The sequence below is a fragment of the Coregonus lavaretus genome (genome assembly GCF_964263955.1).
Source record: "Coregonus lavaretus genome assembly, contig: HAP1_SCAFFOLD_1224, whole genome shotgun sequence".
NCBI classification, from domain to species: Eukaryota; Metazoa; Chordata; class Actinopteri; order Salmoniformes; family Salmonidae; genus Coregonus; species Coregonus lavaretus.
In genome coordinates this window covers 193-72,281 of record NW_028163593.1, presented here as the reverse complement: position 1 = coordinate 72,281, position 72,089 = coordinate 193, and the positions used below count along the sequence as shown (strand labels likewise).

Here is a 72,089-nt window from a genome sequence, read left to right as displayed (position 1 = left end):
CTGCAGAATAAAAATCCCATTGCTTATACACTATAAAACAGCTTGTTAATGATTGAGATTTATTACACCGTGTTTACAGTGAATTGACCCACTGGACTTCAGCCCTTTATAGAAACATGTTACACATACCTGCTGAGACTCTGTAGAGGATGAGGAAGAGGAGGAGGAGGAGGAGGGAGAGATGAAGAGCCATGTGAAGGTTTCAGTCTGCCTGGTATATTATATGGTACCTGAGCACAAATGTGTGTCAAGGACGAAGGTACCAGCCAGAATGACTCTACTTCCTAATGTTAATAGACTTCAATGTCTGTAACTCTCTTCCTGTTTCTGTTTGTGTGTACATGGCCCCCTCCGTGGTAGATAGCAACTATTGCATCATATGGACTAGTTTAACCCCAAAATCATAGTCACTAAAATATATTCCAGCTTTCTCTAAGGGTTTTGGGACCAAAAGTCACTACTATCCTGTTACCCTCTACTGAAAAATTGACTGCTAATGATTACAAATATTCGATAATTGGGCGACATACACCACATTGGCAAATTTAATATTTCAGTATATAAGAAACTATATGATAAATGTTCTCAATGTGCTAGACATTGATAGATTTGAGAGGTCATGTGCTACAGAGATGTAGTGATGGGTACTAGACCAAGACCTCCACAAACTCTCACTTTAAGCCAGGTCACGGTTCAGGGTCCTCCGGACCACAACCCAGTCTGATGTGGTTTTACGTTCAACAAGAACGCTCTCTGTCTCTCTCCCACTTCTTTTAAAGATTTTAGTAATAATTTTACCCGACCAGAGGTCGAATCATGCATCCTACGAAACATGACCTGCCATGCCGCGCTGCTTCTTAACACCTGCTCGCTTAATCCGGAAGCCAGCCGCACCAATATGTCGGAGGAAACATTCAACTGACGACTGAGGTCAGCTTGCAGGCGGCAGTCCCACCACAAGGAGTCGCTAGAGCGCGATGAGCCAAGGAAAGCCCCCGGGCCAAACCCTGCCCTAACCCAGACGACGCTGGGTCAATTGTGCACCGCCCTATGGGACTCCCGCTCATGGCTGGCTGTGACACAGCCTGGGATAAAACCCCAGGCAGTAGTGACACCTCAACACTGCAGTGCAGTGCCTTTGACTGCTGCGCCAATTGGGAGGCCCCTTTATCCCTCTTCTATACAGGAAATTAACCCTTTGTCATGTACAGCTCATAACCACAGATGTCCTCCAAGCCAAAGTGTTAAAGTTAGTTCAGGAAGCTGCCTTACCAGAATGCTGCAAGTTTCAGCTAAACTCATTACATGACGTCATGTTAAATACTGAGCTATGTGTTCTACTGTTGGCTCCAACACAGCAACTACTTCACACTCAAACTCACACTCAAACTCACTTTTTTTTGTTGCTTTGGTACAATTTCCATACATATGTGGTAATATTTCACAACTCTTAGTACAAAACTCAATACAGATCATCAAAAAGTAAAAAAAACAACAACCTTTAAGCATATTTTCAATTGACTAAGTACAACACACAATATCACATAGTAACTTACCAGTGTTTCATCTAAAAACACCTTTCATATAAAGTAATTGCCTTTCACAATGCAATGCTCACAATACTTTTCATATGATTCTCTTCTCATTTCTTTAAAAACATTTGACCATCACCTAATTCAACGGCGCTTAATGGTTAGTCACTTAACCGTTGGTAAACCTATTGATTTTTGACTGGTTTGTCTAATATATATAGATTATGAGAACCACAGAAATACAATGTGTGTTTGTGTAGTATAAACATCTAAATTACATGTATGATACATAATAACCATACATAATGACCATTCATTAGTACTAATTGATTTCACATAGCGTCAACCACTATTGGTCACCATGTAAAAGGGTGTGTGTGAACACTTGCAATTTCTTTAACAAGGAGCAGGATAGACAGCAAGGGAGAGGAAGAAATCAAAGAGCTCGTGGACAAGGGGCCGTCAGAGAGGTCAAAGAGGTGGGAATGGTCCCCATCAACAAGGTCGAAGAGGTGGGCATGGGCCCTGTCAAAGACGTCAAAGAGGTCAAAGAGGTGGACATCAGAGAGAGGGAGGCAGATGGCAGGGAATTGTTGTGTCTAATGAAGCCTGGGCCATCGTTGTTGACCATGTGGTAAATAGAGGCCTTACCATGGCAGAGGCTGCCTGATTAGTTCATCCCAATCTGAAGAGATCAACTGTCAGTTCAATCATGACAACATTTCGCCAAGAAAATCGGTAAGTCTGTAGGATATGCACTCTGCTTTAACAGTACATTTACATTATATGATATATTGTAATGCATGTAAATTCACAAAACATGTTACAATATTCTTACAGTGTGATCTATTGACAGTATACTCTGTTCTACCATCAGAATTGACAGAAGACCCCATGGTGGTGCCGTGGCTGTGTGCTGACCGACCAGCAGTGTTGTAAATGGTGAGGGCCAGGAATGACATATGGCTGTCTGAAATAAAGCAGGCCATTGAGGAGAACGGTGACATCTTTGCCAATGTGGCATCCATCAGCCTACCAACAATCGGCCACCTTATGAAGAGGCAGCAGGTATCTATGAAACACATTGACCTGGTGCCTTTAGAGAGAAACAACGACAGGGTGAAAGAACTGTGGGCCGAGTATGTTCAGGTACAGCACTATATACTGTATTACTGTTACTATTTGATGCACAGCTACTTCACAGTATCACATTAAAACAATACTGTAAAAATAACTAAACCAAATATGTTTTTAGAGGATGATTGCGATGATTCTGTTAACCATCACAATTATATCTTTGTTCATGAAGTGACCTTCAACCTGCTCAAAACTCAGCGCCGTGGGCGGAGTCTCATCGGCCAACGGGCGACCGTCCAAGTTCCTGGACAACGTGGGGGAAACATCTCCATGTGTGCAGCTTCCTCTGAAGATGGTGGTGTAGGACGTAGGCCATTACTTGGATCCTATAAAGCTGCACACCTCATTGTGTTTCTCAATGAAATTGAGCAGGCCTGTCAAGGTGAAGGGGTCACCTATGTCATTGTGTGGGACAATGTCAGGTTCCACCATGCAGATGTGGTTCAGTCATGGTTTCGGGCCCATTCCCAATTCATGACCCTATACCTGCTCCCATACTCTCCTTTCCTCAACCCTATTGAGGTTTTTCTTTCAGCATGGACGTGGAAGGTGTACGATCACCATCCCCATGAGTGTGCCACCCTCCTTCTGGCCATGGATGAGGCATGCCACGACATCAATTCAGACCAATGTCTTCCTTAGATGTCTTCATTGATCACACCTTTGATTATACATTGTATAAATCTTATGGAAGTTATACATTTTCTGTCAATTCTGTTGGGTAATGTAAGTGTATTGCCTAATGTGAAAACAGTGTAATCTACTGTAATTGACAGTACTGTAGCATATTATTTTCAGCACTTCTAAGGGCGATTTGAAACGACTATATTAATTTTGTTGAGTTTTGGTGATTAAACAATGTTCTCATTACACGTTTACAATCCAAATGAATGCACAATGACAGGTTTTGAAAGAAAGACTGGCTGCATTACAAGTGTGACCAGTTTGAAGTTGTGAAAATGTACCACATACTTGTGAAAAAAGTGCCAAAGCGATTTTAAAAAACTGTAACAAAGCATTTATATATTCCATTGAAGCTGGAGAAGGTAAAGTACTCCAAGGGTCTGATTCAACAAGGAGAGGATTTGCTACAGTAAACCAGATGACCAAATTACAACTATGAAACAAAAAGTACTGTCAAAACACTTTGGTGATTGTAACACCAGGATTCCTGAATGAAACGATTTACAAAAAAAACAAAAATGTGTGTGTGTGTGTGTGTGTGTGTTTTATCCACAATGTGTTTCTATGAGATAATAGCAGTAAGGCCAAATTCAATGTTTTATCAAATAATTTAGTTATTCTATTTTTATATACTTAACAATTCTAAATCAAATAGCTAAATTATCCTTGGTATGATCCTATGATGATGTTAAAACAATTTAATATGTTTTAGTAGAATCCAAGACCCGGGACCTCCCGATTAAACTTTTGTAAACTACATAAGAATAACATTGTTTTGAGGCTCTGCAAATTGCAATCAGATAGACATGCAGACTATGTTTTTCACATACTATCATCTATGTGAGGAAGTAAATCATGGACTAAATACATATTATCAGGGTGATGCTAATGTAAGAAAATTATTGAATTATATGTGAAGTAACTATGCATATTAAATAGTTTATCAGGACCCAACCAGACTTGTGTTATAGTTTGTTGACTGACAGTGATTTGAACAGGCATCTCTAGTTCTACCACTCTACACCAATACCAGTCAGTGTTCTCTATCTTCAGTCCACTCATAGTCACTGCTAAAAGGGCAGTGCAGTGAAAAACATGATATTACAGGTTTTTTTACGATAGTTGCACACTATGAAGTTGAAATAATACTCTGAAATTGTGAAAATTATGATAATGCCCTTTTGGTGTAAGAGCTGTTTGAAAACAAAATCTGTTCAGGTGGGATGGAGTTTTTGTCCCACAGCATCGCATCTCAATCTGATCTGATTATTCTGACCAATGACCAGTCATATTTTATTTGCATATGTATCCTCCTACTTTGAAGGGGGAGTCTAGACGATCGTTTCCGCAAATCAGGTCTGTAAATGTAAATATATTTACATTTGTATCAACACACCCACACGACCAGACCAAGCATTTCAATGGAAAAAGAAGGTTTAGGGAAATAATTTATAAAAAATATATTTGAAGCTATTTTCATTAAATAAACACACACAGTAATTTGCTAGACATACAGTCATGATTTAAACATTTTGGCAGCATCAGTGGTCTGATTAAAGTCACTGATCTTCCATCTAAATCTCCAGAATTGCTCCTCACACAGGAACCACTACCACCCAGCATGCACCACCTCATACCACCAGGGTTAGTGAAGTACCAATGGACAGTGGCACTATCCACTGGGCACAGACGTCAGTTCAACATCTAGTTTTGATTTACATTTGGATGAGTTCAACTAATGTGAATTAAACGTGAAATAAAAAAAAGAGTATAACTCTACATGTCTTTAACTCTCTTCCTGTTTCTGTTTGAATGTACATAACCCCCTCAGTGGCAGATATCAGCTATGGTATTTTATGGTCTAGTTTTAACCTAATACATATTAATTTCAACACATTTTGTATTCAGCATCATCATCATAATTATTTTGTTACACAGCTTGTACATTTAATTTACACTCTTGATCATGATTAGTTACAGGTGTTGGACATTTGACTAGATACATGAGATAAATAAGATGAACATGTAAAAAACAAGTGACAAGGGTAAAAGGTGGGTGACACATAACTACTATAACAGATAGTGTATGTGGTGACAATGAAAACTAACACAGCAGACTGTCTTCAGTAGTTTATGGACACAAAAGGATAGAGGGGTCTTTCTGGGGTGGGTTAAGAGGTATGACAGAAGCATATTGGAGGCAGATAGATGCACCTGGCCTCACCCTACTAGAATCTGACGTAAAATGTCTGTTTGCTGATGATCTGGTGCTTCTGTCCCCAACCAATGATGGCCTACAGCAGCACCTAGATCTTCTGCACAGATTCTCTCAGACCTGGGCCCTGACAGTAAATCTCAGTAAGACAAAGATAATGGTGTTCCAAAAAAGGTCCAGTTGCCAGGACCACGAATACAAATTCCATCTAGACACCGTTGCCCTAGATGAAACATAAAACTATACCTACCTCGGCCTAAACATCAGCGCTACAGGTAACTTCCACAAAGCTGTGAACGATCTGAGAGACAAGGCAAGAAGGACCTTCAATGCCATCAAAAGGAACATAAAATTCGACATACCAATTAGGATCTGGCTAAAAATACTTGAATCAGTTATAGAACCCATTGCCCTTCATGGTTGTGAGGTCTGGGGTCCGCTCACCAACCAAGAATTCACAAAAGGGGACAGACACCAAATTGAGACTCTGCATGAAGAATTCTGCGAAATTATCCTCCGTGTAAAACGTAAAACACCAAATAATCCATGCAGAATAGAATTAGGCCGATACCCGCTAATGATCAAAATCCAGAAAACAGCCGTTTAATTCTACAGCCACCTAAAAGGAAGCGATTCCCAAACCTTCCATAACAAAGCAATCACCTACAGAGAGACGAACCTGGAGAAGAGTCCCCTAAGCAAGCTGGTCCAGGGGCTCTGTTCACAAATACAAACACACCTCACAGAGCCCCAGGAAAACAACACAATTAGACCCAACCAAATCATGAGAAAACAAAAAGATGATTAATTGACACATTGGAAATAATTTACAAAAAAAACGGAGCAAACTAGAATGCTATTTGGCCCTGAACAGAGTACACAGCGGCAGAATACCTGACCACTGTGACTGACCCAAAAGTTAGGAAGTGCAGCTCAGTTTCCACATCATTTTGTGGGCAGTGTGCACATAGCCTGTCTACCCTTGAGAGCCAGGTCTGCCTTCGGCGGCCATTCTCAGTAGCAAGGCTATGATCAATGAGTCTGTACATAGTCAAAGCTTTCCTTACCTCCTGCCAAATGTATGACCATGTTAGAGACACATATTTCCCTCAGATTACACAGATCCACAAAGAATTCGGAAACAAATCCAATTTTGATGAACTCCCATATCTATTGGGTGAAATACGACAGTGTGCAATCACAGCAGCAAGATTTGTGACCTGTTGCCACAAGAAAAGGGCAACCAGTGAAGAACAAACACCATTGTAAATACAAGCCATATTTATGTTTATTTATTTTCCCTTTTGTACTTCAACTATTTGCACATCATTACAACCAGTGGCGGCTGGTGAAAAATATTCTCGGTGGGGCTGTGCCATACTTTTTTTTTCCTGTAACCATCGCGATATATTTTAACACAAACTGCAGGAAAGCAGTGCTCAGTGAAACATTCAGTAATTATTTAATGCCAATATTAAAAAGTTGAGGCATTCTTACACAAAAACATATTACACAAACCCAAGCCTTTCATTTGCATTTAAAGTGAACTTTTCACCATTGGTAGTAAACAGGCAACGCAACAGGCATGCTGTCAGAACAGAGTGGAAAGTGGACAATAACATGAAATTATTATAAAGTTTATAGGAAATCTTACACTGTATAAAAGGATGTATAATATAGAAATGGATATCAAGTGGTTGAACTCAAACCTTTGACTGGAAGAATAGCATACAGTATTTTATGATCATACTAAATGTGACTAATTGTTAATGTGCTCCAGAACTGCAACAATTAATTGATACAAAACAACATATATACAGTAATATTAGCAAAGACACTATTAAGACTTTCTAGAGTACCATATATAACTGGATTTTTTATGCTAAGGTCTACTATATACAAAGAAACATGCGGCCAGAGCTGCTCTGTGTGTGTGTGTCTGTCATCTTATTTGTACAGGAATTTTATATATATATATATAGACAGACAGACAGACAGACAGACAGACAGATAGTGTGTATATACACACAAACTATGTCTAGTAACTGCTTTTAACCTGTGATGTACATAATTAACTGATGTTATTACGTTTTAATGCAACATAATTTTGGTCTGCTGTGTACTTAAAAATTATGTTAATCTTCAATAACAACTAGGCCTCTTCTAGAAATTGACCTGGTGGACACCTGAATAATTATTACAAACTGTGTAGTACTTTCCTGCATTATTATCAACGTCTGATTGTGTCTTCTCTTTCCTTTTAAAATACTAAAACAAATATAATTGTGACGGCTCTATGATAATCACTCACTTTGATGACCAGACACATTTAGGCTTTTAAACTGTTGTAAGTGAACTATTCATCTTTCTAACAACATCTTTATCAGCCAATAGTAAATATAGTTATTTACCTGATTGTTAGCATGCTGTCTGTGAACCTCTGGACAAGTGCTTTAATGAAGACAGGGTCGATGTTCCTCTTCTGCAGCTGGCTGAAAAGCATGTCCACATTTGGCATGATCTTGTGGAACAGTGCCAGGAAAAAACAGAAAGCCTCGTCTTCGAGCATCCTCACAAAGCCCCCCGCCTCTCTGACAGTCGGGGCATCAAAGTTCCCAGAGTCTCTGATGGTCTGGAAACACGTTAGTGGGTGGAAACGTCAGTCGTCTCGTCAGCTTGAATGGCGATAAAATCAGCACTCTTTACTTCCTCCAGGATGTAATCCTTAAGCACTGACAGCATACATTCCAACAGCTCGTTCTGTATCGTCTTTGACGTGCCCTTAAAAACGGTAGCTGTCTTCAGGTGCTCCTCCAGCACACTGTCGAGGGAGGCAACAAAATCCACTAAGCCCCGGAAAATGCCGGGGTTGTCCGAGGAGTCAGTCTCCTCGTGCCCACGCAAGGCCAACTCAAAAGCCCCACAGAACTTCACACAATCGATAATTTTGGATAGAATGTGCCTGTTTTTATCCACCTCCTCATTGTGTTTCCTCACCGCAATCCTGTGGCCGTCATCCAGCTGCGTAGCAATGTTCACCCTTCCTAATACAGCTAGCTTTACAGAGTTGTCCATGTGTGCCCTGGTGTTCTCATGTTTCTTTACCTTCTCTGACAGGTGCTTCATATCCCTCACTCCGGTACCTGTCCATGCTGAATCTGACCCCGTCCGGCCCGTCGTTTTAAAAAGCAAGCACGGAAAGCAAAATAAAGCATTAGCATCAGTGCACCCAGCTAGCCAAGCCTTCCTGGTGTACCAGCTACGGGAGAAGCCGCGCATATACTGCTTCCCTTTCTCGCTAGCCTGCTGTCTGATTGAGAGGTCAGGTTGATCTGGGCCCAGCTCTTTCACCCGAACTTTCTCTGACAAAGTTCTCCTCTCAAACGGATCTTGGAGGAGAGATTTCACCGAGTTAGGGTTGGGTCTTGGAGGAGTAACGTTTGCGCTCACCATTGTCGTCTAGTAAAAATGGCGCCACTGGAGCCCGGTCCTTATTTTATCAGGGGCGAGCTTGGGGCGATAAAATAATCGCCCTCCTTGGATTCGAATTAAAATCGCTGATTAGCTACATTTTATGTCATACATTCATATCTTAAATTAGCAATTGGCTTAACTGCTACGTAGACCCGCCTCCTCGGGGCACTTTCTGTATCGCCCAGAGCTGACGAGGCGTTTGACAGGCAGAGGAAAGGTTGCGAATATGATTTTCTATCATATCTTACACATATTACTGTGTGCATTCCATATTTCAAACACACAAATATTGACATACTGATGTTTTTATTATTATTATTATTATTTTTATTTATTTTTTATTTTATTTTTTTAAATAATTTTATTTAAGGGGGCGGCGCCCTAGCGCCCTCTATCGGCCAGCCGCCACTGATCATTTGTCAACGTCTTGAGTGCTATAAGACCTTGGGTTCAGAATATGGGACCTTTTATGTCAACTCATTGATAACCAACTGAAGAGGTAACACTAGAGTCAAATGGTAGATGATCCCAAATCATGAACAGAAAAGCAGATGGTTGAAAAGAATAGAATATAATAAATTAAGTGTATCCTACCACTGAGTTGTTAGTTGTCTGGTCCTTGGCCTTATTGTCCTCTGGAATAAAGAGAGGGAGATGTCAATTACTTCTGAGTTTGTTATAGTACAATAATACCTCTGAATGGATTTCTTATAGACAATTCCTCTAAATACTTTCTGTCATTCAAGATAAATCACAAGCAAGCAATATACTGTTGTTCACAACGACAATACGTTTTGTATTTTTCTAAACTATTCTCGTTTTTATATTCACATAAAATGACTACTTACTATGCTTTGTCCACATCTTCCATGTGACTAGGATACCAGCTGTCACCACCACCAACATGCCCCAAGGAATCAGTAGGACTTTCACATCTATGGACCTGATGGATTACATAAAAGAACTTGAATCAAAAACACAATTAAAATAGATCATTATAAATTGAACATTTGTGAAAAAGTAATAACTTGTTGTTTACACTGTTGTGATAAATGGAACAATTATTTAGCTATTCACATGTGTGGAAGTTTACATTATTATTATTGAGATTATTACTATACAAATAACGTTGTTTTTAAAGTGTGCAACTTTAAAGTGTGCAAAATGAATGAGAATAACACCAACATTGCTGCTACGTCTCACAAGGCAACCACAGAGATGTTCTACCAAGAGGAAGTGCTAACAGTCTCTATATGCATTTAGGGAGGGTATTTGGTTAGCTTTAACTGTTGTAGTGTATGATGGAATTGTAATGTTTCTTTGTGTTCATATTATCTAACAATTGCCATAATATGTGGGATAATACAGCTGAATGAGTGATAATAACCTCTGGTGGACGTCCTCCATGTTCCCCTCAGCTCCTTGACTTGTGTTGTCAGTCTGAACAGGCTCAGCAGTTGGAGAGGCAGAGGGTTGTTGATTGGTTGGAGCTTGGGTTGCTGTGTTGTAAAACAACAATGGCATCAATGAAATTAATGCAATACCAGATAGTCAGGTTGTATAGCAACATCACATTCATAGTTAATATTACAATTTGTTCCAGATGATGCCACTGGATTAAACAGAGTGAATCATATTTGATCATAAATATGTGATTGATCTACTAACTTGAGGTCATCTTAGTGGTTCTCTGTGATTTGGTTTGTTGACTGACAGTGATGTGAACAGGCATCCCTAGTTGTCCCACTTCACACCAATACCAGTCAGTGTTCTCCATCTTCAGTCCACTCATAGTCACTGTTAAGACACTGTTGTTGGCAACACTAGTCCGCTTTAATGTCACTGATGTTCCATGTAAAGTCCCAGAATACCACACACAATCACCACCCATCCTGCACCACTTTATATCTCCAGAGTAACTATAGTAACAACGGACATTGACACCCTCCTTCAACTGCAGTCACTTCCTGTTGGTCCACATAGAGTTCTGGAGTACCTGAAAACAGAGGTAAAAAACAAGAATTCAGAGAAGAAAAAGGTGTTTTTACAACAGGCTCCTTACAAATTCCTTTAAGCTGCAGTCAGTGATTGGTACATCCATTTTTGGTCTTTTGAATTCAAATAATTATATATAGCCATTGATTCTTGAATAATTTAAGTTGCCTCACGAGTTTAGTTCAACTGTTACCCCATCATGACCCCAAATATAATCTTGTTTTACTCAGTGGTTTGTAAAGAATGTAATTGTAAACATGGTCAGTTCTTGCACCTACGTATACAGCATAGCTCTGTCTATGAATTTCAGACTGGTTACACATTTATCATTTCATTTGTTGTAAAACGATATTTATAATTGGGTCATAATTTTGTATTTGACATTGCAGGTATACAGGACAATCCATAGGACATTGCTGAGCACTATTCATTCTACTTTACTAGATACAAACAGTGAAGGGATCTTACCTGGAGTGACAGATAGGTAGAACCATTGTATCCTGATATCTGGTCCTCCATTGATCTCCACAATACACCTGTAATTCTCAGAGTCCCATGACTTCAGGTTAGTCATGGTCATAGTGAAGATCATCTTGTTCATGTCATCAGAGATTAATGCATTACTACTGCTCTTAGGATGGTCAGTGCGTACCACATAAGAACACACATCCCAACCTAATCCTTTACACCAGTATTTCACATGGTTGATGTGATTCAGATCATAGCTACATGGGATGGTGATGGAGCCTCCTGTATGCACAGACACATACTTCACTGTGGACACATCAACACAAAACACATTTAAATTAGAGTTAACATTTAACAGAATCTGTAAGAAGGAAAAATACTAAATGAATCACATTGCTCCAACACTTTTACACAGCTTGTTCATGATTGAGATTGATTATACTGTGTTTTAAGTGAATAGACCCAGGGGACTTCGCCCTTAATTCATAGAAATAGTACCCGTACCTGCTGAGAGTACGAAGAGGATGAGGGTGAGGAAGAGGAAGAGGAGGAGGAGGAGGGAGAGATGAAGAGCCATGTGAGAGTGTCAGTCTGCCTGGTATATTATATGGTACCTGAGCACAAATGTGTGTCAATGACCAAGGTACCAGCCAGAATGACTCTACTTCCTAATGTTAGTAGACCTCACTGTCTGTAACTCTCTTCCTGCTTCTGTTTGTGTGTACATGGCCCCCTCAGTGGAAGATAGCAACTATTGCATCATATGGACTAGTTTAACCCAAAATCATAGTCACTACAATGTAATTGATTTCAGCTTTCAGCTTTCTCTAAGGGCTCTTTGGGACAAAGAGTCACTACTATCATGTTACCCTCTACTGGAACATAGGCCACTAATGATTACAAAGATTTGATAATTGGGTGACATGAACAATATTTCCATTGTCAAAAATCTATATTTCGGTATATAAGAAATTATATGATAAATGTTCTCAATGTGCTAGACATTGATAGATTTGAGGGGTCATCTGCTACAGAGATGTAGTGATGGGTACTAGACCAAGACCTCCACAAACTCTCACTTTAAACCAGGTTCATGGTTCAGGGTCCTCCGGACCACAACCCAGTCTGATATTATTTTACGTTCAACAAGAACGCTCTCTGTCTCTCTCCCTTTTCTATACAGGAAATGTACAGCTCATAACCACAGATGTCTTCTAAGCAAAAGTGTGAAAGTTAGCTCAGAATGCTGCAAGTTTAAGGCAAACTCATTCCATAATGTCATGTTAAATACTAAGCTATTCATTCTGTTGTTGGCTCCAATACAGCAAACTACTTCAGATACATCAGAATGTCACTCTCAAAATCACAAATGATCCTGAGAAGAATAAAATGTCTTTAAAAATATTCATGACATTTTTTTGTATTGCTTTCATACTATTTGTGTGTACACACCCCCCTCAGTGGAAGATAGCAACAATTGCATTATATAGACTAGTTTAACCCAAAACTCATAGTCACTACAACGTTGTTCAAGCCCCCATGCAGTTTCATTTTATTTTTAAATCACTGTCTGTGTTCATTTCATGAAAATAACTCAAAATACATTTTTCCTGATTTATTTTCCTGATCCTCCTTTTGACATTGAAATGCTCTGTGTGATCATGTGGGTGTGTTGATACAAATTTAAATATATTTAAATACAGAGCCCTGATTGGCGGAGAGGATTGTATAGACTAGAGCCTACCCAGCTTACCCCTTCAAAGTAGGAGGATAAATATGCAAATAAAACAGAATCAGAATAATCATTTCAGATTGTGATGTCATTCTGTGGATCAAAAACTCCAACTCCATTTTCTTCAATAAGCTCTTACACTAAAAGGGCATTATCCAAATTTGTTACAATTTCACAGTATTATTCCAACCTCATTGTGTGGAAATATAATTTAAAAACAAACAGGAAACTCACATTTTTGACTGCACTGCCCCTTTCAGCTTTCTCTAAGGGCTCTTTGGGACCAATAGTCACTACTATCCTCTTACCATCTGCTGGAAAATAGGTCACTAATGATTACACAAAGAAATGTATAGAATTGAGAGGGCAGGTGCTGCAGAGATGGAGTGATGGCTGCCATCTATACAGGAAATGAACCCTGGTCACAGTAGACACAACTCAAAACCTCAGATGTCCTCCAACCTAAAGTGTTAAAGTTATGTCAGGAAGTTGCAGTACCAGAAGGCTGCAGGTTTCAGGTAAACTCATTCCATGACATGATGTTAACTACTGAGTTATAATTTCTATTGTTGGCTCCAACACAGCCAACTATCTCTGATACAACAATTTCACACCTAAACTCACAGAGCAAATAATCTTCTGACAAATGATCTTGAGAACAGTATAATGTCTTTAAAAATGTTTATTAGCAAAGCATTTATATTTTCCATTAAAGCTGGAGAAGGTAAAGACAGAATAGTAGTCCAAGGCTCTGATTCAACAAGGAGAGGATTTGTTACAGTAAACCAGACGACCAAATATCAACTACGAAACAACTCAAGAACTAAGGATTCATAAATCATGCTAAAAACAAACGAATTAAAATGTAACCTTGCTTTGTGTGTGTGTGTGTGTGTGTGTGTGTGGTTTAGTTCTACTATCCTTGTGGGGACCAGATGTCCTTACAATGATAGTAAAACAACGACAATTTGGACAAGTGGGGACATTTCACTGGTCCCTACATGGTAAAAGGCTATTTTAGGCCTAGGGGTTAGGTTTAGGGTTACGGTTAGGGTTTAGGTTAGAATTAGCATTAGGGTTAGGGAAAATAGGATTTTGAATGGGCATACTTTTTTGATCCCCACAAATACAGTAAAACAAACGTGTGTGTGTTTTATCCTGAAGAAAGCTCAAAATATTTGTGTACATGCCCCCCTCAGTGAAAGTTAGCAACTATTGCATTATATATACTAGTTTAACCCAAAACTCATAGTCACTACAATGTTTTCAGCTTCCAACATTCTCTAAGGGCTCTTTGGGACCAAGAGTCACTATTATCCTGTTACCCTCTGCTGGAAAATAGGTCACTAATGATTACACAAAGACATTTATAGAATTGAGAGGGCAGGTGCTGCAGAGATGGAGTGATGACTGCCTTCTACTTAGAGATGAAAGCTGGTCATAGACGCAGCTCAAAACCACAGATGTCCTCCAACCTAAAGTGTTAAAGTTAGCTGAGGAAGCTGCTGTACCACAAGGCAGGTTTCTGGTAAACTAACTGATAGATGAATTTGTGTATAAAAAAATAATGACTAAAGATTTCACCCCAAATACAGTAGAAATGTGTATACGATATTCGAATTATCATGTAGTGTCAACCCACTAACATTACTAAACATTCAAGGGCAAAGAAGAAGGCGGGAACTGTTTTAATGCCTTTGTTTGTCAAGGGGTATAAAAACAGTATGTTTGTGTTTTTGGTCAGAGCTCTCCTTGAATAAAATTTACCGATAATTACTTGTGGATTGTGGACCTTGAATCATTGATGATTAAAACCAGAGCTTTACAACCTCTGGTAATGATTCAAACTTAGGTTGAATTAGAGATAGAAATTCACGTGACAGATTGGTCCTTCGAGCCGGATCTTAATACATCTTTATCGTTCTAGAGACACCGAAATCCGTGCACGGCCGGGTGATTGCATCCGTGAAGAATAGTCCTGGCTTTCGACGTTAAGGTTAATAAACAGGCCGGTGATTACTCTTTATGAACGATAAAGACGTTAACGAGTTTGAAAAATTATTTGAATCCAAACTACAAGGAAAAGGTCAGTAATTTTATTCATGAATTTTGGTAAAATAATTTGAACTTGTATGAGAGAGTGAGAGAGGGCAGAAAATAGTTACCAAAGTAATAATTATTACGAAACAGGGAGGGTCTGCAATTGACCCTAGGTAAATAGCTATTACCAGAATAATCTAGTCCGAAATGACAAGGGATGAAGGCCATCACCAATGTAAACTAGTTTTTTATTGAGACTGTATTGGGTACAGTACTACGATAAACAGGGAAAGGGATGATTTTCGTCGTGTGCTATAGATAAAACGGGTCAAAAGTCGCGTATACAACTGGGGATTTGCTAGAACTCTGTGTGTTTCATGAAACTAGAGCAGTTACGACCTCTAGGTTACAAATAGGTTTAGCAAATGACTGTATAATGTTATGTACGTGTGAGACTTGAGTATCCATCAGTGTACGTGTAAATCGTTTCAAGGAAGGAGCTAAATTATTAAGTCGCGTGAGAAAAAATGGTTATCTGACTCTTCTCATGAAACCAGAGTTTTAAATAAAAGCTCTGGGTTAGGGGTTGAATAATTTTAAATGGTTAATTACAAGAGCAAATCATACATTGGCTCAAGAGACGCACAAAAATAATAAGCTCCTAGAAGAATAATTCTGGGAATTATTACGAAAGGGGGGAATTCTTTTAGTTTTCCACCATGGGAAATAAATCTTCCCGGGAATTAACGGGGGATGAAAGATATATGTTAGGGAGAGATCGAAGGAATGTGTTTTATGGATCCGTTTGGGAGAAAAAGTATGGATTTATTGGGCATCTCGAAGTAGAAAAATTAGAACTTATGATCAAACAGATGCATGTACACTGCGGAACCAATTTGAAAAAACAGCGAAAGGAGGGGCTAGAAACAGCGAGGGTATGGCTGTTTGAGGCGCGAAAAAGAGAGGAAGGACAAAATAAAAAATTATTAGAGATGCAAAGAGAAAGGGACAGAAAAAAAGAAGTTTCAGGGCCTCCCCCAGAGCAAAGAGCAGAGAGGTTATATCCAGAGTTGGTAGAGCAAGCTTGGAAAGAAAGCCCAGATGATACCGTTGTCATGTGTAGGAGAAGATTAGGGGTGATCCCCGTCCCTCCCCCACCATATGACGGCCAAGCCGGAATGTTGGAAGGGCAAGAAGAGGGGGGGCAGAGTAAAGAGGCCAGTAAAGAAAACAAAGAGGGGGACATTTTACAAAATGAAATAGTCAGGTTAAGGGCAGAATTGGATAGAGAGAAAGAGGCAGGAAAAGCAAGAGAGAGTAAACACAGAGAGTTTAAAAACAGGGAGTTAAAAAGATTAGAAAACTACAATAAGCCAGGGAAGAAAGAGTGGTTAGATAATGAGGAAGGGGATGACCAGTACCCTTTGATAGCCTTGCCGAACCCAAGGGCAGGGGAGGAGCATGCACCAGACACACTGGATGTATATAGGGCATGGACACAGCGAGATGTAGTGAGAGCTATAGAGGGTGTAGTGCACCCTAAGACAGGAATAGAGGGGTTCAGGAGGGATTTGGAGAGTCTAGCGGCAAGCTTTAAGCTAAACACAGGGGAAATTGAAAGGGCAGTCAGAACCCTAGTTGGGAAAGATTGGGCAGCTGTTCGGGGGCAGTGGGTTTCAGGGGATGCCAATGGAGCAGTCCTACTATGGGCAGATGATGGGCAATATGTTGGGAAAATAACTGAATTGTGTAATAATTTAAGGGAACATTACCATCGACATGCTGAATTCTCCAAAGTACATGAATGTAAACAGGAAGACAGTGAGACCATCAGCCAATACTTAGAGAGACTGAGAAATGTATTTAACGCAAATAGTGGGATACCTGAGCCTCCCCAAGGGCAAGGGAATGATACTCCGTACCATCAGCAGTTAAAAATAGCATTCCTTAGTGGAATGAGACCAGAAATAAGCAGGAATATTAAGAGAACTTTAGTGGAATGGGGAACTACATCGTTAGCCGAGGTCAAAAGATATGCAATCCATCATGAGCAGAATAGTAAACAGGATAGAGTAAGAAAGGAACAAAAGGGAGCAGAATATTTAATGGCTACTCTAGGGGAGATAGCTGGGAGAGGTAGAACTCCAGAAGAGGGGGGAGCGAGGCCTCGCTCTTTCCTGCCCTATGGAATGGAAGTAGGTGTTTTAACTGTGACAAAGAAGGACACTTTGCAAGAGAATGTTGTGCCCCGTGTAAATACTGTAACGAGACAGGTCATAACCATCGCGACTGCGGCAATAAAAGAAGGGGCAAACAAGATAATCGGGGTGGAAAAAGAGAGAGGGCCTACAAACACCCACCACCCAGTTCCGGTAGGGAGGAAGAGGAAGATGAGGCATGACTAGAGCAAGGGGAAGATAGTAAGACAGATAGTGAAGGAGAGGGGTCAGAGGATACCATTGATACGGGGTGTGAAGTGTTTGAATTGGAAACGATTGAATTGGCTCTGCAGCAAGAACAGAAACATTTACATTTTTTTTTACATTTTACGTCATTTAGCAGACGCTCTTATCCAGAGCGACTTACAGTTAGTGAATACATTTTTTTTATTTTATTTTTTTATACTGGCCCCCCGTGGGAATCGAACCCACAACATTTACATTTACATTTACATTTTAGTCATTTAGCAGACGCTCTTATCCAGAGCGACTTACAGGAGCAATTAGGGTTAAGTGCCTTGCTCAAGGGCACATTAACGTCATTTAGCAGACGCTCTTAGCCAGAGCGACTCACAAATTGGTGCGTTCACCCTATAGCCAGTGGGATAACCACTTTACAATTTTGGGGGGGGGGGGGGTAGAAGGATTACTTTATCCTATCCCAGGTATTCCTTAAAGAGGTGGGGTTTCAAATGTCTCCGGAAGGTGGTGAGTGACTCCGCTGTCCTGGCGTCGTGAGGGAGCTTGTTCCACCATTGGGGTGCCAGAGCAGCGAACAGTTTTGACTGGGCTGAGCGGGAACTATGCTTCCGCAGAGGAAGGGGAGCCAGCAGGCCAGAGGTGGATGAACGCAATGCCCTCGTTTGGGTGTAGGGACTGATCAGAGCCTGAAGGTACAGAGGTGCCGTTCCCCTCACTGCTCCATAGGCAAGCACCATGGTCTTGTAGCGGATGCGAGCTTCAACTGGAAGCCAGTGGAGTGTGCGGAGGAGGGGGGTGACGTGAGAGAACTTGGGAAGGTTGAACACCAGACGGGCTGCGGCATTCTGGATGAGTTGTAGGGGTTTAATGGCACAGGCAGGGAGGCCAGCCAACAGCGAGTTGCAGTAGTCCAGACGGGAGATGACAAGTGCCTGGATTAGGACCTGTGCCGCTTCCTGTGTAAGGCAGGGTCGTACTCTCCGAATGTTGTAGAGCATGAACCTGCAGGAGCGGGTCACCGCCTTGATGTTGGCGGAGAACGACAGGGTGTTGTCCAGGGTCACGCCTAGGCTCTTCGCACTCTGGGAGGAGGACACAGCGGAGTTGTCAACCGTGATGGCGAGATCATGGAATGGGCAGTCCTTCCCCGGGAGGAAGAGCAGCTCCGTCTTGCCAGGGTTCAGCTTGAGGTGGTGATCCGTCATCCATACTGATATGTCTGCCAGACATGCAGAGATGCGATTCGCCACCTGGTTATCAGAAGGGGGAAAGGAGAAGATTAGTTGTGTATCGTCAGCGTAGCAATGATAGGAAAGGCCATGTGAGGATATGACAGAGCCAAGTGACTTGGTGTATAGGGAGAAAAGGAGAGGGCCTAGAACTGAGCCCTGGGGGACACCAGTGGTGAGAGCACGTGGTGCGGAGACAGCTTCTCGCCACGCCACTTGGTAGGAGCGACCGGTCAGGTAGGACGCAATCCAGGAGTGAGCCGCGCCGGAGATGCCCAGCTCGGAGAGGGTGGAGAGGAGGATCTGATGGTTCACAGTATCAAAGGCAGCAGACAGGTCTAGAAGGACAAGAGCAGAGGAGAGAGAGTTAGCTTTAGCAGTGCGGAGAGCCTCCGTGACACAGAGAAGAGCAGTCTCAGTTGAATGACCAGTCCTGAAACCTGACTGGTTTGGATCAAGAAGGTCATTCTGAGAGAGATAGCAAGAGAGTTGGCTAAAGACGGCACGCTCAATAGTTTTGGAAAGAAAAGAAAGAAGGGATACTGGTCTGTAGTTGTTGACATCAGTGGGATCGAGTGTTGGTTTTTTGAGAAGGGGAGCAACTCTCGCTCTCTTGAAGACGGAAGGGACATGGCCAGCGGTCAAAGATGAGTTGATCAGCGAGGTGAGGTAGGGGAGAAGGTCACCGGAGATGGTCTGGAGAAGAGAGGAGGGGATGGGGTCAAGCGGGCAGGTTGTTGGGTGGCCTGCAGTCACAAGTCGCAGGATTTTATCTGGAGAGAGAGGGGAGAAAGAAGTCAAAGCATAGGGTAGGGCAGTGTGAGTAGGACCAGCAGTGTCATTAGACTTAACAAACGAGGATCGAATGTCGTCAACCTTCTTTTCAAAGTGGTTGACGAAGTCATCCACAGAGAGAGAGGAGGGGGGGGAGGGGGGGGGAGGATTCAGCAGGGAGGAAAATGTGGCAAAGAGCTTCCTAGGGTTAGAGGCAGATGCTTGGAATTTAGAGTGGTAGAAAGTGGCCTTAGCAGCAGAAACAGATGAAGAAAATGTAGAGAGGAGGGAGTGAAAAGATGCCAGGTCGGCAGGGAGTTTAGTTTTCTTCCATTTCCGCTCAGCTGCCTGGAGCTCTGTTCTGTGAGCTCGCAATGAGTCATCAAGCCACGGAGCTGGAGGGGAGGACCGAGCCGGCCGGAAGGATAGGGGACATAGAGAGTCAAAGGATGCAGAAAGGGAGGAGAGGAGGGTTGAGGAGGCAGAATCAGGAGATTGGAGGGAGAAGGATTGAGCAGAGGGAAGAGATGATAGGATGGAAGAGGAGAGAGTAGTGGGAGAGAGAGAGCGAAGGTTGCGGCGGCCCATTACCATCTGTGTAGGGGCAGAGTGAGTAGTGTGGGAGGAGAGCGAGAGAGAAAAGGAAACAAAGTAGTGGTCGGAGACATGGAGGGGAGTTGCAGTGAGATTAGTAGAAGAGCAGCATCTAGTAAAGATGAGGTCAAGCGTATTGCCTGCCTTGTGAGTAGGGGGGGACGGTGAGAGGGTGAGGTCAAAAGAGGAGAGGAGTGGAAAGAAGGAGGCAGAGAGAAATGAGTCAAATGTGGACATAGGGAGGTTGAAATCCCCCAAAACTGTGAGGGGTGAGCCATCCTCAGGAAAGGAACTTATCAAGGCGTCAAGCTCATTGATGAACTCTCCAAGGGAACCTGGAGGGCGATAGATGACAAGGATATTAAGCTTAAATGGGCTAGTGACTGTGACAGCATGGAATTCAAATGAGGAGATAGACAGATGGGTTAGGGGAAAAATTGAGAATGTCCACTTGGGAGAGATGAGGATTCCTGTGCCACCACCCCTCTGACCAGATGCTCTCGGGGTATGCGAGAACATATGGTCAGACGAGGAGAGAGCAGTAGGAGTAGCAGTGTTTTCAGTGGTAATCCATGTTTCCGTCAGTGCCAGGAAGTCGAGGGACTGGAGATTAGCATAGGCTGGGATGAAGTCAGCTTTGTTGGCAGCAGAACGGCAGTTCCAGAGGCTGCCTGAAACCTGGAACTCCAGGTGTGGGGTGCGTGCAGGGACCACCAGGTTAGAGAGGCAGCAGCCACGCGGTGTGGGGCGTTTGTGTAGCCTGTGCAGAGAGGAGAGAACAGGGATAGGCAGAGGCATAGTTGACAGGCTGTAGCAAATGGCTACAATAATGCAGAGGAGATCGGAATGAAATGAACTAAACATCTGGGAGAGTAGAGAGCAGGGCCTCCCTCACCAAAAAACTTCTACCTCAGAAACTATAATTGTTTCACTGAACCACCCGAGCAAAAACTCTACCAACTTCCACCTTTAGAAATCAGAATTGTTGTGAACCACAGCGGTTCAATGTTTAAAGGAATAGACTCAACCCACTTTATTCAGCTAGCTAACTATGACACCATAGCTAACTAGCATGCTAGCATCCAAAAAAACACACAGTTTAGCACCAACACTTGGTCACAACAAACCACCAATAGTGTGTTAACACATTAAGCAGATAATTCGTGTCTGTTGGCTAGCTAGCAATGGCCACTGTGTTGACCTTGTTTGAAGAGCGGCTAGCTAGCTAGCTTCGTGCTACCCCCGGCACCGCCGAAGAACAATGCCAACCCACAGTAACTACCCACAACAGCCCACGATGCCTAGCTATGACGCCATAGCTAACTAGCATGCTAGCATCCAATAACACACAGTTTAGCACCAATACTTGGTTACAACAAACTACCAGGAGTGTGTTAAAAAAAAAAAATGTTTTTAACGTTGGCTAGCTTTAACTCCCAAATATAACTCTCCCAACTTCCACCTCAGAAACTATAATTGTTGTAAACTACAACGGTTCAATGTTTCTAGGAATAGACTAACTCAGTTTATTCAGCTAGCTAACTAGGTGCAGTATTATTCCGTGAAAATCGTCCGGGCATCAAGTCATATGACGCCACAGCCAGCTAGCATGCCGGACTCCAGCAACACGGTTTAACGCCAATACTCTGCCACAACAAACCACCAGTGTATCAACACGCAAGCAGATCGTTCGTGTCCGTGTCTAACGTTGTGGGTTAGTCCCGACAGCTTGAGCGAGTCCGTCGTCAACTTATTCAGCCAGTTAGTTAGCTAGAATAGTTAGCAAACTAGCTAGCCATTGCTTTCAGACAAAGAAGAACCCCTCCTTTCACGGCACGAACACACAGAGAGAGCCAAACGAACATTAACTAGTCACCCATGTCCCAAATTCCTTGAACGACTCGGGCTATCAATATGTAAAAAGCAAAACAAATGTAGGTTATGACTTACCCCTAGCAGCTACTGTTAGCTAGCCAAGTGCAAAGCTAGCCACTGAATAGCCATGCTCTATCAACTGAGCTACATCCCTGCCGGCAATTCCCTCCCCTACCCTGGACGACGCTGGGCCAATTGTGCACCGCCCATGAGTCTCCCGGTCGCGGCCGGCTGCGACAGAGCCTGGATTCGAACCAGGATCTAGTGGCACAGTTAGCACTGCGATGCAGTGCCTTAGACCACTGCGCCACTCAGGAGCACTTACCTCACCTTAACAATATTGGGGAAAAATATTAAATTATTGTGTGACACAGGGGCATGTCGCACAGCGATCTGTGTAGCCGACATACCCAAAGGAATTAGAATTAATGGGGAAAAAATCATGGTACGCTCGGCCTCGGGCCATCAATTTATAGAGCGATTATCGGCCCCGGTGACTTTAAAACATGAAGATTCAGGGGGAGAGGTATGCATACCTGTACTTGTATCAAGCCTGTGTCCGGTCAATTTGCTAGGAAGGGATGCCATGACTCAGTTGAACGTAGCTGTAAAGCCAACGCTAAGGGGTATGAAGGCATATGTCGTAAGAGATAATATGGTATTGAGCGGGGAGGGAAAACCATGCTATTGGTATAGCCAGGATCTGCTAAGAGGGGGACTCACAGACATACCGAAATCACTAATGGACCTAAGTAATGAGTTAGTGATTGGATCAACCAAGATGACGGTAGATGACTTACACTGTACATTATGGTGTAATGAGCACCCAGGTCCTAACCCAGATTATGAGGAAGAATTGTTAAAAACCACAGAAAAAACAATTGGGTTAAAATGGGTTCACTATGATAAAAAACGGGCAGCTGTAGAGGTGGAGTTAGGACCACAAAGCCAGAGACTGTACATAGAAAGGTGGAGCCCCCATGTTTCCCTAGTGAAAGAACCTTCAGAGGAATGGTTATCACTAGGTAAATGGATAAAACAGGGGAAAAACATCACTGACTGGCAAAATACACCAAATGGGGATCAGTATAGCCACTCCACGGGGAGATATAGAAGAAAATTGAATTGGAGAGCAAAAACCCAGGCCGGGGTCCACCTGGAGACAAATTTTAACGGATGACAGGAAGAGATTTTCTTAACTCAGGAACAGGAGGATGAGTTGGCAGCAATTCCGTTCAAATTATGGTCACAAGGACCAGCCGATGTGGGACTAATTAAGGGGGTAGCTCCAGTACAAGTGATTCCTCGATCCGATCATAGACCATACCAAAAGCAATACCCTGTGAAACCAGAAGCAATAAAAGGGATAACACCTACATTTGAGCATTTACTTAAGGGAGGGGTGATAATTCCTGGAGACGAGGCACAATGCAACTCTCCAGTATTTCCTGTTAAAAAGGCAGCACCTAGCGCCGACTGGAGGATGGTAATGGACTTGCAGGGGGTTAATAGAAATATCATTCCCAGAGCTACATGTGTACCAGATCCACATACATTGCTGAACCAATTGAAACCAGAAAACTCCTATTTTACAGTGATAGATTTAGCTAATGCTTTCTTTAGTATCCCAGTTCATCCGGATAGTCAGGGGTGGTTTGGCTTTACTTTTCAGGGAAGGAAATGGACATACGCTAGGATGCCTCAAGGCTACTCGGAAAGTCCTACAATCTCTGCCCAGGCTATAACTAGGAATTTGGGAAAGTTTTAACCTCAGGAGGGAAGCCAAATGTTAGTTTATGTAGATTATATTCTATTGGCTAATCCCACTCAGGAGGGATGTAAGAGGGATACAATCCAATTGTTAACCTTCCTGGCAGAACAGGGACACAAAGTGAGCAAAAAGAAACTTCAACTTTGGCAGAGCGAGGTGATTTACCTAGGACACGCTATAACTCAGGAAGGGCGAATGTTAAACTCATCCAGGAAAACTGCTATACTTGAAGCGCCAAAACCATTGAAAAAAAACAAATGATGAGCTTTTTGGGGTTGATAAATTACTGTAGAGCTTGGGTACCACATTATGCACTGCATACTGGGAAGTTAAGTGATCTTATCTATGGGAAGGCAATGGCAGCACATGATAAAATCATTTGGAACTCTGAGGCGGAGGAACAATTTATAGAGATAAAAAAGTTGCTCACTTCCCAAACAGCCTTAGCTTTTCCTAGATATGACAGGCCTTTTACCCAGACGGTAGATTGTAGGGAGGGATATATGACATCGGTTTTGACTCAAAAACATGGGGATAAGAACAAACCCATTGCATATTATTCATCTAAATTAGACCAGGTAGCACAAGCAATGCCACTATGTTTACAATCTGTGGTAGCTGCAGCTCAGGCAGTGCAAGATTCGGCATCAATAGTTTTATACCACGATTTAACACTAAAGGTTCCGCATGCAGTATCCATACTGTTGTTGGAGCATAAAATGGCCTATATGTCACCTGCTAGACATTTATCTTGTATGATAATCCTGTTAAATATGCCTAATTTGACCATTGAACGGTGTACAACTCTAAACCCCTCTACTCTAGTTCCTATTGCGACAGATGGCAGCCCACATGATTGTATAACTGAAACTGAGAAACTTGTGTTGCCAAGACCTGACTTAAAAGACCTAGCCTTAGTGGATGGGGAAGTGACTATGTTTGTTGATGGTTCATCTAGAAAAAACCCTGATGGTACGAATGCTACAGGATATGCAGTTGTAACAGAGACTGACGTCTTGGAAGCTGAATCATTACCTAGAAATTATTCTGCACAACAGGCAGAGATAGTGGCTCTCACTCGGGCATGTCATTTGAGTAAAGGGAAAAAGGTTACTATTTACACCGATAGTGCCTATGCATTTAATACAGTACACATATTTGCTGCACAATGGAGAAACAGGGGAATGGTAACCACTTCTGGCAAAACCATTACACATGCCCAGTTCATTTTGAATCTTTTAGATGCTGTACTCCTACCAGAGAAGTTAGCTATCTGTAAATGTGATGCTGACACTAAAGGTGTAGATAGCATAAGCAACGGCAACAGAAAGGCAGATGAGGAAGCGAAAAAGGCAGGTCTCAAACCACAATCACCCACATACTTACATCTAAAAGAGGAGGTAGACATTGATAAAGCATTACTGATAGACAGCCAGTTAAGAGCACCGATGAAGGAAGTGAGTAGATGGGAGAAAATGGGAGCAGTCAAGAAGGGGGAAATGTGGCATCAAGGTAGTTTACCTATATTACCAAAATCTCTGTTTAGATATGCAGCAATTTTGATACATGGGCAAAGTCACGTATCAACCGGGGGGATGGTGGAAATAATTAGAAAGCACTTTGTAGCGTACGGGATAACAAATTACTTAAACATTTTTTGTTCTAGGTGTGTTATATGTGCACAAAGTAATCATCAAGGAAAGCAGAGAGCACCAAAAGGGGAATTTCCCCAGGCCAGATATCCATTCCAACAGTTGGAAATTGATTTTATAGAACTTACAAGAAGTGAAGGGAAAAAATGGTGTTTGACTGTGATAGACAAGTATACCAAATGGGTAGAAGTCTTTCCAACCTCCTCCGCTGATGCATTCACAGTAGCTAAAGCTTTATGTCAGGAAATAATCCCTCGGTTCGGATTGCCAGAAACTATTTATTCCGACAATAGGTCTCACTTCTCCAACCAGTTAATAGATAATATTGGACAGAAGTTACATATTAATATGAAAAAACATTGTTCATATCATCCGGAATCAGCAGGTTTGATTGAACGCACTAATTCGACGATTAAATCACGTTTAAGAAAAACGCACATGAGTACAGGAAGAAATTGGGTACAATGTCTACCAATAGTATTAATGACGATTAGGGTGACACCGGATAAAGATGGGTTATCCCCCTTTGAAAAAGTGTTTGGGAGACCATATAGAATGCCCGAGTTAGGCAGACTAGAGGAGGCAGATACAGAAGTAGAAGGGACATTGGCGGGACATATGAGAAGACTGTTCATTAACCAAACACGTATGTAAAAGATTCTGTGCCCCACAGGAGAACTAAAGGAGAGGGTAACCCACTCTATCCAACCCGGAGACTGGGTGTGGATACAATCCCTAAAGAAAAAAGACTGGAAGCAGCCCCGTTGGGAAGGCCCCTACCAGGTTCTATTGGTCACCGCCTTTGCCATTAGAATAGCAGAGAGAGGAACCTGGGTCCATGTTACCCACTGCAAGAAGGTAGGACCACATACAAGCACCGCTTAGCACACGCAGAGTTGACGAGCGGAACTGGGCCACAGGGTCCGGGGGTCACCTCTGTCAACGAAGATCTCCTACCCAGACCTATCATCACTGTAGTGTGTTCCTAGGGTGTGAGTATGGGGTGGTACCGAGCAGAAGGACTCAAGACAGGAGAGGGTTGGCGGTTTTTGGGAATATGGGTGACCCTGAGCTGCATCATAGTCTCGGCAATAGTCGTGGTAGGTCAAAATCCACCACCACCTCGCACCAATTACGCTATGGCCTTACCATTATTAAGAAATAAAGGGAACGCGACCCGACATACTGACCATCAAGGGCGAGTGATCTACAAAATAGGAGTCAGAGAAGGGTGGGGAGTAAGATTCAAAATTATGATTAGGGATCTTATCAGAGCGGATAAGCAAGCAACATGGGATTATAAGATCCCGTTGTATTTATGTTCAGCCCCCTCAGCGGATTGTTCCTGGGCTCAGGTATATAGACATACTGGGGGAAGGAGATATGAGATGGGGGGGGGGCTGGACGTCCAGATGGAGGATAAGAAGGTATAACGACATCCCCACGGAGATGGTAGTAACGATAGTAAAGGTCACTAAAGAGGACATGAAAAGAACTTACTGGGCTTGCGCGGACGTATACGGATGGGATACTTGTCTAAGATTATATTTAATGGAGTCAAAAGATATAGAGGGAGCAGGTACTGGCATTAATCCATTAATGGCAATAGACCGAGTAAATCAGTCAAGGGATGATGGAGTCAATTTGACTAACCCGTCCACTATGAAAGATTTTCTCCTCCAAGAATGGAACAATGGGGAAGTGGAGGGGGTCCCTGATGAGAATCTCTGGTTAAAGTGGATGAAATACACCGCTAGGGCCTTGGGGGAGACCAATTGTTATGCATGCTCCATTGGGCGACCGACAATGTTGACCGCCCCAATGCCAAAGGCAATGTTTCCCTGTGTATTAGACCTGGGGTCCAATCAAAAAGAGCCCAATTGCACAGGGATTGGGCTGGCAAAATTGACATACTCGGCCAGCCCCCCTAGATTCACTTTAACTCCTGGCGAATACCAGTGTTACAGACATAGAAATGGCACCCGTAACGTGGGTGATTTTGATGGCTGTAAGGAGATAATTAATGTGACTGATTTAGATAAGGAAGGGAGGGAAAAAATTAGGAACCTAACCATCCCTCTGACTGATGTGTGGTGGGCATGCACTAAAAAAGGGAGTATTCGGCAGACATTACCAGAGGGATGGGTGGGTACTTGTGCACCAGTATTGTTGGTCCAGCCTGTAAGAATTAGTCATCAAAGACCAGTGACAGGAAGAATAATCATAAGGAAAAGGAATATAGGTCAGGAAGGAAATAGCCCCATTTGGATAGATGGTATAGGCATCCCCAGGGGTGTTCCAGATGAATACAAAGCTATGAATCAGATATGGGAGGGGTTCACCACAACATTTTTCTGGTGGGTGACAATAAACAAAAATGTGGATTGGATTAATTATATCTATTACAACCAACAACGATTTATTAACCAGACTAGAGATGCAGTAAAGGGGATCTCCGAGCAATTATCGGCCACCTCACTTATGACCTGGGAAAATCGGTTAGCTCTGGATATGTTGCTGGCAGAAAGGGGTGGAGTCTGTAAAATGGTGGGGGGCCATTGTTGCACATTTATCCCTAACAACACCGCACCGGAGGGGACGGTGACCAGAGCTCTTGCAGGATTAACTGCGCTAAGTAAAGAATGGGCTGAAAACTCAGGAATTAGTACATCTTGGACAGGATGGTTTGATACCATGTTTGGTAAATGGAAAACCATAGCAGCAACCATCTTAGGGGCAGTCAGTGTTTGTATGGGAATTCTTGTATTATGTGGTTGTTGTCTTGTTCCCTGTGTCCGAGGATTGGTGAGCAAGGCGTTGGTGAATGCAGTATCTCACCAAATGATAAGAGATGGACCGACTCCGGACTCTGACCAGGAGAGTGGGAAATACGATCCTCCAGGCTTGGGGGATAACGACGACTTTGACCCTGAAAGACCGCAATTGGATGAAACGTTTATTGGTTCTGATGTATGAAGGTCATAGGGAAAATCCTAAAAAGAAGACCTATGATTGGATGTAGATAAATAGAACTGATCTCTGAGATTAAACATGTTTGTAAATACATTTATCCTGAAGATGAAACCATTTAGTCAAAAGGGTGGATTGATAGATGAATTTGTGTATTAAAAATAATGACTAAAAGATTTCACCCCAAATACAGCAGAAATGTGTATACGATATTCGAATTATCATGTAGTGTCAACCCACTAACATTACTAAACATTCAAGGGTAAAGAAGAAGGCGGGAACTGTTTTAAGAAAGCCACCTAAAGGTGGGAGGAGCATAATGCCTTTGTTTGTCAAGGGGTATAAAAACAGTATGTTTGTGTTTTTGGTCAGAGCTCTCCTTGAATAAAATTTACCGATAATTACTTGTGGATTGTGGACCTTGAATCATTGATGATTAAAACCAGAGCTTTACAACCTCTGGTAATGATTCAAGCTTAGGTTGAATTAGAGATAGAAATTCACGTGACACTAACTCATTCCATGACATCATGTTAGACACTGAGCTAAACGTTATATTGTTGGCTCTAACACAGCAAATTACCTCCTACACAGTTCAATCGGAAAGTATTCAGACCCCTTGACTTTATCCACATTTTGTTACGTTACAGCCTTATTCTAAAATGGATTAAATTGTTTTTAACCCTCATCAAACTACACACACTACCCCATAATGACAAAGCAAAAAATATATTTTTTTTTATTTGAGAAAATGTAAATGTAAAAACAAATTAAAAAATTAAAGCTCAGTGTTTTGTTGAAGCACCTTTGGCAGCGATTACAGCCTCAAGTCTTCTTGGGTATGACGCTAAAAGCTTGGCACACCTGTATTTGGGGAGTTTCTCCCATTCTTCTCTGCAGATCCTCCCAAGCTCTGTCAGGTTGGATGGGGAGCATTGCTGCAAAGCTATTTTCAGATCGCTCCAGAGATGTTCGATCAGGTTCAAGTCCGGGCCAAGGCAGGGCCACTCAAGGAAATTCAGAGACTTGTCCCGAAGCCACTCCTGCGTTGTCTTGGCTGTGTGCTTAGGGCCGTTGTCCTGTTGGAAGGTGAACCTTTGCCCCAGTCTGAGGTCCTAAACACTCTGGAGCAGGTTTTCATCAAGGATTTCTCTGTACTTTGCTCTGTTCATCTTTACCTCGATCCTGACTAGTCTCCCAGTCCCTGCCGATGAAAAACATCCCCACAGCATGGCGCTGCCACTACCGTGCTTCACCGTAGGGATGGTGCCAGGTTTCCTCCTGATGTGACGCTTGGCATTCAGGCCAAAGAATTCAATCTTGGTTTCATCAGACCAGAGAATCTTGTTTCTCATGGTCTGAGAGTCTTTAGCTGCCTTTTGGCAAACTCCAAGAGGGTTGTCATGTGCCTTTTACTGAGGAGTAGCTTCCGTCTGGCCACTCTACCATAAAGGCCTGATTGGTGGAGTGCTGGAGAGATGCTTGTCCTTCTGGAAGGTTCTCCCATCTCCACAGAGAAACTCAAGAGCTCTGTCAGAGTGACCTTTGGGTTATTGGTCACCTCCCTGACCAAGACCCTTCTCCCCCAGTTGCTCAGTTTGGCCGAGCAGCCAGCTCTAGGAAGAGTCATGGTGGTTCCAAACTTCATCCACTTAAGAATGATAGAGGCCACTGTGTTCTTGGGGACCTTCAATGCTGCAGAAATATTTTGGTACCCTTCCCCAGATCTGTGCCTCGTCACAATCCTCTCTCCAAGCTCTATGGACCTCATGGCTTGGTTTTTGCTCTGACATGCGCCTTTCCAAATCATGTCCAATCAATTGAATTGACCATATTATTCTTTATTTGATTTACCACAGGTGGACTCCAATGAAGTTGTAGAACCATCTCAAGGATGATCAATGGAAACAGGATGCACATGAGCTCAATTTCGAGTCTCATATCAAAGGGTCAGAATACGTATGTAAATTAGGTATTTCTGGTTTTAATTTTTTATAAATTAGCAAACATTTCTAAAAAACATTATGGGGTATTGTGTGTAGATTGTTGAGGATTTTTATTTATTTAATCAATTTTAGAATAAGGCTGTAACGTAACAAAATGTGGAAAAAGTAAAGGGGTCTGAATACTTTCCGAAGGCACTGTAATTTCACAGAATTTCGTAACAGATGATCTTGAGAAGAGTAAAAACTGTTTATTAGCAAAGAATTTAAATATACCAATAAAGCTAGAGAAGGAGAAGAAGGTGAAGAAGGTGAAGACATATCCCTCAATGAAAAATGTGCAAATGCTAAATAAATCTAGTTTCTACTCATCCTGTTTGACCTCAGAGTCGGTTTGCCGTGAACTTCACCACAGCAATGATGGTGCACAGGAGGAAGAGCACTGCATTAACAGTTTTCGGTAGGTAGAAGAGTGTTCTTTCCCATCTGTAGAAGAACAACATTGCTTTGAGGACATGACACTATGCAAATTGCAACCAGACAGTGTTAGTTGAAGACTGAGGCATACAGAAGGCATTTATTTTTTTATTTAAAAACAACACAATTGACTCATCCAATAATTAAAATAAATGACCTTTTTGCTTATTGAGTACCGACTAAAGAGGTGGTAGTGTTCACCTACCCCTGGGCTCCATCGTGTGTGTTGTTGACTGGGGCCTGAGAGGTGGAAGAGGACACAGCAGGAACTACAGTTGTGGGTGAGGTCAGAGAGATGTCTTGAGGGGTCAGCTTTTCTGTCAAGGTTCAACAGTTTCTGTATTTCAGTTATTAGTGTTTAAGTGACACAATTTCAGCGTGATATATCAATGTATCATGTATGCAAAATTACTTAAGTTGAATTCTGTGAATTTGAAAGACTAATTTCACTATATTTGGTTAAAACTGGTCTCTCATTACTTACTGATGATGGTGTCAGTCTGCGTTGTGGTCAGTTGATCGACAGTGGAGATGGTGATGGTGGAAGTGGGGGTAGGGGTGATGGTGGAGGCAGGTGTGATACTCTGCGTTGTGGTCAGTTGATTGACAGTGATGTGAACAGGCATCTGTAGGTCACCTGTGGAACACCAGTACCAGCCAGTATCCCCCATATTCAATCCATTCAGAGTCACTGTTAAAATGTGTCTGATGTTGTTATCAATGGTCTGCTGTGATGTCACTGATGTTCCATCTAAAAGACCTGAATATCTTCCCACCAAGGGGACATAGTAGATACCCATCTTACACCACAACCACTTCTTAGCCACAGTGTTACTATGGTGACAACAGACAGTGACACTCCCTCCTTCAACTCCAGTCACCTCCTGTTGGTCCACATAGAGTCCTGGAGTACCTGAACACAGAGGTACAGACACAAATTCACCAAGGGAGAAGCAACACATGTCATTTCATAGACAATGATGTACACTGAGTGTACAAAACATTAAGATCACCTGCTCTCTCCATGACATAGACTGACCAGGTGAATCCAGGTGAAAGCTAGAATCCTTTATTAATGTCACTTGTTAAATCCGCTTCAATCAGTGTAGATGAAGGAAAAGAGACAGGTTAAAGAAGGATTTTTAAGCCTTGAGCAAATTGAGACATGGATTGTGTATGTATGCCATTAAGAGGGTGAATGGGCAATAACAAATATTTAAGTGCCTTTGAACGGGGTATGGTAGTACGTGCCAGACGCACCGGTTTGAGTGTGTCAAGAACTGCAACGCTGCTGGGTTTTTCACGCTCAACCGTTTCCCATGTGTATCAAGAATGGTCCACCACCCAAAGGATATCCAGCCAACTTCACACAACTGTGGGAAGCATTGGAGTCAACTGTCAGCGTCTGGGTGCAGTGGGGAAACGGAATCAGGCGCAGGACACAGAACTGAGAATAAATGGCTTTACTCGACTCCAAGTAAATATAGCAAACCCTCCACGCAGGGAAGAGCAAAAACAACAGCTCAACAGACGACGTAACAAAGAACAATCACGCACACACTCAGGAGGGAAAACAGAGGTAATATAGGGAAACTAATAAGCCTAATGAGTAACAGGTGTGAACAATAAAGACAGAACTAGTGAGACACAGAAATATCGATCGGTGGCAGCTAGTACTCCGGTGACGACGACCTCCGAAGCCTGCCTGAATGAGGAGAAGGGGCAGCCTCGGCCGTATCCGTGACAGTGCCAGTACATGTCCAGGCCCGTCTGAAGATTGCTAGAGTGATCCAGAAGAGGATTGAGAGAATGTCATATGGTCAGATGAAACCAAAATATAACTTTTTGGTAAAAACTCAACTTGTCGTGTTTGGAGGACAAAGAATACTGAGTTGCATCCAAAGAACACCATACCTACTGTGAAGCATGGGGGTGGAAACATCATGCTTTGGGGCTGTTTTTCTGCAAAGGGACCAGGACCACTGATCCATGTAAAGGAAAGAATGAATGGAGCCATGTATCGTGAGATTTTGAGTGAAAACCTCCTTCCATCAGCAAGGGCATTGAAGATGAAACGTGGCTGGGTCTTTCAGCATGACAATGATCCCAAACACACCGCCCGGGCAACGAAGGAGTGGCTTCATAAGAAGCATTTCAAGGTCCTGGAGTGGCCTAGCCAGTCTCCAGATCTCAACCCCATAGAAAATCAGTTGAAAGTCAGAGTTGAAAGTCCGTGTTGCCCAGCGACAGCCCCAAAACATCACTGCTCTAGAGGAGATCTGCATGGAGGAATGGGTCAAAATACCAGCAACAGTGTGTGAAAACCTTGTGAAGACTTACAGAAAACGTTTGACCTGTGTCATTGCCAACAAAGGGTATATAACAAAGTATTGAGAAACTTTTGTTATTGACCAAATACTTATTTTCCACCATATTTTGCAAATAAATTCATAAAAAATCCTACAATGTGATTTTCTTGATTTTTTTTCTCTTATTTTGTGTGTCATAGTTGACGTGTACCTATGATGAAAATTACAGGCCTCTCTCATCTTTTTAAGTGGGAGAACTTGCACAATTGGTGGCTGACTAAATACTTTTTCCCCCCACTGTATTCCTCCCACACAAGTTGCTGGCTCCAGGAGGTGGGGTTGGCAGAGACGAGGCAACGAAGAGTCGTCTCCAGATCCTGATTGGCTCCCTCCGACTGGCCGTTAGATTGGGGGTGAAAACAGGGAGGACAGGCTGGCCGATGTCCCAATGAGGGTGCAGAACGCCTTCCAGAACCAGAACGAAAACAGAGGACCGCGATCGGAGACCACCGGAAGTCCATGGATCCGGAAGACGTGCTGCACCATGAGCTGGGCCATTTCCTTGGCTGAGGGTGACTTGGGAAGGGGAATGAAGTGGGCGGCTTTGGAAAACCTATCCACCAACGTGAGGATAGTGGTTTGCCATCTGATGGAGGGAGACCCTTGACGAAGTCCAGGGATATATGGGACCACCGGTGTCGCTCATTCAGCCGACAGAAACCTTCAACCGGTTTTCCCCATTATGTAGCGAGTCGGAGTCTGAGTCTGAGTCTTCTCTAGTCTCTACTCCTCCCGTTACGGGGTCTGAGACGCCGAAGGCTCCCACCATTAGCTCTGACAAATTGAAAACCCTAGTCATTGGCGACTCCATTACCCGCAGTATTAGACTTAAAACGAATCACCCAGCGATCATACACTGTTTACCAGGGGGCAGGGCTACCGACGTTAAGGCTAATCTAAAGATGGTGCTGGCTAAAGCTAAAACTGGCGAGTGTAGAGAGTATAGAGATATTGTTATCCACGTCGGCACCAACGATGTTAGGATGAAACAGTCAGAGGTCACCAAGTGCAACATAGCTTCAGCGTGTAAATCAGCTAGAAAGATGTGTCGGCATCGAGTAATTGTCTCTGGCCCCCTCCCAGTTAGGGGAAGTGACGAGCTCTACAGCAGAGTCTCAGCACTTAATCGCTGGTTGAAAACTGTTTTCTGCCCCTCCCAAAAGATAACATTTGTGGATAATTGGCCCTCTTTCTGGGACTCACCCACAAACAGGACCAAGCCTGACCTGCTGAGGAGTGACGGACTCCATCCTAGCTGGAGGGGTGCTCTCCTCTTATCTACCAACATAGATAGGGCTCTAACTCCTCTAGCCCCACAGTGAAATAGGGTGCAGGCCAGGCAGCAGGCTGTTAGCCAACCTGCCAGCTTAGTGGAGTCTGCCAATAGCACAGTCAGTGTAGTCAGCTCAGCCATACCCATTGAGACTGTGTCTGTGCCTCGACCTAGGTTGGGCAAAACTAAACATGGCGGTGTTCACCCTAGCAATCTTATTAGGATAAAGACCTCCTCCATTCCTGCCATTATTGAAAGAGATCGTGATACCTCACATCTCAAAATAGGGTTACTTAATGTTAGATCCCTCACTTCAAAGGCAGTCATAGTCAATGAACTAATCACTGATCATAATCTTGATGTGATTGGCCTGACTGAAACATGGCTTAAGCCTGATGAATTTGCTGTGTTAAATGAGGCCTCACCTCCTGGTTACACTAGTGACCATATTCCCCGTGCATCCCGCAAAGGCGGAGGTGTTGCTAACATTTACGATAGCAAATTTCAATTTACAAAAAAAAAAAATGGCGTTTTCATCTTTTGAGCTTCTAGTCATGAAATCTATGCAGCCTACTCAATCACTTTTTATAGCTACTGTTTACAGGCCTCCTGGGCCATATACAGCGTTCCTCTCTGAGTTTCCTGAATTCCTATCAGACCTTGTAGTCATAGCAGATCATATTCTAATTTTTGGTGATTTTAATATTCACATGGAGAAGTCCACAGACCCACTCCAAAAGTCTTTCGGAGCCATTATCGACTCAGTGGGTTTTGTCCAACATGTCTCTGGACCTACTCACTGCCACAGTCATACTCTGGACCTAGTTTTGTCCCATGGAATAAATGTTGTAGATCTTAATGTTTTTCCACAAAATCCTGGACTATCGGACCACCATTTTATTACATTTGCAATCGCAACAAATAATCTGCTCAGACCCCAACCAAGGAGCATCAAAAGTCGTGCTATAAATTCTCAAACAACACAAAAATTCATTGATGCCCTTCCAGACACCTTCTGCCTACCCAAGGACGTCAGAGGACAAAAATCAGTTAACCACTTAACTGAGGAACTCAATTTAACCTTGCGCAATACCCTAGATGCAGTTGCACCCCTAAAAACGAAAAACATTTGTCATAAGAAACTAGCTCCCTGGTATACAGAAAATACCCGAGCTTTGAAGCAAGCTTCCAGGAAATTGGAACGGAAATGGCGCCACACCAAACTGGAAGTCTTCCGACTAGCTTGGAAAGACAGTACCGTGCAGTACCGAAGAGCCCTCACTGCTGCTCGATCATCCTACTTTTCCAACTTAATCGAGGAAAATAAGAACAATCCAAAATTTCTTTTTGATACTGTTGCAAAGCTAACTAAAAAGCAGCATTCCCCAAGAGAGGATGGCTTTCACTTCAGCAGTGATAAATTCATGAACTTCTTTGAGGAAAAGATCATGACCATTAGAAAGCAAATTACGGACTCCTCTTTGAATCTGCGTATTCCTCCAGGGCTTAGCTGTCCTGGATCTGCACAGCTCTGCGAGGGCCTGGGATCGGGAGAGACACTTAAGTGTTTTAGTACTATATCTCTTGACACAATGATGAAAATAATCATGGCCTCTAAACCTTCAAGCTGCATACTGGATCCTATTCCTACTAAACTGCTGAAGGAGCTGCTTCCTGTGCTTGGCCCTCCTATGTTGAACATAATAAACAGCTCTCTATCCACCGGATGTGTACCAAACTCACTAAAAGTGGCAGTGATAAAGCCTCTCTTGAAAAAGCCAAACCTTGACCCGGAAAATATAAAAAACTATCGGCCTATATCGAATCTTCCATTCCTCTCAAAAATTTTAGAAAAAGCTGTTGCGCAGCAACTCACTGCCTTTCTGAAGACAAACAATGTATACGAAATGCTTCAGTCTGGTTTTAGACCCCATCATAGCACTGAGACTGCACTTGTGAAGGTGGTAAATGACCTTTTAATGGCGTCAGACCGAGGCTCTGCATCTGTCCTCGTGCTACTAGACCTTAGTGCTGCCTTTGACACCATCGATCACCACATTCTTTTGGAGAGACTGGAAACCCAAATTGGTCTACACGGACAAGTTCTGGCCTGGTTTAGATCCTACCTGTCGGAAAGATATCAGTTTGTCTCTGTGAATGGTCTGTCCTCCGACAAATCAACTGTACATTTCGGTGTTCCTCAAGGTTCCGTTTTAGGACCACTATTGTTTTCACTATATATTTTACCTCTTGGGGATGTTATTCGAAAACATAATGTTAACTTTCACTGCTATGCGGATGACACACAGCTGTACATTTCAATGAAACATGGTGAAGCCCCAAAATTGCCCTCGCTAGAAGCCTGTGTTTCAGACATAAGGAAGTGGATGGCTGAAAACGTTTTACTTTTAAACTCGGACAAAACAGAGATGCTTGTTCTAGGTCCCAAGAAACAAAGAGATCTTCTGTTAAATCTGACAATTCATCTTGATGGTTGTAAAGTCGTCTCAAATAAAACTGTGAAGGACCTCGGCGTTACTCTTGACCCTGATCTCTCTTTTGACGAACATATCAAGACTGTTTCAAGGACAGCTTTTTTCCATCTACGTAACATTGCAAAAATCAGAAATTTTCTGTCCAAAAATGATGCAGAAAAATTAATCCATGCATTTGTTACTTCTAGGTTAGACTACTGCAATGCTCTATTTTCCGGCTACCCGGATAAAGCACTAAATAAACTTCAGTTAGTGCTAAATACGGCTGCTAGAATCCTGACTAGAACCAAGAAATTTGATCATATTACTCCAGTGCTAGCTTCCCTACACTGGCTTCCTGTTAAGGCAAGGGCTGATTTCAAGGTTTTACTGTTAACCTATAAAGCGTTACATGGGCTTGCTCCTACCTATCTTTCCGAGTTGGTCCTGCCGTACATACCAATACGTACGCTACGGTCACAAGACGCAGGCCTCCTAATTGTCCCTAGAATTTCTAAGCAAACAGCGGGAGGCAGGGCTTTCTCCTATAGATCTCCATTTTTATGGAACAGTCTGCCTACCCATGTGAGAGACGCAGACTCGGTCTCAACCTTTAAGTCTTTACTGAAGACTTATCTCTTCAGTAGGTCATATGATTGAGTGTAGTCTGGCCCAGGAGTGTGAAGGTGAACGGAAAGGCTGGAGCAACGAACAGCCCTTGCTGTCTCTGCCAGGCCGGTTCCCCTCTCCACTGGGGTTCTCTGCCTCTAACCCTGTTGCAGGGGCTGAGTCACTGGCTTGCTGGTGCTCTTTCATGCCGTCCCTGGGAGGGGTGCGTCACTTGAGTGGGTTGAGTTACTGACGTGATCTTCCTGTCTGGGTTGGCGCCCCCCCCTTGGTTTGTGCTGTGGTGGAGACCTCTGTGGGCTATACTCGGCCTTGTCTCAGGATTGTAAGTTGGTGGTTGGGGATATCCCTCTAGTGGTGCGGGGGCTGTGCTTTGGCGGAGTGGGTGGGGTTATATCCTTCCTGTTTGGCCCTGTCCGGGGGTTTCTTCGGATGGGGCCACAGTGTCTCCGGACCGCTCCTGTCTCAGCCTCCAGTATTTATGCTGCAGTAGTTTATGTGTCGGGGGGCTGGGGTTAGTTGGTTATACCTGGAGTACTTCTCCTGTCTTATCCAGTGTCCTGTGTGAATTTAAGTATGCTCTCTCTAATTCTCTCGTTCTCTCTTTCTCTCTGAGAACCTGAGCCCTAGGACCATACGTCAGGACTACCGGGCATGATGACACCTTGCTGTCCCCAGTCCGCCTGGCCTTGCTGCTATTCCAGTTTCAACTGTTCTGCCTGCGGCTACGAAACCCCTACCTGTCCCAGACCTGCTGTTTTCAACTCTTAATGATCGGCTATGAAAAGCCAACTGAGAGACCTGAGCCCTAGGACCATACGTCGGGACTACCGGCCGTGGTGACTCCTTGCTGTCCCCAGTCCGCCTGGCCTTGCTGCTATTCCAGTTTCAACTGTTCTGCCTGCGGTTATGGAACCCCTACCTGTCCCAGACCTGCTGTTTTAAACTCTTAATGATCGGCTATGAAAAGCCAACTGAGATTTATTCCTGATTATTATTTGACCATGCTTGTCACTTATGAACATTTTTGAACATCTTGGCATGGTTCTGTTATAATCTCCACCCGGCACAGCCAGAAGAGGACTGGCCACCCCTCATAGCCTGGTTCCTCTCTAGGTTTCTTCCTAGGTTTTCGCCTTTCTAGGGAATTTTTCCTAGCCACCGTGCTTCTACACCTGCATTACTAGCTGTTTGGGGTTTTAGGCTGGGTTTCTGTACAGCACTTCGAGATATTAGCTGATGTAAGAAGGGCTATATAAAATAAAATTGATTGATTGATTGATTGATTGACCAGGTGCGGTGAGGAACGGGAAGAGGTTGAAGGAGGCCAGCCGGAGCTTGCCTTAGAATTTTATTCTGAGTACACACAGTGCAGGCGGTGATGAACATGGAGACGTCATGAACCAAGATGGGCCACCAAAAAAGTAGTCGACAAAGGTCAGGGTCCGACGGGAGCCAGGATGGATGGCCAGTCGGGAGGAATTAGCCCATTCCAGAACTGGGGAACAGGCAGAGTCCGGGACAAACATCTGGGTAACCGGGCCCCCTCCCCAGGGTCCGGCTGGGAACACTGCGCCTCACGGACCTGGTTCTCTATACCCCAGACGAATGCAACCGCGAGACAAGAGTTAGGGTAGGGCGGTCTCAGGATCCATTGGTGTAGCAGAGGGGCTATAGAGGCGTGAAAGCTCATCCGGCTTCACATTCTTGGATCCCGGGCTGAATGAGATGGTGAAGTTGAACCGAGTGAATAGCAGGGCCTGTCGAGATTGCCTGGAGTTGAGGCGCTTGGCGGTGTGGAGATATTCCAGGTTCTTGTGATCCATCCACACTATGAAAGGGTGTTCCTTCCTCTCTAACCAGTGCCTCCACTCCTCTAACGCCATCTTAACCGTGAAGAGTTCTCGGTTACCCGCGTCGTAATTCCTTTCAGTGGTGTTGAGACGATGGGAGAGGAAAGTGCAGGGATGCAACATTTGGTCTTGGGCCGAATGCTGGGACAGGACAGACCCCAATCTGATGTCAAAGGCGTCGACCTCCAACACGAACTGCCGGGACTGATCCGGATGGATTAGGATGGGGGCGGTTGTGAATCGGTGCTTGAGGTCCAAGAACGCCCGGTCTGCAGCTGGAGACCACGTGATCGGGACCTTGGGAGAGGTGAGTGCTGAAAAACATGGAGGACATGTTCTTGAGCCAAGCGGGAAAAAACGAGAATGTCATTGAGGTAGACGAACACGAACTGGTTCAACATGTCACGGAGAACATTGTTAACCAGGGCCTGGAACATTGCAGGAGCGTTGGTCAGTCTGAATGGCATAACAAGGTATTCGTTGTGCCTGCTAGCCGTGTTAAAGGATGTCTTCCACTCGTCCCCTTCCCATATCCTTACCAGATGGTAGGCGTTCAGGAGTTCCAACTTGGAGAAGATGGTAGCCCCCTGGAGAGACTCAAAAGCCGAGGCGATGAGGTGAAGTGGGTAACGTTTTTTAACCGTGATGTCATTCAGGCCCCGGTAGTCGATACGCAGGCGCAAGGTTTTGTCCTTCTTCTCCACAAAGAAAAACCCTGTGCTGGCGGGGGAGGCAGAATGACGGATACACCCTGCAGCCAGGGAGTCCTCAATGTACGTTTCCATCGCCTTGGTCTCCGGACCCGACAGGGAGTAGAGCCACCCCTGAGGCGGTGCAGTGCCCGGGAGAAGGTCAATGGCGCAGTCATAGGGCCGAAGCGGAGGAAGTGAGGTGGCACGGGCCTTGCTGAAAACCTCCCGGATGTCCTGGTATTCCGTGGGAATGGCGAAAAGGTCAGAGACTTTACCCAAGCCTGCAGGAAGACGTCCCAGGGCATGCTGCGCCTACTTCAGGCATTGAGCATGGCAGAATGCGGTCCAACCATTGATCGAACCCACAGTCCAGTCCACAAGGGGATTGTGTCTTTGGAGCCATGAAAACCCCAACACAACGGGTACCTGAGGGGATTCGATAAGTAGAAACTGGATCGTCTCGCGTTGGTTGCCTGACACTCGCAGGTTGATAGGAACCATGTTGTGGGTGACTCTGCCAATAGAACGCTCATCCAGCGCTCCGACGTCCATGGGAATGGAGAGGGTTTGAGTGGGGATTCCCAACTCTGACACCAGGGTAGCGTCCATAAAACTCTTGTCGGCCCCAGAGTCAATGAGTCCTGGGAGAGATTTGGACCGGTCACCGCACAGCAGGATGGCATGGAGAGGGGTACGAGTAATGGGAGACTGGACATTCTCCGTAATGGCCACCAGTGTACTCATACCTCCTGATGAGCCGGGTCTTTTTACAGGACAGGTAGAAATATAATGACAGCCCTATGTCTTCAGTCTGTGTAACCATTCGGCAGGAGACAATCTAGCTCTGCCAAGTTGCATAGGCGAGTCGGCAACCCTCTGTGATTTCTGAGAGAACTCGGGTGACATCGGAAGTGTAGATTTCCGGGATTCCTTGGAGGCGAGGTGGAAATTGAGGACGTGCGAGGGCAACCGGAACAGAAGATGAGGGAGTACTGGGAGAGAAAAGCCTGGCAGGTTCCAGAATCTCCAGCATAGCGCTCCGGAGGTAAGCAAGGTTCTCGGGACACCGTGGTAGGCTGGGAAGAAATGCCGCTGGTGGCGGGGTTGCTGAGAGTCTGGGGGATTAAAGTAGTGGCTGCTGCCTAATAGACAATCTGCTGACTTTCTCCGGCAATGTATGGAAAGCACAGCCGTGGCGTTCAGCCAAGGTCTGGAATCCTTCCATAAGTTTGTGAAGTAACTCCTCGTGTCTTGCAATGGTGGCGCAGTGGGAGGAGACGGCGTCGCAGAGCTTGTCCGAGTCTGCTGGGTCAGCCAGTTTGTACTATCAGGAATCAGGATAAGACCCATATGCAAACAGTTCAAATCATAGATGTTTATTACAAAACAGTGGGCAGGCAAACGAAAGGTCAAGGGCAGGCAGAGGTCAGTATTCCAGGGCAGAGTCAATAAGGTAGAGAACGGCAGGCAGGCTCAGGGTCAGGTCAGGCAGAGGTTTGTAAACCAGGTCAGAGTCAAATATGTCCAGGACAGCAGGCACGCTCGGAGTCAGGACAGGTAGAATAGGTCAGAACCGGGAGAACTAGAAAACAGGGACTAGAGAGAATAGAAGTACGGGAAAAACACGCTGGTAGGCTTGACGAAACAAGACAAACTGGCAACAGACAAACAGAAAACACAGGTAGAAATGCACAGGAGATACTGGGGAAAATGGGCTACACCTGGAGGGGGATGGAGACAAGCACAAGACAGGTGAAACAGATCAGGGTGTGTTGTGGAAAATAACCACTATACTTTATTACAAATAAGGTCTTACAGAGTTTTTGTTGCATCAAGAAATGACTTTATTAAAGTTTTCAACAAAGCCGATACCAGTCTGCAGAGGGGCACACATCCTTAAGGTCTCCCTCCATCTTATATAGTCCTCTTCAGTTTTCCCGCTCTTTTATTCCTCCGCCCACTTCCTTTGTCCCTGAGGACGGCTGAACTATTACTCCAACCAATCACCCGCTCCCCTGTCTTGCACACACTCATGTTTAGTTTAAACATGACAAGGCCCTAAATTACACAAACCTCACCCCCTCATGATGTAATCAATCAAGAAGATACCAAGGAGACAAAGGTCTAGCCCAAACTCTATTCAACCCTGGTGCTGCTCCCTTCACTGTGTTTGAAGAGAGAGACAAAAACAAACGGCCCAATTCAGTTAGCCACAAAGAATGTTAACTATATGTTCATGATTAACTCAATTTTATCTGATAATCCATTAAAAATACACATCAGTTGTGACAGATGTCCATTGTGCAATATAGACAGTATAGTACATTTTATTAATGCAGTACAGTAGTTATTATACATAGTAGCTACTATACTATACTATCTATACTTTTGATCATGATTAGTTACAGGCATAGAACAATTAATTAGGTGAGAGAAATAAGATGATGATGTAAAAAACAAGTGACAAGGGTAAAAGGTGGGTGACACATAACTACTATAACAGATAGTGTATGTGGTGACAATGAAAACTAACACAGCAGACTGTCTTCAGTAGTTTATGGACACAAAAGGATAGAGGGGTCTTTCTGGGGTGGGTTAAGAGGTATGACAGAAGCATATTGGAGGCAGATAGATGTTGTGACACAGGAGAGGGGAGTGGGCTGTCCTTCCAGGATAAGGACTCCACCAAGGTCACTCAGTCAGTCACTGCTGTGCTGCTGCTGCCCTCTGCTGCAGAGAACGTGTAACATTCAGTCACATTCACTGTGGTGACATTTCCAATAATAATAATAATATGCCATTTAGCAGACGCTTTATCCAAAGCGACTTACAGTCATGTGTGCATACATTTTTACGTATGGGTGGTCCTGGGGATCGAACCCACTACCTTGGCGTTACAAGCGCCATGCTCTACCAATTGAGCTACAGAGGACCAATAGATACAGATCTAGGATCAGCTTCCCCTCCCCCAATCCTAACCTTAACCTTAAGTGGGAACATTTTTTAAATCTGAACCAAGATCAGCATCTAGGGGCAACTTCAGCCTAAACCCAGGCACACTCCACACTGTAATGTTATGGATACACACTGAAAACAATGTGGTTAGCTGGTCACAACGTGATTATACAGTTTTTCATGCAGCAAAACTAAAAAGACTAAGAAAGATGTGTGTGGTTAAAGAGTGACGTTTACAACACATAGCAATGTGGTGTTGTCTGTATCTTTGTTGAGAAATCAGCATCATCTGGTACAACAGACAGAGGAGACACCAACACTGACCTGTGTGGTCACCTGTAGAGCTAGTGAGCTGTAGACCACATTATCATCTGGTTCTGCTGCCTACAGAGGAGGAACAGGTAGAGAGGTGAACAGGGACAGTTCTGTTATAATGGAGAGTACAGTTTGAAACAGAGTTCTCAGTGAAATTAAAAGTGTAGACAGTTGTAATTGTGATATGTGACATAAAGGTGATATATTAGGCCTATAGGTATAATGGTGACATAACCATGACAATATTAACACTGAGGAAACAATCACCTACTGTTGTTTCTGATAACATTATACTAGCTGTGGCTAATCAGCAGAGCAGCTTTACCATGGTCTTGTCACGCCCTGGCTCTGGGGACTCTTATATGTTGAGCCAGGGTGTTAGTTTCTATGTTTAGTGTTCTATGTTCATGTTCTAGTTCATGTGTTTCTATGTTGGCCGGGGTGGTTCCCAATCAGAGGCAGCTGTGGCTTGTTGTCTCTGATTGGGACCCATACTTAGGCAGCCTGTTTTGCACTTGTTATTTGTGGGATCTTGTTCCGGAGAGGTTTGTGTTTGTTAACCTTAGGACTTCACGTATCGTTTTGTTATTGTCTTTTAAGTACTAATTAAAAGATGTACGCATATCACGCTGCGCCTTGGTCTGCTTCATACGACGATCGTGACAGGTCTGTACTTTTATTTGGGCCTTGTGCTGGGGGATGACAGTGCTGTATGTGACATCATCATGATCTTCAGGAAATGGGGCCTGCTTGTCACGATCGTTGACTGAAGACACGGACCAAGGCGCAGCGTGATAAGCGTACATACTTTTATTTAACGTACTTAACGACAAAAACAACAAACAAACGATACGTGAATTCCTGAGGTTATAACACAACAAACCTTTACGGATCAAGATCCCACAAAGACTAGTGCAAAACAGGCTGCCTAAGTATGGTCCCCAATCAGAGACAACGAGCTACAGCTGCCTCTGATTGGGAACCACCCTGGCCAACATAGATCAAACGATCTAGAACAAAAACATAGAAAAACTAAACATAGCAAATCCACACCCTGGCTCAACATTTAAGAGTCACCAGAGCCAGGGCGTGACACTGCTGTAAGAGAGACACCCAGATAACAAAAATGTATTGTTGTATTGTTATAGTGTACATTTATCTATTGCTTGTTCCAAGACAGAAAATTATACTGTAAATACAACTGTTTTCTAAAACAGATGCAAACAGCCATAATGTTGTCTAAGACCAACGATGCATGTAGCCATATGTTGACCTTCTGTTCTGTCCTGAACTGATCAGGCATCACAGTGCTGTACATCACGTCATGGTGGCTGTCGGGTTTGGGCTCTGAGAAATGGACAGCACAGAAGGTAAACATATGGCTACATGCATAGGAAGACAGAGTATTGGAACTTCAGACACTCAGCTCTACACTGCAGGGATTGGAGAGAGAGAGAGAGAGAGAGAGAGAGAGAGAGAGAGAGAGAGAGAGAGAGAGAGAGAGAGAGAGAGAGAGAGAGAGAGAGAGAGAGAGAGAGAGAGAGAGAGAGAGAGAGAGAGAGAGAGAGAGAGAGAGAGAGAGAGAGAGAGAACCCAAGCTCACACTGCAGAGATGGAGTGATTGGTACTAGTCCAAGATCTCCACAGACCTAAACCAGGTTTATTCAGTTTGTACCTGCTGTGCTGTTTCTCTGGTGTATCTCACTATGCTGTATGTAATGTCCTGCTCAGGGTCAGCAGACTGCAAAGAAATAAATAGCAAAGAGATACAGGACTTGTCTATTTACCAACTAAACCACAGTTTGTTTCCATGATAGGATGCAGTCACAGATATATTTAGTGAACTGACAACTTCCTGTTCTCTGTCTTTTAAACAGCATTTTTCAACATCTTGAGTGCTATAAGACCTTGGGTTCGGTTGTACCTTTTATGTCAACTCATTGATAACCAACTGAAGAGGTAACACTAGAGTTAAATGGTAGATGATCCCAAATCATGAACAGAAAAGCAGATGGTTGAAAATAATAGAATATAATAAAATAAGTGTATCCTACCACTGAGTTGTTAGTTGTCTGGTCCTTGGCCTTATTGTCCTCTGGAATGAAGAGAGGGAGATGTCAATTACTTCTGAGATTGTTATAGTACAATAATACCTCTGAATGGATTTCTTATAGACAATTCCTCTAAATACTTTCTGTCATTCAAGATAAATCACAAGCAAGCAATATACTGTTGTTCACAATGACAATACGTTTTGTATTTTTCTAAACTATTCTCGTTTTTATATTCACATAAAATGACTACTTACTATGCTTTGTCCACATCTTCCATGTGACTAGGATACCAGCTGTCACCACCACCAAAATGCCCGAAGGAATCAGTAGGACTTTCACATCTATGGACCTGATGGATTACATAGAAGAACTTTAATTAAAAATACAATTAAATTAGATCATTATAAATGTATCATTTGTGAAAGTGATAATTTGTTGTTTGCAATGTTGTGATAAATGGAACAATTATTTAGCTATTCACATGTGTGGAAGTTTACATTATTATTATTGAGATTATTACTATACAAATAATGTTATTTTTAAAGTGTGCAACTTGTCCTTCAAAATGAGTGAGAATAACACCAACATTGCTGCTACGTCTCACAATGCAACCACAGAGATGTTCTACCAAGACGAAGTGCTAACAGTCTCTATATGCATTTACGGAGGGTATTTGGTTAGCTTTAACTGTTGTAGTGTATGATGGAATTGTAATGTTTCTTTGTGTTCATATTATCAGCCAATTGCCATAATATGTGGGATAATACAACTGAATGAGTGATAATAACCTCTGGTGGACGTCCTCCATGTTCCCCTCAGCTTGGGTTGCTGTGAGGTAAAACAACAATGCCATTAATGAAATTACTGGTATACCAGATAGTCAGGTTGTATAGCAACATCACATTCATAGTCAATATTCCAATTTGTTTCAGACGATGAAACAAAGTGAATCTGCTGTCAAGGATTATGAAAACAGTAGCATATTTTCACTGAATATCATTTATGTCAAGAAGTAAATCATGGAATAAATACATATTTTCAGGGTGATACTAATTTAAGAAAATTAAATCATTTTGATGTGAAGTAACTATGGACATTAAACTATTTTTGTGACCCAAACAGAATGTACTTACTGATAGCAGTGATGATTTGTGTTGCAGTATGTTGACTGACAGTGATGTGAACAGGCATCTCTAGTTCTCCCACTTCACACCAATACCAGTCAGTGTTCTCCATCTTCAGTCCACTCATAGTCACTGTTAAGACTTCTCTGTTGTTGGCATCACTAGTCCGGTTTAATGTCACTGATGTTCCATGTAAAGTCCCAGAATACGACACACAATCACCACCCATCCTGCACCACTTCATATCTCCAGAGTTACTATAGTAACAACGGACAGTGACACTCCCTCCTTCAACTCCAGTCACTTCCTGTTGGTCCACATAGAGTTTTGGAGTACCTGAACACAGAGGTACAGACACCAAAGAAAGAACTCAGCAGCAGAACTTTATTTATAGTAAGTATTTTATTAGTAATATTATAAAATAAAAATGTTTTAAAACCGACCACTGCAGAGTTTAAACAAAGTTTACACCACAATCTACATATATAGAACGTAAAGCATTCTTCAGGTCAACTTGAACAATAATGGTGATACCAGTTACCAGACAAGGAACCAGTTACCAGGAAATTAAATGAGAACACCAGTCATTTAGTTTGTGGAAGCAGGCTATATCTGATGGTCTCATCATTACTGAGAACTACCTATTCTACTTTACTGAATTGTAAGAGTTGCAGGGATCTTACCTGGAGTGACAGATAGGTAGAACCGTTGTATCCTGATATCTGGTCCTCCATTGATCTCCACAACACACCTGTAAGTCTTAGAGTCCTCTGGCTCCAGATCAGTCATGGTCACAGTGAAGACTCTCTGGTTGATGTCATCAGAGATTGAGGCATTACCACTGCTCTTAGGATGGTCACTGCGTACTAGAGAGGAGCAACTTTTCCAATCATACCCTTTACACCAGTATTTCACATGGTTGATGTGATTCAGATCATAGTGACATGGGATGGTGATGGAGCCTCCTGTCTGCACAGACACATACTTCACTGTGAACACATCAACACAAAACACATTTAGGTTGGAATTCAACAGAATCTGCACTGCAGGATAAAAATCCCATTGCTTATACACTATAAAACAGCTTGTTAATGATTGAGATTTATTACACCGTGTTTACAGTGAATTGACCCAGGGGACTTCAGCCCTTTATAGAAACATGTTACACATACTTGCTGATACTCTGTAGAGGATGAGGAAGAGGAGGAGGAGGAGGAGGGAGAGATGAAGAGCCATGTGAAGGTTTCAGTCTGCCTGGTATATAATATGATACCTGAGCACAAGTGTGTGTCAAGGACGAAGGCAACAGCCAGAATGACTCTACTTCCTAATGTTAATAGACTTCACTGTCTGTAACTCTCTTCCTGCTTCTGTTTGTGTGTACATGGCCCCCTCAGTGGCAGATAGCAACTATTGCAGTGTATACACTAGTTTAACCCCAAAATCATAGTCACTAAAATATATTTCAGCTTTCTCTAAGGGTTTTGGGACCAAAAGTCACTACTATCCTGTTACCCTCTACTGAAAAATAGACTGCTAATGATTACAAATATTAGATAATTGGGCGACATACACCACATTGGCAAATTCAATATTTCAGTAGATAAGAAACTATATGATAAATGTTCTCAATGTGCTAGACATTGATAGATTTGAGGGGTCATGTGCTACAGAGATGTAGTGATGGGGACTAGACCAAGACCTCCACAAACTCTCATTTTAAACCAGGTCTGGGTTCAGGGTCCTCCGGACCACAACCCAGTCTGATGTGGTTTTACGTTCAACAAGAACGCTCTCTGTTTCTCTCCCACTTCTTTTAAAGATTTTAGTAATAATTTTACCCGACCGGAGGTCGAATCATGCATCCTACGAAACATGACCTGCCATGCCGCGCTGCTTCTTAACACCTGCTCGCTTAATCCGGAAGCCAGCCGCACCAATAAGTCGCAGGAAACACCATTCAACTGACGACTGAGGTCAGCTTGCAGGCGGCAGTCCCACCACAAGGAGTCGCTAGAGCGCGATGAGCCAAGGAAAGCCCCCGGGCCAAACCCTGCCCTAACCCAGACAACGCTGGGTCAATTGTGCATCGCCTTATGGGACTCCCGCTCATGGCTGGCTGTGACACCAGGCAGTAGTGACAACTCAACACTGCAGTGCAGTGCCTTTGACTGCTGCGCCAATTGGGAGGCCCCTTTATCCCTCTTCTATACAGGAAATGAACCCTTTGTCATGTACAGCTCATAACCACAGATGTCCTCCAAGCCAAAGTGTTAAAGTTAGTTCAGGAAGCTGCATTACCAGAATGCTACAAGTTTCAGCTAAACTCATTCCATGACGTCATGTTAAATACTGAGCTTTGTGTTCTACTGTTGGCTCCAACACAGCAACTACTTCACACTCAAACTCACACTCAAACTCACTTTTTTTTGTTGCTTTGGTACAATTTTCATACATATGTGGTAATATTTCACAACTCTTAGTACAAAACTCAATACAGATCATGAAAAAGTAAAAAAATAAAAAACTTTAAGCACATTTTCAATTGACTAAGTACAACACACAATATCACATAGTAACTTACCAGTGTTTCATCTAAAAAAACCTTTCATATAAAGTAATTGCCTTTCACAATGCAATGCTCACAATACATTTCATATGATTCTCTTCTCATTTCTTTAAAAACATTTGACCATCACCTAATTCAACGGCACTTAATGATTAATGACTTAACAGTTTGGTAGACCTATAGATTTTAAACTGGTTTGTCTAATATATATGGATTTTGAGAACCACAGAAATACAATGTGTGTTTGTATAGTATAAACATCTAAATGACATACCATACATAATGAATATTCATTAGTACTAATTGATTTCACATAGCGTCAACCACTATTGGTCACCATATAAAAGGGTGTGTGTGAACACTTGCAAGTTCTTTAACAAGGAGCAGGATAGACAGCAAGGGAGAGGAAGAAATCAAAGAGCTGGTGGACAAGGGGCCATCAGAGAGGTGGGCATTAGACCCATCAAAGAGGTCAAAGAGGTGGGCATGGGCCCCATCAAATTGGTCAAAGAAGTGGGCATTAGACCCATCAAAGAGGTCAAAGACGTCAAAGAGGTGGACATCAGATAGAGAGGGAGGCAGAGTTCAGGGAACTGTTGTGTCTAATGATGTCTGGGCAATCGTTGTTGACCATGTGGTAAACGGAGGCCTTACAATGGCAGAGGCTGCCTGATTAGTTCACCAAAATCTGAAAAGATCAACTGTCATTTCAATCATGACAACATTTCACCATGAAAACCGGTAAGTCTGTAGGATATGCACTATGCTTTAACAGTACATTTACATTATATGATATATTGTAATGCATGTAAATTCACAAAACATGTTACAATATTCTTACAGTGTGATCTATTGACAGTATACTCTGTTCTACCATCAGAATTGACAGAAGACCCCATGGTGGTGCCGTGGCTGTGTGCTGACCGACCAGCAGTGTTGGAAATGGTGAGGGCCAGGAATGACATATGGCTGTCTGAAATAAAGCAGGCCATTGAGGAGAACGGTGACATCTTTGCCAATGTGGCATCCATCAGCCTACCAACAATCGGCCACCTTATGAAGAGGCAGCAGGTATCTATGAAACACATTGACCTGGTGCCTTTAGAGAGAAACAACGACAGGGTGAAAGAACTGTGGGCCGAGTATGTTCAGGTACAGCACTATATACTGTATTACTGTTACTATGTGCTGCACAGCTACTTCACAGTATCATATTGGAACTATACTGTAAAAATAACTAACCCAAATATATTTTTAGAGGTTGATGGTGATGATTCTGTTAACCATCAGAATTATATCTTTGTTCATGAAGTGACCTTCAACCTGCTCAAAACTCAGCGCCGTGGGCGGAGTCTCATCGGCCAACCGGCGACCGTCCAAGTTCCTGGACAACGTGGGGGAAACATCTCCATGTGTGCAGCTTCCTCTGAAGATGGTGGTGTAGGACGTAGGCCATTACTTGGATCCTATAAAGCTGCACACCTCATTGTGTTTCTCAATGAAATTGAGCAGGCCTGTCAAGGTGAAGGGGTCACCTATGTCATTGTGTGGGACAATGTCAGGTTCCAACATGCAGATGTGGTTCAGTCATGGTTTCGGGCCCATTCCCAATTCATGACTCTATACCTGCTCCCATACTCTCCTTTCCTCAACCCTATTGAGGATTTTCTTTCAGCATGGAGGTGGAAGGTGTACGATCACCATCCCCATGAGTGTGCCACCCTCCTTCTGGCCATGGATGAGGCATGCCACGACATCAATTCAGACCAATGTCTTCCTTAGATGTCTTCATTGATCACACCTTTGATTACACATTGGATAGATATTATGGAAATTATAGATTTTCTGTCAATTTTGTAGCGTAATGTAAGTGTATTGCCTAATGAGAAAACAGTGTAATCTACTGTAATTGACAGTACTGTAGCATATTATTTTCAGCACTTCTAAGGGCGATTTGAAACGACTATATTAATTTTGTTGAGTTTTGGTGATTAAACAATGTTCTCATTACACGTTTACAATCCAAATGAATGCACAATGACAGGTTTTGAAAGAAAGACTGGCTGCATTACAAGTGTGACCAGTTTGAAGTTGTGAAAATGTACCACATACTTGTGAAAAAAGTGCCAAAGCGATTTTAAAAAACTGTAACAAAGCATTTATATATTCCATTGAAGCTGGAGAAGGTAAAGTACTCCAAGGGTCTGATTCAACAAGGAGAGGATTTGCTACAGTAAACCAGATTACCAAATTACAACTACTGTCAAAACACTTTGGTGATTGTAACACCAGGATTCCTGAATGAAACGATTTACAAAAAAAACAAATGTGTGTGTGTGAGTGTGTTTTATCCACAATGTGTTTCTATGAGATAATAGCAGTAAGGCCAAATTCAATGTTTTATCAAATAATTTAGTTATTCTATTTTTATATACTTAACAATTCTAAATCAAATAGCTAAATTATCCTTGGTATGATCCTATGATGATGTTAAAACAATTTAATATGTTAGCTTAATAGCTTAGTAGAATCCAAGACCCGGGACCTCCTGATTAAACTTTTGTCAACTACATAAGAATAACATTGTTTTGAGGCTCTGCAAATTGCAATCAGATAGACATGCAGACTATGTTTTTCACATACTATCATCTATGTGAGGAAGTAAATCATGGACTAAATACATATTATCAGGGTGATGCTAATGTAAGAAAATTATTGAATTATATGTGAAGTAACTATGCATATTAAATAGTTTATCAGGACCCAACCAGACTTGTGTTATAGTTTGTTGACTGACAGTGATTTGAACAGGCATCTCTAGTTCTACCACTCTACACCAATACCAGTCAGTGTTCTCTATCTTCAGTCCACTCATAGTCACTGCTAAAAGGGCAGTGCAGTGAAAAACATGATATTACAGGTTTATTACGATAGTTGCACACTATGAAGTTGAAATAATACTCTGAAATTGTGAAAATTATGATAATACCCTTTTGGTGTAAGAGCTGTTTGAAAACAAAATCTGTTCAGGTGGGATGGAGTTTTTGTCCCACAGCATCGCATCTCAATCTGATCTGATTATTCTGACCAATGACCAGTCATATTTTATTTGCATATGTATCCTCCTACTTTGAAGGGGGAGTCTAGACGATCGTTTCCGCAAATCAGGTCTGTAAATGTAAATATATTTACATTTGTATCAACACACTCACACGACCAGACCAAGCATTTCAATGGAAAAATAAGGTTTAGGGAAAGAATTTATAAAAAATATATTGTCAACTCTGGTACTCATTTCAACCAGGAAATATAGATTTTTTTTTTTTACTCATTAACTGTAGGTGCATCTTGAACAGCTACCGGAGAGAGAGAAACATGGTGTCTTGATGATAAAGCTGAAGAGGACACCAGGAGCACTTTTTGATGTGGTCCATCTCATCCAGGTCAACCAGGGAGGTGGTGGAGGTGCGGGGGGAGGCCCTTTTTGGTGCACCTGTGGCAGGTGTCGTGAAATGCCAACTGACATTGAGAAGAAGTGCTGTGCTGAATTAAACGTGAAATAAAAAAAAGAGTATACCTCTACATGTATTTTACTCTCTTCCTGTTTCTGTTTGAATGTACATGTCCCCCTCAGTGGCAGATATTAGCTATGGTATTTTATGGTCTAGTTTTAACCTAATACATATTAATTTTAACACATTTTGTATTCAGCATCATCATCATAATTATTTTGTTACACAGCTTGTACATTTAATTTACACTCTTGATCATGATTAGTTACAGGTGTTGGACATTTGACTAGATACATGAGATAAATAAGATGAACATGTAAAAAACAAGTGACAAGGGTAAAAGGTGGGTGACACATAACTACTATAACAGATAGTGTATGTGGTGACAATGAAAACTAACACAGCAGACTGTCTTCAGTAGTTTATGGACACAAAAGGATAGAGGGGTCTTTCTGGGGTGGGTTAAGAGGTATGACAGAAGCATATTGGAGGCAGATAGATGTTGTGACACAGGAGAGGGGAGTGGGCTGTCCTTCCAGGATAAGGACTCCACCAAGGTCACTCAGTCAGTCACTGCTGTTCTGCTGTTGCCCTCTGCTGGAGAGGAAGAGAAACATTCAGTCACAATCACAACACTGTCATCTCATGGATAGACAATGATAACGGTATCTGGTAAAACAGACAGAGGAGACACCAACACTGACCTGTGTGGTCACCTGTAGAGCTAGTGAGCTGTAGACCACATTATCATCTGGTTCTGCTGCCTACAGAGGAGGAACAGGTAGAGAGGTGAACAGGGACATTGTGTCACAATGGAGAGTACAGTTTGAAACAGACTTCTCAGTGAAATTAAAAGTGTAGACAGTTATAATTGTGATATGTGACATAAAGGTGATATATTAGGCCTACAGGTATAATGGTGACATAACCATGACTATATTAACACTGAGGAAACAATCACCTACTGTTGTTTCTGATAACATAATACTAGCTGTGGCTAATCAGCAGAGCAGCTTTACCTTGGCCTGTACTTTTAGTTGGGCCTTGTGCTGGGGGATGACAGTGCTGTATGTGACATCATCATCATCTTCAGGAAATGGGGCCTGCTGATAGAGAGAGACCCAGATAACAAAAACGTATTGTTGTATTGTTATAGTGTACATTTATCTATTGCTTGTTCCCAGACAGAAGATTATACTGTAAATACAATTGTTTTCTAAAACAGATGCAAATTTGCCAAGGCTATGACGTTATATGAGTAACATCCATAATGTTGTCTAAGACCCAAGATGCATGTAGCCATATGTTGACCTTCTGTTCTGTCTTGAACTGATCAGGCATCACAGTGCTGTACATCACGTCATGGTGGCTGTCTGGGTTTGGGCTCTTAGAAATGGACAGGACAGAAGGGAAACACATGGCTACATGCATAGGAAGACAGAGTATAGGAACTTCAGAAACTCAGCTCAACACTGCAGAGAGGAGAGAGATAGAGAGAGAGAACCTTAGCTCCAAGCAGAGATGGAGTGATTGGTACTAGTCCAAGATCTCCACAGACCTAAACCAGGTTTATTCAGTTTGTACCTGCTGTGCTGTTTCTCTGGTGTATCTCACTGTGCTGTATGAAATGTCCTGCTCAGGGTCAGCAGACTGCAAAGAAATAAACAGCAAAGAGATACAGGACTTGTCTATTTACCAACTAAACCACAGTTTGTTTCCATGATAGGATGCAGTCACATATATATTTAGTGAACTGACAGCTTCCTGTTCTCTGTCTTTTAAACATCATTTTTCAACGTCTTGAGTGTTATAAGACCTTGGGTTCAGAATATGGGACCTTTTATGTCAACTCATTGATAACCAACTGAAGAGGTAACACTAGAGTCAAAAGGTAGATGATCTGAACTCAAGAACAGAAAAGCAGATGGTTGAAAATAATAGTATAAAATAAAATAAGTGTATTCTACCACTGAGTTGTTAGTTGTCTGGTCCTTGGCCTTATTGTCCTCTGGAATAAAGAGAGGGAGATGTCAATCACTTCTGAGTTTGTTATAGTACAACAATACCTCTGAATGTATTTCTTAAAGACAATTCCTCCAAATACTTTCTGTCATTCAAGATCAATCACAGACAAGCAATATACTGTTGGTCACAATGTCAACACATTTTGTATTTTTGTAAACTATTCTCCTTTTTTATATTCACATAAAATTACTACTTACTATGCTTTGTCCACATCTTTCATGTGACTAGGATACCAGCTGTCACCACCAACAACATGCCCCAAGGAATCAGTAGGGCTTTCACATCTATGGACCTGTCACGATGTCGGTGTATGCGGTAGACTGAAGTCAGGCGCAGGAAACAGAACTCAAGAGAAAAAACGTAACTTTACTAAAGCTCGTAAAGAAACAAGAAGCCTCCACGCAGGGAGGATCAAATCCGCTCACCAACGACATACAAGTACAAGCAACAAACACGCACAGAACACAATGGGAGCCACAGGGTTATATAGGAGCGGAGTAATCACAAGATGGGCAACAGGCGTGAAACAATCTGACACAACAGGTAGAACATAGAAACATAGAACATAGATCGGCAGCAGCTAGTACTCCGGTGACGACGAACGCCGAAGCCTGCCCGAGCAAGGAGGAGGGACAGCCTCGGCAAAATCCGTGACAGTACCCCCCCCCGACGCACGGCTCCAGCCGTGCGTCGACACCGGCCTCGGGGACGGCCAGGAGGACGCGGCGCGGGACGAGTGGGATGATTGCGGTGGTAATCCCTCAACATGGATGGATCGAGGATATCCCTCCTAGGAACCCAGCACCGTTCCTCCGGACCGTACCCCTCCCACTCCACGAGATACTGCAGGCCCCCCACACGACGCCTCGAATCCAATATGGACCGAACCGAGTACGCCGGTGCCCCCTCGATGTCCAGCGGGGGCGGAGGAACCTCCCGTATCTCCGACTCCTGGAGTGGACCAGCTACCACCGGCCTGAGGAGAGACACATGGAATGAGGGGTTAATACGATAATTAGTAGGAAGTTGTAACCTATAACATACTTAGTTCAATCTCCTCAGGACTTTGAATGGCCCCACAAACCGCCGACCCAGTTTCCGGCAGGGCAGGCGAAGGGGCAGGTTTCGGGTCGAGAGCCAGACCGGTCCCCTGGTGCATACACCGGGGCCTCACTGCGGTGGCGGTCGGCGCTCGCCTTTTGCCGCCTGATGGCACGCTGCAGACGTACATGGGCAGCGTTCCAGGTCTCCTGCGAGCGCAGAAACCATTCGTCCACCGCAGGTGCCTCGATCTGGCTCTGATGCCAAGGTGCCAGAACCGGCTGATAACCTAATACACATTGGAACGGAGAAAGTTTAGTGGAGGAGTGGCGGATGGAGTTCTGGGCTATCTCTGCCCAGGTGAGGTAAACCGACCACTCCCCCCGCTGGTCCTGGCAATACGACCTCAGAAACCTACCCACCTCCTGGTTAACTCTCTCCACCTGCCCGTTACTCTCGGGGTGAAATCCTGAGGTCAGACTGACCGAGACTCCCAGACGCTCCATGAATGCCCTCCAAACCCTAGAGGTGAACTGGGAACCCCGATCAGACACTATATTCTCAGGCACCCCGTAGTGCCGGAAGACGTGTGTAAATAGGGCCTCAGCTGTTTGTAGGGCCGTAGGGAGGCCGGGCAGCGGAATGAGGCGGCAGGACTTAGAAAACCGATCCACAACGACCAGGATCGTGGTGTTCCCTTGTGAGGGGGGAAGATCCGTCACGAAGTCCACCGATAGGTGGGACCATGGTCTTTGTGGAACGGGTAGAGGTTGCAATTTCCCTCTGGGCAGGTGTCTAGGAGCCTTACACTGGGCGCACACCGAGCAGGAGGAAACATAAACCCTCACGTCCTTAGCTAAGGTGGGCCACCAGTACTTCTCACTAAGACAGTGCACTGTCTGACCGATACCAGGATGACCAGAGGAGGGTGACGTGTGAGCCCAATAGATCAACCGATCGCGGACATCAAGCAGTACGTACACACGACCCTCTGGACACAGGGGAGGAGTGGGTTCGTTGCGCAACGCCCGCTCGATCTCGCCGGAAGTATGGGAGTGGGCTCCACGGAACTCCCCTCCGAGTCATACAATCAGGACAGAGCATCTGCCTTAGCGTTCTGGGAACCTGGCCTGTAGGAAAGGGTGAAAACAAAATGGGTGAGATACATGGACCACCTTTCCTGGCGAGGGTTTAACCTCCTCGCTGCCCAGATGTACTCCAGATTGCGGTGATCAGTCAAAATGAGAAAAGGGTGTTTAGCCCCCTCAAGCCAATGTCTCCACGCTTTCAGAGCTTCGACCACAGCCAACAGCTCCCGGTCCCCCACATCATAGTTGCGCTCCGCCGGGCTGAGCTTCTTCGAAAAGAAGGCACAGGGGCGGAGTTTAGGTGGCATACCCGAGCGCTGAGACAGTACAGCGCCTATTCCAGCCTCGGACGCGTCCACCTCAACCGTGAAGGCTAAAGAGGGGTCCGGATGAGCCAGCACTGGAGCCGAGGTAAACAGGTCCTTCAAACGATTAAAAGCCCTGTCCGCCTCCGCTGACCACCGCAGACGCACCGGCCCCCCCTTCAGTAACGAGGTAATGGGAGCTGCTACCTGACCAAAGCCCCGGATAAATCTCTGGTAGTAATTAGCAAAACCCAAAAATCGCTGCACCTCCTTTAGCGTGGTTGGAGTCGCCCAATTACGCACGGCCGAAATGCGGTCACTCTCCATCCTCACCCCTGACGCGGACATATGGTACCCCAAGAAAGAGATGGACTCCTGGAAGAACAGGCATTTCTCTGCCTTAGCATACAGGTCATGCTCCAACAGTCTTCCAAGCACCTTACGCACCAGGGACACATGCTCGGCACGTGTAGCAGAGTATATAAGGATGTCATCAATATACACCACTACCCTTGTCCGTGCAGGTCCCTGAAAATCTCATCCACAAATGATTGGAAAACTGAAGGAGCATTCATTAACCCGTATGGCATGACCAGATACTCAAAATGTCCAGAGGTTGTGCTAAATGCCGTCTTCCACTCATCTCCCTCACGGATACGCACTAGGTTGTACGCGCTCCTGAGATCCAATTTTGTGAAAAAGCGTGCCCCGTGCAATGATTCCGTCATACTAGCTATCAGAGGTAAAGGATAGATGTACTTAATGGTAATCTGATTTAGGCCACGGTAATCAATGCACGGGCGTAACCCACCATCTTTCTTCCTCACAAAAAATAAACTTGAGGAAACGGGTGAAGTGGATGGCCGAATGTATCCCTGCCTCAGAGATTCGGTGACATATGTCTCCATAGCCGCCTTCTCCTCCTGAGACAAAGGATACACGTGACTCCGGGGAAGTGCAGCTCCTACCTGGAGATTTATCGCACAATCCCCCGGACGATGGGGTGATAATTTAGTTGCCCTCTTTTTGCTGAAGACGATAGCCAAATTGGCATACTCGGATGGAATGTGCATGGTGGAAACCTGGTTTGGACTTTCCACCGAAGTTGCCCCCAAGGAAACTCTCAAACACCTCCCTGAACACTGACTGGACCATCCCTTGAGAGCCCTCTGTTGCCATGAAATAGTGGGGTCATGAATGGCTAACCAGGGAAGTCCCAACACCACAGGATGCGCAGGAGAATCAATCAGATAGAGGCTAATCCTCTCCTCATGACCCCCCTGCGTCATCATCAGCAGTGGAGCGGTGACCTCCCTGATTATGCCTGACCCTAACGGGCGACTATCTAATGCGTGAACAGGGAAAGGTTTATCAACAGACACTGTGGGAATCCCTAGGCTACGTGCATACTGGCGATCAATAAAATTCCCAGCCGCGCCTGAATCTACTAGCGCCTTATGCTGGGAATGGGGAGAAAATTCTGGAAACAAAATGTCGATACACAAATTAGCAACAGGGAACTTTGGGTGAGTCGGGTGCCTACTCACCTGAGACGGTCGACCAGTGCTCTGCCTGCTGCCTCGACCTCCTGAGAAACCTCCCCTGCACCGACCAGCAGTGTGTCCTCTGCGGCCACACTTGGTGCAGGGGACAGTCTCTCTCCCAGTCTCCCTACCTGCAGCACCTCCTAGCTCCATAGGCTCGGAGGTGTTGGGAGATGGAATGGACAGGCCCCCATCAGAACGTCCGCGGGCTGCCAACAGGTTATCCAACCTGATGGACATGTCCACCAGTTGGTCCAGGTTGAGATTGGTGTCCCTGCAGGCCAGGTCCCGACGGACATCCTCCCTTAAGCTGCATCGATAGTAGTCAAAAAGGGCCCGCTCATTCCATCCCGCGCTGGCTGCGACAGTCTTAAACTCCAGTGCAAACTCCTGCGCGCTCCTCATCTCCTGTCTTAGGTGGACCAGACGTTCTCCCGCCGCTCTCCCCTCAGGTGGATGATCGAATACCGCCCGGAAGCGGCGGGTGAAATCCTCGTAGCGGACAGTTCTCGAGTCTATATTTCTCCACTCGGCGTTAGCCCACTCAAGCGCCTTCCCCGATAGACAGGAGATGAGGGCGGACACGCTCTCGTATCCCGAGGGCGCCGGGTGAATGGTGGCCAGGTAGAGCTCTACCTGGAGGAGAAATCCCTGGCACCCGGCAGGTGTACCGTCATATGCCCTCGGGAGCGAGAGCCGAATCCCACTGGACCCAGGTGGCGAAGTGGTAGCCAGTGTAGCAGGTGGTGGTGTGGTTGGACATGGTGAAGGGATACCACCTCTCACCAATCACTCCATCATCTGGAAAACTCGTTCCATCGTCTCACCGAGATTCTGGAGGATCGTCCCTTGACGTTGGACTCGTTCCTCCATCGTCTCGGTAGATCCAGTCGTTCCTGCTGACTCCAAATGTGCGTGTTTCTGTCACGATGTCGATGTATGCGGTAGACTGAAGTCAGGCGCAGGACACAGAACTCAAGAGAAAAAACGTAACTTTACTAAAGCTTGTAAAGAAACAAGAAGCCTCCACGCAGGGAGGATCAAATCCGCTCACCAACGACATACGAGTACAAGCAACAAACACGCACAGAACACAATGGAAGCCACAGGGTTATATAGGGGCGGAGTAATCACAAGATGGACAACAGGTGTGAAACAATCTGACACAACAGGTAGAACATAGAAACATAGAACATAGATCGGCAGCAGCTAGTACTCCGGTGACGACGAACGCCGAAGCCTGCCCGAGCAAGGAGGAGGGGCAGCCTCGGCAGAATCCGTGACAGGACCTGATGGATTACATAGAAGAACTTGAATCAAAAATACAATTAAAATAGGTCATTATAAATTGATCATTTGTGAAAAAGTAATAACTTGTTGTTTACACTGTTGTCATAAATGGAACAATTATTTAGCTATTCACATGTGTGGAAGAAGACATTATTATTATTGAGATTATTACTATACAAATAACGTTGTTTTTTTAAAGTGTGCAACTTGTCCTTGCAAATGAGTGAGAATAACACAAAAATTGATGCTACTTCTCCAAATAAATGTTCCACCCAAGAGGAAGTGCTAACAGTCTCTATATGCATTTAGGGAGGGTGTTTGGTTAGCTTTAACTGTTGTATTGTATGATGGAATTGTAATCTTTCTTTGTGTTCATATTATCTAACAATTTGTGGGATAATACAGCTGAATGAGTGATAATAACCTCTGTGTCACGCTCTGGCTCCGGGACTGTGTATTTTGAGCCAGGGTGTGTTCATTTGGTTGTGTTTGGTATTGGTTGTGTTGTATTTGGTTGTGTTTCCTTGTTTGGTCGTGTGACTCCCAATCAGTGGTAACGAGTGTCAGCTGTCGGCTCGTTATCTCTGATTGGGAGCCATATTTAAACTGTCAGTGTTCACCTTAGGGTTGTGGGTTTTTGTTCTATGTTCCGTATCAGTCATTGTAACTGAGGACTTCACGATTCGTCATTGTTTGTTGTTTTTGTAGTGAGTACGTTAATTTAATAAAGTCATGTTCGCTCAACGCGCTGCGCTTTGGTCTCCCTCATTAGACGATCGTGACAGAAAAACCCACCAAGATGGGACCAAGCAGCGTGTCCAGGAGCCATCGCCAGGGAGATCCCTCACAGATCTCCTTCGCCTCCTGGACTGGGTCAAGCCGAGTGAGGAGGAGAAGGGCTTGACATTATGGCAGAAGGGCGAGAGGCTGGCGAGGGATATGGAGACCTGGTCCACGGGTAGGAGAGACGCCCCGAAAATTTTTAGGGGGGGGCTCACGACGTCGGACCAGCAGGAGGCCGCGATAGGGCGGCCCAGTGGGTTGCCGGAGAAGGCCGCCGGGTTACGGGGGCCACTGGTCGAAGAGGGGATGGAGGAAGTAGCGGCACGGCGAGAGGTACTGGCGTGTGTTGCCAGTCCGGTCCGGCCCGTTCCAGATCCCGGTGTAGGGCCAGTGGTGTGTGTCCCTAGTACAGTCCGGTCCATCCAAGCTTCCCGCACCAAGCCAGTGGTGTGCGTCGTCAGTCCGGCACGGCCCGTGCCTGCTCTCCGCATCAAGCCTGTGGTGCGTCTCGTCAGCCCGGCTCTGCCCGTTCCTGCTCTCCGCACCAGGTCTGTGGTGCGCGTCGCCAGCCCAGTCCGGCCCATTCCTGCCACTCGCACCAAGTCAAGGGTGCGAGTCGTCAGCCGGATTCAGCCCATTCCTGCTACTCGCACCAAGCCAAGGGTGCGAGTCGTCAGCCGGATTCAGCCCATTCCTGCTACTCGCACCAAGCCAAGGGTGCGAGTCGTCAGCCGGATTCAGCCCATTCCTGCTACTCGCACCAAGCCAAGGGTGCGAGTCGTCAGTCGGATTCAGCCCATTCCTGCTACTCGCACCAGGCCAGGGATGCGAGTCTTCAGCCTGGTGAGGCCTGTTCCGGCTCCACGCACCATGCAAAGGGTGCGTATCGTCTGCCAGGTCCGGTCCATTCCTGCCTCACGCGCCAAGCCAGGGGTGCGCGTCGGTAGTCCTGATCCAGCTAACTGGGTCAGATCGGACTGGGGGCACTACGGGGGGATTGTAGTAGAGTGGTGGTCAAGCCCGGAGCCTGAGCCGCCTCCGAGGAGCAATACCCACCCAGCCCTTCCCTATTTGGGGTGTAGGCGCGGTCGGAGTCCGCGCCTTTAGGGGGGGGTACTGTCACGCTCTGGCTCCGGGACTGTGTATTTTGAGCCAGGGTGTGTTCATTTGGTTGTGTTTGGTATTGGTTGTGTTGTATTTGGTTGTGTTTCCTTGTTTGGTCGTGTGACTCCCAATCAGTGGTAACGAGTGTCAGCTGTCGGCTCGTTATCTCTGATTGGGAGCCATATTTAAACTGTCAGTGTTCACCTTAGGGTTGTGGGTTTTTGTTCTATGTTCCGTATCAGTCATTGTAAGTGAGGACTTCACGATTCGTCATTGTTTGTTGTTTTTGTAGTGAGTACGTTAATTTAATAAAGTCATGTTCGCTCAACGCGCTGCGCTTTGGTCTCCCTCATTAGACGATCGTGACACTCTGGTGGACTTCCTCCATGTTCCCCTCAGCTTGGGTTTCTGTGAGGTAAAACAACAATGCCATCAATGAAATTACTGGTATACCAGATAGTCAGGTTGTATAGCAACATCACATTCATAGTCAATATTCCAATTTGTGAAACAAAGATGATGAAACAAAGTCAATCGCTGTCAAGGATTATGAAAACAGTAGCAGATTTTCACTGACTATCATCTATGACAGGAAGTAAATCATGGAATAAATACATATTTTCATTGTGATACTAATGTAAGAAAATTACAGAATTTATATGTGAAGTAACTATGGATATTAAATGGTTTTGGGGGGGGTTCTCTGTGTTGCAGTTTGTTGACTGACAGTGATGTGAACAGGCATCACTAGTTCTCCCACTTCACACCAATACCAGTCAGTGTTCTCCATCTTCAGTCCAATCAAAGTCACTGTTAAGACTTTTCTGTTATTAGCATCACTAGTCCGGTTTAATGTCAGTGATGTTCCAAGTAAAGACCCAGAATACAAACTCACACAATCACCACCCATCCTGCACCACTTTATATCTCCAGAGTTACTATAGTAACAACGGACAGTGACACTCCCTCCTTCTACTCCAGTCACTTCCTGTTGGTCCACATAGAGTTCTGGAGTAGCTGAACACAGAGGTAAAAAAACAAGAATTCAGAGAAGAAAAAAGTGTTTTTACAACAGGCTCCATACAAATTCCTTAAAGCTGCAGTCTGTGATTGGTACATCCATTGTTGGTCTTTTGAATTCATAATAATTATATATAGCCATTGATTATTAAATAATTTAAAGAGTTCAACTGTTACCCCATCATGACCCCAAATAGAATCTTGTTTTACTCAGTGGTTTGTAAAGAATGTAATTGTAAAAAAACACTGTACACCTTAAAAACATGGTCAGTTCTTGCACCTACACATACAATATATCTCTGTCTATGAATTTCAGACTGGTTACACATTTCTCATTTCATTTGTTGTAATAGGCTATTTACCTGGAGTGACTGATAGGTAGAACCATTGTATACTGATATCTGGTCCTCCATTGATCACCACAACACACCTGTAATTCTCAGAGTCCCATGACTTCAGGTTAGTCATGGTCATAGTGAAGATTCTCTTGTTGATGTCATCAGAGATTAAGGCATTACTACTGCTCTTAGGATGGTCAGTGCGTACCACATAAGAACCGTGCCAAAGGAATCCTTTACACCAGTATTTCACATGGTTGATGTGATTCAGATCATAGTGACATGGGATGGTGATGGAGCCTTCGGCCTGCACAGACACATGCCTCACTGTGGACACATCAACACAAAACACATTTAGGTTGGAATTCAACAGAATCTGCACAGCAGAAAAGAATTCCCATTGCTTATAAACTATAAAATAGCATGTTAAAGATTGAGATTTACAGTGGCTTGCAAAAGTATTCACCCCCCTTGGCATTTTTCCTATTTTGATGCCTTACAGCCTGGAATTCAAATAATTTTGGGGGGGTTTGTACAATTTGATTTACACAACATGCCTACCACTTTGAAGATGCAAAATATTTTTTCTTGTGAAACAAACAAGAAATAAGACAAAAAAACTGAAAACTTGAGCTTGCATAACTATCTCCCCCCCAAAGTCAATACTTTATAGAGCCACCTTTTGCAGCAATTACAGCTGCATGTCTCTTGGGGTATGTTTCTATAATTTTGGCACATCTAGCCACTGGGACTTTTGCCCATTCTTCAAGGCAAAACTGCTCCAGCTCCTTCAAGTTCGATGGGTTCCGCTGGTGTACAGCAATCTTTAAGTCATACCACAGATTCTCAATTGGATTGAGGTCTGGGCTTTGACAAGGCCATTCCAAAACATTTAAATGTTTCCCCCGTAAACCACTTGAGTGTTGCTTTAGCAGTATGCTTAGGGTCGTTGTCCTGCTGGAAGGTGAACCTCCGTCCCAGTCTCAAATCTCTGGAAGACTGAAACTGGTTTCCCTCAAGAATTTCCCTGTATTTAGTGCCATCCATCATTCCTTCAATTCTGACCAGTTTCCCAGTCCCTGCCGATGAAAAACATCCCCATAGCATGATGCTGCCACCAGGGGTGATGAGAGGTGTTGGGTTTGTGCCAGACATATCGTTTTCCTTGACAGCCAAAAAGCTCAATTTTAGTCTCATCTGACCAGAGTACTTTTGCAAGGCACTGTGGTCCTCTGTAGCTCAGCTGGTAGAGCATGGCGCTTGTTATGCCAAGGTAGTGGGTTTGATCCCCGGGACCACCCATACACAAAAAAAAATGTATGCACGCATGACTGTAAGTCGCTTTGGATAAAAGTGTCTGCTAAATGGCATATTATTATTATTATTATTACCTTCTTCCATATGTTTTGGGAGTCTCCCACATGCCTTTTGGCGAACACCAAACGTATTTGCTTATTTTTTTCTTTAAACAATGGCTTTTTTCTGGCCACTCTTCTGTAAAGCCCAGCTTTGTGGAGTGTACGGTTTAAAGTGGCCCTATGGACAGATATTCCAATCTCCGCTGTGGAGCTTTACAGCTCCTTCAGGGTTATCTTTGGTCTCTTTGTTGCCTCTCTGATTAATGCCCTCCTTGCCTGGTCCGTGAGTTTTGGTGGGCGGCCCTCTATTGGCAGGTTTGTTGTGGTGCCATATTCTTTCCATTGTTTAATAATGGATTTAATGGTGCTCCGTGGGATGTTCAAAGTTTCTGATATTTTTTTTATAACCCAACCCTGATATGTACTTCTCCACAACTTTGTCCCTGACCTGTTTGGAGAGCTCCTTTGTCTTCATGGTGCCGCTTGTTTGGTGGTGCCCCATGCTTAGTGGTGTTACAGACTCTGGGGCCTTTCAGAACAGGTGTATATATACTGAGATCGTGTGACACTTAGATTGCACACAGGTTTACTTTATTTAACAAATTATGTGACTTCTGAAGGTAATTGGTTGCACCAGATCTTATTTAGTGACTTCATAGCAAAGGGGGTGAATACATATGAACTCACCACTTTTCCGTTATTTATTTGTTAGAATTTTTTGAAACAAGTAACTTTTTCATTTCACTTCACCAATTTGGACTATTGTGTGTATGCCCATTACATGAACTCCAAATAAAAATCAATTTAAATTACAGGTTGTAATGCAACAAAATGAATATTTTGAATACTTTTGCAAGGCATTGTATTAAACAGTGTTTACAGTGAATTGACACAATGGACTTCAGCCTTTATAGAAACATGTTACACATACCTGCTGAGACTCTGCAGAGGATGAGGAAGAGGAAGAGGAGGAGGAGGAGGAGGAGGGAGAGATGAAGAGCCATGTGAAGGTTTCAGCCTGCCTGTTATATTATATGGTACCTGAGCACAAGTGTGTGTCAATGACCAAGGCAACAGCAATAATTACTACTTGTTCACAGACCTCACTTTAACTCTCTTCCTGCTTCTGTTTGTGTGTACATGCCCCCCTCAGTGGAAGATAGCAACTATTGCATCATATGGACTAGTTTAACCCCAAAACTCATAGTCACTACGACGTATTTCAGCTTTCTCTAAGGGTTTTGGACATAGAGTCCTGCTGCTCTCTACTGGAACATAGTAGAAACAAAGATTCGATAATTGGGCGACATGCACCACATTTCCTTTGACAAAAATCAACATTTCAGTATATAAGAAACTATATGGTAAATGTACTGCATATTCTAGAAATGTTTAGATTTGAGGGGTCATGTACTACAGATATGTAGTAATGGGTACTAGACCAAGACCTCCACAGACTCTCATTTTAAACCAGGTTCATGGTTCATGTCACGATCGTTCACGGAAGAGACGGACCAAGGTGCAGCGTGATAAGCGTACATTATTTATTAAGTACTTAACACACGAACCAAAACAACAAACAAACGATACGTGAAGTCCTAAGGTTACACAAAACAAACCTTTACGGAACAAGATCCCACATCGACTCGTGCCAAACAGGCTGCCTAAGTATGGTCCCCAATCGGAGACGACGAGCTACAGCTGCCTCTAATTGGGAACCACCCTGGCCAACATAGATCAACACGATCTAGAACAAAAACATAGAAAACTAAACATAGAACATACACACCTTGGCTCAACATTTAAGAGTCCCCAGAGCCAGGGTGTGACAGTACCCCCCCCCCCCCCCCCCCCAAAGGGTTAGGGTAGGGGCCAGGTGGGCATTCCGCCTCGGAGGCGGATCCGGCTCCGGGCGTGACCACCACTTTCTCACCACCTCCCCGTTGCGCCCCTGGTCTGGTCTGGCACCGCTGACTGGAGCTGGACCCGACGACGGTGGATCAAACCTTACAGGCACCGGACTGGAGCCGCTGGCCGGAGCTGGACTGGACACCGGTGGAGCGGATTAATCTAGCTCCGGAGTGGATCCGCTGACTGGAGTTGGACCGGACCCCGGTGGAGCGGATTGCTCTGGCTCCGGAGTGGAGCAGCTGACCGGTGCCGAACAAAAACATAGAAAACTAAACATAGAACCTACACACCCTGGCTCAACATTTAAGAGTCCCCAGAGCCAGGGCGTAACAGTTCAGGGTCCTCCGGACCACAACCCAGTCTGATATTATTTTACGTTCAACAAGAACGCTCTCTGTCTCTCTCCACCTTCGATACAGGAAATGTACAGCTCATAACAACAGATGTCCTCTAAGCAAAAGTGTGAAAGTTAGCTCAGAATGCTGCAAGTTTAAGCTAAACTCATTCCATAATGTAATGTTAAATACTGAGCTATTCATTCTGTTGTTGGCTCCAATACAGCAAACTACTTAAGATACATCAGAATGTCACTCTCAAAATCACAAACGATCTTGAGAAGAATAAAATGTCTTAAAAAATATTCATGACATTTGTTTTGATCGCTTTCATACTATTTTCACACGTATATGGTAACATTTCACAACTCTTAGTACAAAACTCAAAACAGATCATCAAGAAGGCTGTTTTTTCAAAACTTTAAGCACATTTTCAATTGACTAAGTACAACACACAAAATCACACCAACTTGTTCACCAAACATAATCAGTGTTTCATCTAAGAATACCTTTCATATGAAGTAATTGCCTTTCACAATGTAATAATCACAACACTTATCATATGATTCTCTTCTCATTTGTTTAAATACATTTGACCATCATGCAATCCAACGGTGCTTAATGGTTAATCACTTAACCGTTTGGTAAACCTATAGATTTTCAACTGGTTTGTCTGCTATATATGGATTTAGAGAACTACAGAAATACAATGTGTGTTTGTATAGTATAAACATTTAAATGACATGTATGATACATGTAACCATACAAAATGACCATTCATTATTACTAATTGATTTCACATAGCGTCAACCACTATTGGTCACCATATAAAAGGGTGTGTGTGAACACTTCCTGGCACCACCCCTACGGTGAAGAATGATGGTGACAGCATCATGCTGTGTTTTCTCTTTTTTTCATTGGCAAGGACTGGGAAACTAGTCATGATCGAGGCAAAGATTAATGGAGCAAAGTACAGAGAGATCCTTGATGAAAACCTGCTCCAGAGCAATCAGGACCTCAGACTGGGGCGAAGGTTCACCTTCCAACAGGACAGTGACCCTAAGCACACAGCCAAGACAACGCAGGAGTGTCTTCAGGACAAGTCTCTGAATGTCCTTGAGTGGCCCAGCCAGAGGCCGGACTTGAACCCGATCTAACATCTCTGGAGAAACCTGAAAATAGCTGTGCAGCAACTCTCCCAATCCAACCTGACAGAGCTTGAGAGGATCTGCAGAGAAGAATGGTAGAAATTCCCCAAATATAGGTGTGCCATGCTTGTAGCGTCATACGCACTGTATATTACTGTCACTATTTGATGCACATGCTACTTCACAATATCATATTGGAACAATACTGTATAAATAACATTTACATTTACATTTGAGTCATTTAGCAGATGCTCTTATCCAGAGCGACTTACAGGTGCAATTAGGGTTAAGTGCCTTGCTCAAGGGCACATCGACATATTTTTCACCTAGTCGGCTCGGGGATTAGAACCAGCGACCTTTCGGTTACTGGCACAACGCTCTTAACCATTAAGCTACCTAACCAAAATATATTTCAGAGGGTGATGGTGATTGATACTGCTGTTAACCATCACAAGTATATATTTGTTGATGAAGCGGGCTTCAACCTGGCCAAAACTCAGCGCCGTGGGTGGAATCTCATCGGCCAACCGGCGACCGTCCAAGTTCCTGGACAACGTGGGGGAAACATCTCCATGTGTGCAGCTTCCTCTGAAGATGGTGATGTAGGACGTAGGCCATTACTTGGATCCTATAAAGCTGCACACCTCATTGTGTTTCTCAATGAAATTGAGCAGGCCTGTCAAGGTGAAGGGGTCACCTATGTCATTGTGTGGGACAATGTCAGGTTCCACCATGCAGATATGGTTCAGGCATGGTTTAGGGCCCATCCCCGATTCATGACCCTATACCTTCCCCCATACTCTCCTTTCCTCAACCCTATTGAGGATTTTCTTTCAGCATGGGGGTGGAAGGTGTACGATCACCATCCCCATGAGCGTGTCCCCCTCCTTCTGGCCATGGATGAGGCATGCCACGACATCAATTCAGACCAATGTGTTCATTGAATGTCTTCATTGATCACACCTTTGATTATACATTGGATAAATGTTATGGAAGTTATACATTTTCTGTCAATTCTGTTGGGTAATGTAAGTGTATTGCCTAATGTGAAAACAGTGTAATCTACTGTAATTGACAGTACTGTAGCATATTACTTTCAGCACTTCTAAGGGCGATTTGAAACACGTATCCTGCATTGTTTGCTATTGGATTAACTGGTAGTTAAAACTACTAAATTCATTATGTTGCGTTTTGGTGATTAAACCAATGTTCTCATTACATTTCACAATAAACTTATATTTTGAATCAATGGTTGTGTGATGATAGATGTTTATAATCCAAATGAATGCACAACGACAGGTTTGGAATGAAAGACTGGCTGCGTTACAGGTGTGACCAGTTTGGAGTTCTGTACTAAGAGTTGTGAAAATGTTCCACATACTTGTGAAAATAGTACCATAGCGATAAAAAAAACTGCAGCAAAGCATTTATATTAAAGTTGGAGAAGGTAAAGACAGAATAGTAGTCCAATGCTCTGATTCAACAAGGAGAGGATTTGTTGCATGTGTTTGTGTATGTGTGTGTGTGTGTGTGTGTGTGTGTGTGTGTGTGTGTGTGTGTGTGTGTGTGTGTGTGTGTGTGTGTGTGTGTGTGTGTGTGTGTGTGTGTGTGTGTGTGTGTGTGTGTGTGTGTGTGTGTGCGTGTGTGTTTTATTCACCCACCAGTGGAAAACATTTACAAATCTATTTAAAAAAATCAAAATCTTTCTTCTATCGCTCTGATATAGGACAGACACTTCAAAACATAATTCCTTTTAATGCATTTTTTGATTAGCTAGATTCGCCATTTATGAACATGTTATTCAATGTGTTTCTATGAGATAATAGCAGCAAGACCAAATTTAATTTTTAATCAAATCATTTTGTTATACTTTTTTAAATACTTACAAATACATATTTTGTAACGTTACAGCCTTATTCTAACAATTATTACATAGTTTTTCCCCCCCTCATCAATCTACACACAATACCCAAAACTGACAAAGCAAAACCAGGTTATAAATTGTTGCAAATCTATTAAAAATGTAAAACTGAAATATCAAATTTACATAAGTATTCAGACCCTTTTCTCAGTACTTGGTTGAAGCACCTTTGGCAGCGATTACAGCCTCGAGTCTTCTTGGGTATGACGCTACAAGTTTTGGACACCTGTACTTGTGGAGTATCTCACATTCTTCTCTGCAGATCCTCTCAAGCTCTGTCAGGTTGGATGGGAGCGTCACTGCACAGCTATTTTCAGGTGTCTCCAGAGATGTTCGATCAGGTTCAAGTCCGGGCTCTGACTGGGCCACTCAAGACTTGTCCCGAAGCCACTCCTGCATTGTCTTTGCTGTGTGCTTAGGGTCGCTGTCCTGTTGAAAGGTGAACCTTCGCCCCAGTCTGAGGCCTCTGTACTTTGCGCCGTTCATCTTTACCTCAATCCTGACTAGTCTCCCAGTCCCTGCCGCTGAAAAACATCCCCAGAGCATGATGCTGCCACCACCATGCTTCACCATAGCGATGGTGCCAGGTTTCCTCCAGATGTGACACTTGGCATTCAGGCCAAAGAGTTAAATCTTGGTTTCATCAGACCAGAGAATCTTGTTTCTCATGGTCTGAGAGTCCATTAGGTGCCTTTTGGCAAACTCCAAGCGGGCTGTCATGTGCCTTTTACTGAGGAGTGGCTTCCGTCTGGCCACTCTACCAAAAAGGCCTGATTGGTGGAGTGCTGCAGAGATGGTTGTCCTTCTGGGAGGTTCTCCCATCTCCACAGAGGTACTCTGGAGCTCTGTCAGAGCGACCATCACGTTCTTGGTCACCTCCCTGACAAAGGCCCTTCTCACCCGATTGCTCAGTTTGGACGTTATAAAAAATAAAAGAGCATAACTCTACGTCCTAATGTTCATAGATCTCACTGTTTTTAACTCTCTTCTTGCTTCTGTTTGAATGTACATAACCCCCTCAGTGGTAGATAGCAGCTATGGTATTCTATGGTCTAGTTTTAACCTAAAACATATTCATTTCAACACATTTTGTATTCAGCATCATCATCATATTTATTTTGTTACACAGCTTGTACATTTAATTTACACTCTTGATCATGATTAGTTACAGGTGTTGGACATTTGACTAGATACATAAGATAAATAAGATGAACATGTAAAAAACAAGTGACAAGGGTAAAAGGTGGGTGACACATAACTACTATAACAGATAGTGTATGTGGTGACAATGAAAACTAACACAGCAGACTGTCTTCAGTAGTTTATGGACACAAAAGGATAGAGGGGTCTTTCTGGGGTGGGTTAAGAGGTATGACAGAAGCACATTGGAGGCAGATAGATGTTGAGACCCAGGAGCGGAGAGTGGGCTGTCCTTCCAGGATAAGGACTCCACCAAGGTCACTCAGTCAGTCACTGCTGTGCTGCTGCTGCCCTCTACTGGAGAGGAAGTGAAACATTCAGTCACAATCACACACACTGTCATCTCATGGATAGACAATGATAACAATAAGGTCAGTTTCTCAGAAAGTGGTGATACAGGATTAAGTGCAGCAAACTAAAAAGACTAAGAAAGATGTGTGTGGTTAAAGAGTGAAGTTTACAACACATAGCAATGTGGTGTTATCTGTATCTTTGTTGAGAAATCAGCATCATCTGGTACAACAGACAGAGGAGACACCAACACTGACCTGTGTGGTCACCTGTAGAGCTAGTGAGCTGTAAACCACATTATCATCTGGTTCTGCTGCCTACAGAGGAGGAACAGGTAGAGAGGTGAACAGGGACATTTTGTCAAAATGGAGAGTACAGTTTAAAACACAGTTCTCTGTGAAAGACAGTTGTAATTGTGATATGTGACATAAAGGTGATATATTATGCCTATAGGTATAATGGTGACATAACCATGACTATATTAACACTGAGGAAACAATCACCTACTGTTGTTTCTGATAACATAATACTAGCTGTGGCTAATCAGCAGAGCAGCTTTACCTTGGCCTGTACTTTTAGTTGGGCCTT

The 72,089-nt window shown here is 43.7% G+C and overlaps 3 protein-coding genes, 1 long non-coding RNA gene and 1 pseudogene across 5 annotated transcripts; all 5 read right to left on the bottom strand.

The window, feature by feature from the left end:
- Nucleotides 1–9,607: 9,607 nt before the first annotated feature.
- On the bottom strand, nt 9,608–12,082 carry LOC311117963 (polymeric immunoglobulin receptor-like; annotated as a pseudogene). Its single transcript has 6 exons — nt 12,010–12,082; nt 11,506–11,811; nt 10,711–11,038; nt 10,430–10,541; nt 9,891–9,985; nt 9,608–9,677 (listed from the first exon to the last, which is right to left on the bottom strand). The product of its transcript is annotated as a polymeric immunoglobulin receptor-like (transcript).
- A 33,172-nt stretch (nt 12,083–45,254) lies between these two features.
- Nucleotides 45,255–45,903, bottom strand: LOC311117959. The gene is made up of 3 exons (XR_014611739.1): nt 45,849–45,903; nt 45,595–45,635; nt 45,255–45,281 (listed from the first exon to the last, which is right to left on the bottom strand). It is a non-coding gene; the product is annotated as an uncharacterized lncRNA (long non-coding RNA).
- A 418-nt stretch (nt 45,904–46,321) lies between these two features.
- Nucleotides 46,322–47,954, bottom strand: LOC311117961 (polymeric immunoglobulin receptor-like; the record flags this gene model as incomplete). Its single annotated transcript, XM_084192848.1, has 4 exons — nt 46,322–46,422; nt 46,728–47,054; nt 47,402–47,707; nt 47,891–47,954. The coding sequence occupies 4 exons, from the start codon at nt 47,952–47,954 to the stop codon at nt 46,322–46,324; spliced, it is 798 nt and encodes a 265-aa protein (XP_084048974.1).
- A 5,415-nt stretch (nt 47,955–53,369) lies between these two features.
- LOC311117960 (uncharacterized protein) lies at nt 53,370–59,675 on the bottom strand (the record flags this gene model as incomplete). The annotated part of the gene is made up of 5 exons (XM_084192847.1): nt 53,370–53,396; nt 53,504–53,563; nt 53,819–53,905; nt 54,384–54,487; nt 59,630–59,675. The coding sequence occupies 5 exons, from the start codon at nt 59,673–59,675 to the stop codon at nt 53,370–53,372; spliced, it is 324 nt and encodes a 107-aa protein (XP_084048973.1).
- Nucleotides 59,676–62,303: 2,628 nt separating this feature from the next.
- On the bottom strand, nt 62,304–65,699 carry LOC311117958 (CMRF35-like molecule 1; the record flags this gene model as incomplete). Its single annotated transcript, XM_084192846.1, has 4 exons — nt 62,304–62,387; nt 62,875–62,996; nt 63,362–63,664; nt 65,627–65,699. The coding sequence occupies 4 exons, from the start codon at nt 65,697–65,699 to the stop codon at nt 62,304–62,306; spliced, it is 582 nt and encodes a 193-aa protein (XP_084048972.1).
- Between the last annotated feature and the right edge of the window lie 6,390 nt (nt 65,700–72,089).